The sequence below is a fragment of the Cryptomeria japonica genome, chromosome 8, assembly GCF_030272615.1.
Source record: "Cryptomeria japonica chromosome 8, Sugi_1.0, whole genome shotgun sequence".
Taxonomy (NCBI): domain Eukaryota; kingdom Viridiplantae; phylum Streptophyta; class Pinopsida; order Cupressales; family Cupressaceae; genus Cryptomeria; species Cryptomeria japonica.
The window spans coordinates 510,564,823-510,636,911 of NC_081412.1; the positions used below are offsets into that span (position 1 = coordinate 510,564,823).

The following is a 72,089-nucleotide window of genomic DNA, read 5'->3' on the forward strand; positions in this document are numbered from 1 at the left end:
GGTGAACCACATTAAACTTGTGTTTTGCGTTTATGTTATTGGCTTTCTGTTGTTTTGTATTAATTATGTATCTTTCTTTGCTCGTTTATAACTTACAATTGGTATCAAAGCTATGGTGAAACGTTGAGGAAAGATGGGGTCTGATTGGGTAGTTGATCCTAGATATGGGTGCCCTTACTTTGTGTTTGATCCCAGAGTTAGGTGCTTTTATGTTATTGACAAATAGGCTGAAGTTTCAGATAATGAGGCCGAATCAAACATTGAAAAATTTCTTGGTAGTCTAGACTCGGTAGAGAGTGATGTCCAAGTGGAGATGGAAACCAAACATCATGTTCATTAGTGGGATGGCTGGAAAAAGGAGGAGACTTCAGCTGAAGAAGAAGAAGAGACTAGTTTGTTTATCTTCCAAGATGAGGAAGATGCCTCCCCAGGTGAGGAGGATGCAGTCTCAGAACTGGCAAATGAAGATGACCCTGAAGAAAGTGAGGCCTACAGCTCAAAAGATTACCTATACGAACAAATTGAGAAACTGTGGGAAGAAAATTTTATTCTCGAAGAGCGAATATGCTATATGGAAAATGAAATGGTAGAATTGAGAGATCAATTTACGAAAGAGTGGGATTTTTCTATAGAAAAAATAAATGAGGAGCTCAAAAAGGAATTGGCTGCCCTCAATACAATTTTTACCACATTAGACAAAGTTTCGGGTTCTATGGATGTGCCAATAGAAATGAATGTAAAGGACAAAGACACCATAGAAGAAAAAGAAGTTAAGGTGGTTCCTATATGCAAGCAGTGCAAGAGTTGCCATCGTGAAGAAGTGATGCTTTTGTGTGATAGGCATGACCAAGGATGCCATGTCTAGTGCCTATCGTCGCTATTGAAGGATGTGCCACAGGACAATTGTGAAGTTTAGTATTATGAGAGAAAAATTGGAGATAAAATTCAAATCCCTCCCCTTCCACATGCACATAGAACAAAAGCTTAAGGCAGAGGATCGACGGGCCTTTTTCACAGGCATTTCCAAGTGAGTGCATGTTTGGACAAGTTGAGGAGAGCTGCATGGAGGAGAACGTGGAGGTTACCAATTCTGTGTTGGATGGGAAATTGCAAGGGGCACAGTTGGAGCCCTTATCTTTGATTGTTGTTGATATCATTGCCAGACTTGGCTGGAAAAGCGAAGACTTAGCTTTGCATGGGTTTGAGCATATTTTCAATGAATTGTCCTATTTCGATGGTAGAACATCTCTACAAGTGTTGTCCTCCAGTCAAAACCAAATTGTTTCAAACACAGGACAATCCTCAAGAAAATTGGTAGGGGAAGATATTACTCTCAATGTGAAGTGTTCAAGCAAAGTCTCCCTAATTCCAACAACTAAAGTGGAATTAGCTATCGAAGAAAGGACATAAGTGCCAAAGGCAAGAAATAGAGGAATTCATGAAAAAATTAAATAAAGTGATTCTGGCCTATATTGGTGGACTAACCACGTCTATGATTGTTCCTTGGCTAAGGAAAAACTATGGTTGTGATGTCATCTATTTTACTGCAGATATTGGCCAGGGGCTTGGTGAGAATGAAGGCTTAGAAGAAAAGGCTAAAGCCAGTGGTGCAAGCCAACTTATCATTCAGGATCTAAAAGAAGAGTTTGTAAGAGACATGAACTGTCAAAAGCCCTAACAGGAAATTGATTTACCAGAATGCCAATAAGAGGGACAGCAGACCCAAATGCCTAGTTTTTGGCAAGAGGATATAAGGGTTTTTTTTTAAGAGCAAATATTTATTTTTTTGAATAGGGAGTTTTTGTTTGGGTATTACAATCTAATAATAGTGATCTTTTAGATATTTTGTTAAGGTGGAGCACAATGAAAGGTGAATGTATTGTGCATGCATATAAGGGTTTTGTGGATGAAGGAGGAGTGTTTTTTGAATCTATAGAAAGTGATGTTTCTCACTGTGGAATAATGTACAATTTTGTGTCTGAAAGAGTTTTTAACTCTAATTTTGTTTGGAAAAGACTAATTCATACTGTCTATGAGCAAAATTTGACAAAAATTGAAGTCTTTGATGCTCTTGATTGCGATATGAAGGATTGGAAATGCAGGGAATGTTGAGGCATGTTGTGCTAGTTGAGCTTCAAGTGGGAGATTGTTGGTATGTGAAGCCCAATGCTCACGACCATTCATTTTCTAGAGACTTTTCACTTGAAGACCCTATATGATTATAAATATAGTCCATGCTTGAGATGATTATAGTGTTGTATTTGTGTTATTGATTAATAGAAGAACTCCCTGCATTTATGATGGATGTAGCCACTTAGTGGGGAACCACACTAAACTTGTGTTTTGAGTTTATGTTATTGGCTTTCTGTTGTTTTGTATTAATTATATATCTTTCTTTGCTCATTTATAACTTACAAAAATATCCACCTACACAATGCATATGATCCTGGTGATCAAGCCATTGCAATTAGAAGTTTTGGTGATAGGTCTACATTTTATGGCTATAGATTTCAAGGCTTTTAAGATCAAGTAGAAGATATTATTTTTAAAATGGTTTCATTGAAGGTGCTACAAATTTTATGTGGTGATGGGCAATCCATATATGAGGTAGACTAAATTGAACCAAACAAAATAGCCATCGATAAAAATTCTACTCCAATTAATTTTTTGTTTTGATGATTGATTTCGTTGCAATTTGTTTGGGGGTAGAAATGTCATTGGCATACAGTTCCTCTACTAAATGGAGGTACATTTTGTAGTACATAAAAAATTATGATGCATTGTTATTAAGCCCTTTTATTTTTTGAGACAATTTCTTGAGTAGTGGTTGACATAAATCCATCTTTCTTTCATGAGCATGAATGATCCACTTAAAATTTATTACATCTAGGTGAATTTTTTTTGGATATTTTATTGCTTGTGACTATAAATTTGGTTTGTTCAAAAATTGTGATAAGAAAAATTGTACTTAGTTTCTATTTTAAAATTTCCTTCAACTTTAAGTGATGTGCAATTGAAACTCTTTTGGTTGTGCTTACTCTAAAACTCATGTTGTAGCGGCTAGGTTATATTGGTGTTGGTGTACTAGCCAAAATTAGTTATGGGTTTGTATTCTCACCTTTAAGTATCTTGCAGATATTAATGTGTTTGATGTTCCTCGATATCCCTTGGTGGGAAGAGGCTCTGTGATCTGGAATACTTTGAAATTCGGGGCTCAGTTGGTTAAGGATGGCCTCTTTTGGATCTATCATACAGGATCTCAAGCTCTTTTTTGGCTAGATTCTTGGGATGGTCATCCCCATATCCTGTCTACTCATCCTCACCTTTAGCCTCTTTGTGATACTTTCATCGCTACTAGCTAGGATATTGTTTCCCATTATAATATTGCCCATAATTGTGGGTGAGTAGTTCATTTTTGCTGGAAACTTACTTCTAGATGACCTCCAGGAGGTTCTGAGGAAGATAGGAAAGAGATGGCATAGATTCTGGAGTCTTGTGAGTGCACTACCTTGGTTGGGAATGATTTTTTGGCTTGGGCAAGTAGTGATTTGTCTGGTAAGTTTTTTTTTCTTCTCCAAGTTATGTTGAGTTTGTGTGGACGAATTTTGTGGACATTCAGGTTCCTTGGTGGAAGCAAATTTTGTACAAGTTCTTATGGCCCAAGTGCAATTTTTTCATGTGGTTGGTGATCCACAACCGGTGTCTTACTTGGGATAATTTATGAAAGTGTGGTTTTCAGGGCCCCTCAATGTGTGTTTTGTGTTGTAATAGTGAAGAGAGTGTCTCTCGTCTCTTTTTACAATATTCATTCACTAGACATATTTGGCACCTTTAGTGGGATGTGTGGAATCAAGATTGTTAGCATGTCTCTTCATTGGTAGAGTTTTTTGTTTGTTGGGGTAAGACCCCTATAAAAACCTCTTTTCTTCAAGTTGCTTGGACTCTTGGCCCTCCATTTAATTTTTGGCATATCTGGTTGGAGATGAACTAAAATATCTTTCAGGATGTGTTGCTTAGGGACAACCACTTGTGGTTGAGAATTCTCCACTCCTTGGGAGAAACTGTTTCGAAAAAATGTGACTTGATGGAGGCTGTGGATCCTGGCGACGTTATTTGCTACAATTGTCTCCACCTTCCACCTCCATAAGGCCAACTCCTGAGAAATAGATGTAGACACTCTCTTCAAAATATAAATAGGGTGGGGAGGTGGTATCCTCCTCCATAGGGTACTTTGAAAATCAACACGGATGGGTCTTCTCAGGGAAACCCAGGTCTGACTAGAATTGGTAGAGCTTGCAGAGTTAGCTTGGGGATTGTTCAGTTTATTTTCTCTATTTATAAAGGTCATCATATGAATAATTTGATGGAGGCTCTTTCTATTTTATATGTTGTGGAGCGAGCTTGTTCTCTTGGATGGACCAAGCTTATCTATGAATCCAATTTTTAGGTGGTGATGCATTTGTTGACTTGATCGCATTCTGAGGTTGTTAGCTGGCCAATAGTTTTCATTGTGAGTCGGATTATTAATTTGCATGCTTCATTGGATTCTATTACTTTCACTCATATCCCTAGGAAGTGGAATGGAGTACCAGATTGTCTGGCCAAATGGGCTTCTGATCAAATGCAAAACTGGAATAATGTTGATAAGGGTCAATTACCTTTAGGTTTGTCTCAATAGTTAGATCTCTTGGTTGAACTTGATAGGTTTGTTTGATGCCCTTGTTTTGTATTTCTTCTTCTTTGAATAAATTTTAACTCTCTTTTATTCAAAAAGATACTTGTTCTTTAATCATTTTTAAAATAATTTCTATTTCATATTATCAATGTGAATGAATGAAATGATTCAATGGTCTGGATTAGAATATGCAGATTGTAAAATAGGAACTAAAGTTTAGAAAAAATGGCGAAAGAATGTGATTCAATATTTTTTTTGATAGAATTATTTTTCTAGAAAACATTCTTGATTTATTAGTCACTACCTTTGTAGTTGTCACTGCAAGTGAGGGTTGTGGCAATCGAAGCTAATAAAATAAAACCTCTTTCCACTAGTTGTATTTCTGAAGGAGTGAAGGGTAATTTCTTTAGCTCTAATGTATTGTTTCTTTTGGGATTTTGTGCTAGTGAAGGGTTGCAAGTGAATTTGATAGCTGAATTACAAGCTTTAGTATATTCCATAATATTTAGATATTATTAGACTAGATATATGAAAAATGCAATCATTTTGTGTTACTTAACAATCTATTTTTATTTTAAAAATAAAGTGGTTGGATTTACTATATTTGATATTTTCAGTTCGATATGTTAAGAGTTAAATTCTTCATGGTTTATTCTGATGATAAGAGTTTTCAAGGATAATTGTATGATTTCTTTTTCTTTAATTTGAGTTCTTTCCTTTTGATATTTGCACAAATAATTTTTTTGTTTTTCTTTGTAACTTGTAAGTATAATTGGACTCTATTGTGATTGTCACAGAATTTAAATGGAGTATCTTTGTTATCACTCGCTTAGCTTAATGTGATTCCCATTTTTTGTATTTTGTGAAAGTAAAAATTGATTTTAGTGAATTTTGTGGAAAACTTTGTTTGAAGTGCGCAATATTCCTTGGAATGGAGTATCTCTACTACTTGTTTCTTTGATAGCTTTTTTCTTTCATAAAAGAGAGAGTTGTTTGCATCTAAACTGATTTTAATTGACCACTTTTCATCAATCATTATTTTGAAATCATGTTGCACAGAGAGCGCACCAATGGTAGAATTAAATAGGTTAAAAAGTTTCAAGTATGGAACTGAAGTGGGATGGTGAGTAAAAGGATAAGTCATTCCTTCTAAGAAATATTGGCCACAAATGCCAAGCACTATAAAAAATGCACATTGTAATTAAAGATTCAAGAATAATGCCTCTAATGCAGTAACAACCAAACTACAAAAACTAATATTATTCATTTCTTATATTTATTAGTTTAAGGATATATTGATTTCTACCTGGAATTAGTAGTACAATTGCTTGCTTACAACACGAAAGAAGGTAAACTGGCAACTCGTTAAGAAATTCAATGGCATTTGGTAAATTTTAAAGTTTTGAATATTTATGTTTCCAAAAAGGCAAATATGACAAAAAAACTTCAAGAATGTAAAATTTACACCCAAATAAATACACATATAGTGAAAAATGTTTTACATAATGGGTAGCTAGTTTTTAGAAAGGAAATGACCACTTCAATTTTGGCCTGCTCACTATATCCTTGTGGAAAGTAACAAAATTAGCCACTAGAGGTAGTGAAATAAGCTCTCGAGCATAGGCATGCCAGAGTTCAAAATTTATTCTCTCTATATAGGACATAAATGCAAGGACACCTCAGACAATGTGTATTATCACTAGTTATCAATACAGGCGATATGTTTCCCTATGATTATGCCATCACTACTAAAAACTTCATCACATGTGGATTTTCATAAGTTATAAATACAATAATCATTGGTAAAGTTCATTTTTAATTACAAAAGTTTGGACTTTTGAGTGCACTATCATTTCAAGATATGTTAGTTGAAGTAATCATGGAGTGCTTTTTTCAATGCAATACTGTTGGAATTTATTATGTTGGCCACGAGTCAACCACCAACAGATATCTCCCTACCTACCTATCAGGAGAGATGCACCAAAATAGCCTAGAGGACATTGACTTTGGGATCTTTATCCTAAAAGCTACTGATGTGAAGCAGAGCAATTAATTTTGCAGGTAATTTTGAATTTGAAATTCTAAGAGGAAATTTTTAATGGACAACATGTGAACAAAAGGACATAATGTTCTCAAGATTTTGAAAGACTCTACGTGTCCAGTTTAGATTAGCAAATCAGAGAGAAATGCAGCCCCAAAGTGATTGCACGAAATATTGTGAACAACAACTACTTGTGTTTGTGTGTTCTTTGTCCATTGAGAAAGATAGCTCCTGACTATATGGTGTGTTAGTTGAGCAGTGATTTCTCTTGACTGTGTGGAGATCCAAGTGAGCATTGTAGTGACCTTAGAGAAGCTCCATTTTGTGTAGAATGGAGAAGTTCTTGATCGCTACCTATATATTTGTAACCTATAGTTAATTTATAATTTGTAATTTATATTTTGTCATTTCCAATTCATTTAATAGAAAGAAAGAAAGATTGCATGTCTCATTGCATGTTATTGAATTTATTCTTTTTGGTGTGTTCCCAGCTATTAGGGAATTGAGACAACAGACTCTATGTGTGTTTTTGGGTCCACCCAGCTTGAGAGATTTTGATCTCTCCACATGGTATCAGAGCTATAGATCTATAGAGCCCTAAATCTGGGCATTTATATTTTTTGGGTGTTTGAATTTTGTGTGTAGGGGACGTGGTTGGAGATAAGGAAAGAGTTGGCAGTAGTCTCCATCCTTTAATGAATAAAATTATGATTTTTGGGCCAATAAGATGAAGACCATCATGGTTGCAAATGATTTATGGGAACTTTGTGCAATAGGGTTTGTGGATGCGACTGACCCAGCTCAATATGTTGCTCTCACAAACAATCACAAAAACTAGTTGAGGGAGACAAGGAGTAAAAAAGCTAAGGCATTGAGTTTGATTGAAGCAACCTTAATAGAGATGATATTTCCCATAATAGGAGCAGCTAACTATGCTAAGGAAGAATGGGAAATCCTTCAAACTAGCTACAAGGGGACTGATAAAGTCAGATTGGTGAAGCTCCAAATGCTTACGAGATATTTTAAGACTCTTCAAATGAAGGACAGTGAGTCCATTTCATAATTTCATACAAGTGTCTCTAGTTTATTGAACCAACTAAGGTCAAATGGATAAACCATGGAGAAGAAGAGGATTGTTGAGAAAATCCTTCAAAGATTTCCACCAAAGTTTGATGCAATAGTTATTTCCATTGAAGAGGCAAAGAATCTACCAGTATTGACAATTGATGAGTTGATCGGTTATCTTCAAACCCATGAGCAATGCCCAAATAGGTCTACTACATCTTTCCAAGAGAAATATTTCAAATCTCAAGCCAATGCAAGAGGTAGGGGGAGGGGAAGAAGCGGTAGGATTTCAAGAGGCAGAGGTCATGGAAATGAAGAAAGCACAGGATGAGCAAACAACCATGAGGGAGTGAGCAACTCTCAAAATAACTCCAAACAAGGAAAGATGAACAACAACTCAAATAAGAGGTATGAAAAAAGTAATGTAGAATGATTTAAGTGTTATAAATTTGGGCATTATGCAAGAGATTGCTTGAAAAATCAAGGTAATCGGTCAAAGGAAAGTGCTAATGTGGTTGATGTGAATGTGGGTGAAAATAATCAGTCCACAGCCTTCATCATGTGCAACATTGTTGAAGAAGGAAGCCCTGAAGTATGGTATTTGGACAACGGTTGCAGTAACCACATGAGTGTTAATGAGAGTTTGTTCTCATTTATTGATAAGAATGTCAAGTCTGAGATCAAAATGGGCAACAATGGAATAGTTCCAGTTGTGGGCAAAGGATGTATTACGATCTGCCCCAAGGAAGGTGAGAAGAAGGAGATTGAGAATATTTATTTTGCCTCGGGCATTAAACATAATCTCATGATTGTGGGACAGTTGATCCAAAATGGACACAACTTGCTGATGGAGAAGCATAAGTGTGTCATCTTTGACAAAGATAGGAGTAAGAAAGTAGATGTAGCAGTTCAAATGACAAAGAACTAACTATTTCCTTTGAGAATAGAGATGTTTTTCTCTTCTTAGTTGATCACTGGACCTCCCCAGCAAGCATGTACAACAGTGTAGTAGTTAAAGGCCCTCAAGAGAAGCATTGAAGACCCTTCCAAGCTATGGAATCTTAGGTATGGACACTTGAGATATATCGGTCTGAGTTTATTGACCAAGAAAAGAATGGTAAATGGTTTGCAAAGCTTAGAAGAGCCAAGTAGAAAGTGTGAGGCTTGCATTTTTGGTAAGCAACATAGGCTTCCCTTTCAAAAATGCAACTCAAGAAGAGCAAGAGAACCATTGGAGCTAGTGCATACTGATTTGGTGGGCCCTATGTAGACCATATCTATTCATAGATACCAATATTTTATTACATTTATTGATGAGTTCAGCTATAGAACGTGGGTTTATTTTTTGAAGCATAAATATGAAGCTTTTGATAAGTTTTAATTGTTCAAACCCAAGCTAAAAAGGAGAGTGGACATTGCGTAAAATTTGTAAGGTCAAATATATGAGGAGAGTATACCTGCAATGCTTTTGTGAATTTTTGCAATTAAAATGGCATCAAGAAGGAGCTAACAACCGCTTATACTTTGTAAAAAAATGTAGTGGCTAAGAGAAAGAATAGGACCATTATTGAGATGGCAAGGCACATGCTTAAAGAAAAGGGATTGCCAAATGAATATTGGGGAGAGTCTTTAGCAATAAAAATTTATTTGATATATAGAAGTCCAACCAAGGTGGTTTGAGAAAAGATTATGTAAGAGGCGTGGTCTAGGTACAAGTGGACAGTTGAGCACCTTAGAGTGTTTGAGTGTGTGGCATATTCTTGTGCTCAAAAGGAGAAGAGACAAAAGTTGGATGACAAGGGTGAGAAATGCATTTTCACGAGCTATAGTGTTGAATCTAAGGTATATAGATTGTACAACCCCATCACTAAGAAGATCATCATTAGTATAGATGTTGATTTCTTGGAGAATGAGTCATGGGATGGCTCGGTGGACATGTCTTCATCCACCTCAAAAAATGTGCCCATCAATGATGATGATGAGTATGAAGATCAAGAAGATGTTGTGATAGCTCCTGATAGATCATGACAACTCCTAATGGAGACACGCAATCAAGCATACTGTCACAAAATTCTCATAATTCAGTGAAAACTCAATAGTTCTGAATAGTTATTGATAGCTCTAGACAGCTCTGGACAACTCTTGATAGAAACAAGCAACCAGAGGTAGCCAGAGAATTAGCTCTTGAATGCTCGCGATGGTACAAATTAGAGTCTACACAGTAGAGTAGTAGCAGTAGTGAAATTTTAGACCCCACTCTTGCCTCCCTAATGCCAAAGAAGACCAAGAGTCTATGAGAGATCTACCAAGGTGAAAGGTATGAAGAAGATTTTGATGAAAATGTGAACTTTGCATTTTTTTTTTACATTGATCCAATTTATTTTGTGGATGCTATTAAAGAGGAGAAATGGTGTGAGGCCATGGATGAGGAAATAGATGCGATAGAGAAAATGACACTTGGGAGTTAACTGATTTACCTCCCAACAAGAAAGTCATTGGTTTCGAATGGGTCTATAAGATGAAGAGAAATGTTGAAGGAAGAATAGAGCATCATAAGGAAATATTAGTAGTTAAGGGGTACAAACAATAGTTTGGGAGAGAATATGATAAGACGTATGCCCCCGTTGCAAGAATGGAGACAATGCGGGCAGTCATAGCTATTGCAACCCAACACAAATGGAAGATATTTCAAATGGATGTGAAGTTCTCCTTCCTTAATGGAGTGCTAAAAGAAGAGGTTTATGTGGAGCAGACACTTGGTTATGAAGTTCTGAATAATGAAGGAAAGGTATATAGGTTGAATAAGGCTTTTTATGGGCTAAAGCAAGCTCCACGGGCATGTTACAACAATATTGACTCGTATTTGATGAGAAATGGCTTTGGAAAAAGCGATGGTGAGCCCACTCTTTACATCAAGACAACTAATGGTAAGATTCTCATTGTCATCTTGTATGTTGATGATTTAGTTTTCAGTCGAGATGATGATTTCCTCATTGCTGATTTTAAAGAGGCCATGGAAAGAGAATTTGAAATGACAGATTTGGGTCTCTTGAGGTATTTTCTAGGCATAGAAGTAAAACAAATGCATGATGGTATTTTTATCTCTCAAGAAATATATGTTAATGAATGTATGGTAGTAAGCCTACACCAACACCAATAGTCATAGGTCTTCAGTTAAGCAAGGAATATTGCAGCAGCAGTGTTGATCCAACCAGGTATAAGAGTTTGGTTAGAGTTTAATGTATTTGACAACAACTAGACCTAATATAATGCATGCAACTTGAGTTTGATTTCTAGATTTATGGAGAATCCAAAGGACACTCATTGGAAAGAAGGTAAGAGAATCTTGAGGTATGTGAATGGAAACAAGGGATATGGCATTTGGTATAATGGTGTAAGTGATTTTGGGCTAGTGGGTTAAACAAATAGTGTAAATGATAGGAAGAGCACATCCGGGTATGTGTTTCATTTGGGTTCGGGTGTAATCTCATGGGCTTCTAATAAGAAACCCATTATTTCTCTATCAATAGCTGAGGCTGAGTATATAGTAGTGAATGTAGTAGCATGTCAAGCTATTTGGCTAAGAAGAGTACTGGTAGATTTAAAGGAAGAACAAGACGATGGAACAAGATTCTTTTTATGACAATCTTTCATCAGTTTTATTGAGAAAAAATCATGTGTTTCATGGAAGAAGCAAGCACGTTGTAATAAGGTATCACTTCATTATAAGTTGAGTTCATAATGGTGAAATAAAATTGGAGTTTTGTAGGTCTGAGCAGCAACTAGCAAAAATTTTCACCAAGCCATTGGGCAGAGACAGCTTCGTGCACCTAAGGAGAAATCTAGGTGTAGCTGATTTGAATCTTGATTGAGTTTGTTGGCTAAGGACAAAGGGGGAGTGTTGGAATTTATTTTCCTAGGCACCAATCAGCCCCCAATGAATATCTCCCCACCTACTTGTTAGGAGAGCTGTAGTAGAACAACCTAGAGGAGATTGACTTTGGGATCTCCATCGCGATAGCTACTGATGTGAAGTAGAGAAATTAATTTGGTAGGTAATTTTGAATTTAAAATTATAGGAGGGAATTTTGAATGGAAAACATGTGGACAAAAGGAGAGAATGTTCTCAAAATTTTGAGAGACTGTATATGTCCAGTTCAGATCAATAGATCAGAGAGAAGTGCAGAGAATATTGTGAACAATAGCACCCTGCGTGTTTGTGTCTTGTTTGTTAGTTGAGCAAGATAACTCCTAAGTGTATGGTGTGTTAGTTGAGCAGTGATTGTTCCTGACTATGTGGATCTCCAAGTGAGCATTGTAGTGAGCTCAGAGAAGCTCCATTTTATGTAGAACAGAGGAGCTCCTAATCGCTTCTTGTAGATTTGTAATATGTAGTTAATTTACAGTTTGTAATTTGTATTTTGTCATTTCCACTTAATTTAATAGAAAGCTAAAAAGCTTGCATGTCTCCTTGGGTGTTATTGACTTTACTCTTGTGGGTTTGTTCTCAGCTCTTTCGGAATTGAGACAATAGTCTTTGTGTGTGTTTTTGGGTCCACCCAGCTTGAGAGATTTTGATATCTCTACACATACCACGTATCCTTTGCTGTAGTATTTCTTATGATAGAGCATGGTCATTACAACTATCTTATAAATCTGTGATGGTATACACATAGATTTTAAGATTGGTAGTATACAAATAGAGGTTAAGTTCGTTATAGAGTCTTTGTGAAGTATTGTTTGGGTTATTGCTTCTTAGTTTGTTATATCATATTTCTTTAATTTTTATGCACTAACTGTTGTTTTCTATTTTCTTTGTATAGGAGTATGTTGTTCTTGCCTATTATGGTAAGCATCAGGATCAGGCAAAGAAAGACCTCAACGCATTTGTTGATTTTACACAACAATGAATTTTTTTCATGAAAAGTGAAGGTTTTGAACTTTAAATTAAAATATTCTAAACAATTATCACTTCCAAATTTCAAAAAAATGAAATGAAATGTTTCTGTCCACTAGGATGAGCTTCCTCTATGTTTGTGGACTAGTGTATTAGCAGAAATGGATAAAATGAAACTACCCAAACTTTTGAAATTTTTATAGCAACATAATTTCCACTCTCATATAATAGTTATGATTATAACTAAGATGTTTTATTATGGTATACTATATCCTTTTCATCTGGATTTAAAGAATTATTGTGGTCTAGTATTTCCTATTCCTTTATGTTGTGAATTTCTATGAAATCTATCTTCTCCAATGCATCCTACAATATATAGTAGTTTGCTTTTTTTTTTTTAATTATTTGGTTGGTTTTTTAAAGTAATTTAATTTGGTCAAAGATAAAATTTGGTTCTATGATCATATGAGAATGATTATCTATTTAAGTACAATAGTAAAACCTAAATATTTATTTTTAAATTTTTTTATATTTTGATTCATTTTGATTAGGGCATGTTAAATATATTAATTTATTTATAAATAATATATTTTTACTATGAATATCGATTATCATTCTTTATTCCTTAATATATAAGATAGTATTTTTTAAATTTTAAAATTCAAATTTATTTAGTTAAACATTGTAGTACTTGATTTAAGTCAATTTATCATGCATTTTGTTAACTTGCAGATTGTTGTTCCATTTACATGCATTTAACTTTCTCTAATTTTATTTGTTTATATAGATGTGTTTGTCAATTTGTAAATTGTTTGTTTTATTTAGATGTATTTAACTTTATGTTTTTAATATGTTTATTTATTTTTTTAATAGTTAATTTTATTCTATTTATAAAGATGCATTTTTATTGTAGAAACATCATCAATAATTTTAAATTAAATTTTTAAAAAAATAGTTATTTATGAATATTTCAATCATAATTTAATAAATATATCATTTTTATAGTTTGTGTTTATTTTTAATAATTTTATAGTGGATTATGTATCATTGGTAAAAATGAATTTTTGGTGTAAAAGTATATTTTATGATTTTAAATTGTATCAAATTTTTTCATAGTTTATTTATAAACATTAATTTTGTACTTTTTATATTTTTATTTATATTTAATTATTTTTTAATATTTGATTTTTAAAGTTTTTAATTTAGAGAATAAACTAGTAGAATTTTGAAATAGAAGTTCATTGAAGTATGTTGAAAGATATCATATTTGTTTATTATTCCACTTAAAAAATAATTATATTATTATATAATAATTAATACTAATTTATTATTATATTATGATATTGTAATCAATATTATATTATTATTAAGATATTACTATATTTTTAATATTTTTATTATTATATTATCATATCGTTATATTATTATTATAATATTATTTTGACAAAGTTAACTATTAGTATGATGGAGATAAATAGAATTGAATAATAGTTAAACTCAGATTGAGTAGTAGTTGAGAGCAAAAATAAATAAATATTTTTTTCTAGTTTTTCATGCATTTATTTTTGATGGGTGTCATGCAATATGATGGGTGTCAATTTTAATCACAGAGAGTTTTTAACTTTACTCCAATATATTGCATTTTTTCTAGGGGAAGTAGATTTTGCAGCCTAAACGTTGCACCTTGTTTGAATGCCAGTACTAGTAACTATGTAATATTAACCTCAGGTACATACCATAGCACAATTTTACAAATGTCACACAAATCTTTAACACCCATTTCCGAAAATTAACTTCCCTATATCTATCTTGGAAATGTTAAGACCCATGAAACACTGCGCAGTATGATCATAATTAGACGTAACGAAGAAATTCAATGCTATAATATAAATAAAATACTAGAGCTGCTAAAATGTAGCTCATTGGTGTGCAAGCAAATCGTTCGATCACTTTGACTTGTTCTTTATCTTCTTTATAATTTCTCAAATTTTTTCCGCAATTCAGACTGCAATTCACAGAAAATAAAAGGTTTATATCGCCGTGCATTATTTTCATTCACAAGCTCCTCTGGAGCCGAAATTCGGGCATCGTCTGCAAAGCTTAAAAAAAGGGGAACCGCTAAACGATTCTGCCACCCTTTACATATCACGCGGGGAACTGCACACCTGAATCTACCATTGCTCCATGCCTGCGATCAAACAATCTTAAGAACTACGCAACAAAAATTCTATTTAAAGTATAATAACGGGGAACAAAGGAAGGATTAATTTACACCTTAAGGGAGATCCCTAAGTTGACAATAAGGGAGTTTGGTGAAGGCTTAACGTTGATCCACCTTCCTTCTTTGGATCGTACCTCGAACCCTTCCTCTTCATCAGTGTGAAGGATTGTCAGGCAACCCCGATCTGCGTGAGCACTCAAAGCCTCATCTCCAGTTGATTTTCCATGAGATGAAAACCGTTTTTTCGCAACCAGACTTTACATTTTTCAAAATCAGAGTGATAGAAAGCCTCCGAGTCCAAACCGAGGCTTACAAGAATGAGTTTAAGTATTCTCTTTGCAAGATCTGACAGAAATAAACTGAATGTACCCATCGCTTCACTGCAATATAATAGCACCAGAATTCCAGTAGTGAGAATAGTATCAGAATTTTAAAGAGTAGTTATTTTATTTTTTTTGATGGAGGTTCAGATTTGGGAGCAAGACAACCCAGCAAGGGCATGAAGTCTGCTAGCTGTCAGCCCAGCCAGGGTCTTCATAAAGTATTTTTTGTCACCCAATACAAACACCAGTCAATAGGCTGAACTTCTTCTACTAAGAGCCAAAGACTGAGGGATATCCATTTGACCAAATTCTAGGTCGCCACAATTAAAAAAAATAACGATATACAGACTATTTATTCTATTTACTTTCAATTATGAGACATTTATATCTTCTGAAATGAAAAAACAAAAACAAGACGTGGATAGCATACCAGAAGTTAGAGTTTCCTTATATTTCAAGGATTGAATTTGGATTGGGTAATGTCAAGGAAGCAAAATGTCTCAGAAGGAATCGGAATACCGGCGTTACGACCATAACTCTTGGAGGGATTACAAGTTGTGATTCTGTTCTTAACCTGCATGGGCATCGACACCAAATCCTGGCTTACACATATAACCTTTTGCAGAAGATCTTGTGAAGCTCCATGGTTCACCAGCCTGAAAAATCCCCATTCTTCACAAGCTTCTCTAAGTTTGACAACCTCCGGAAGATATTGAAGATGATCTCCCTCAATTTCCTTGGGAAATTGTGAAATGTCAATTACAGGGAGACCATCTTCAAGAGGAGATTGTAACGAGGATGTCATGATGCCCTTACAGGAGACAAGGACAGAACTACTCCTAATTATTAATCAATATTGTGGTGGATTTTTAAAGCTTCATTCAATATAAATAGGCATCCTAATAGTCAATACTGAATTCATATCTCATGCGGTGAAACAGTTTCAATCACAATGTTGGCTCTGAAGCAAACTGCACATAAGCGTGATGTACACACAATAATATTGTCAATATCTTCATTTTTCATCTTGGGGAATTAGGTACACATCCTACTCAGTTACGTAGGAATTGTTGTTTTATTATCCATTAGTATTTAATGTCTCATTTTTCATCTTGGGAATTAGGTACACATCCTACTCAGTTACGTACGAATTGTTGTTTTATTATCCATTAGTATTTAATGTCTCATTTTTCATCTTGGGAATTAGGTACACATCCTACTCAGTTAGGTACTAATTGTTGTTTAATCATCCATTAGTCATTTAATGTCTCATTTTATCATCTAATCCTCCCTTTCATTCAATCATCACCAAATCATTACTAACATCACCTAATCTTCACTCACATACCTCCTAGGATCTTGTCATCAAGTAATCACTTAATTAAATAATTCTTAATTATTTAATCAAATTTGGCTACCATTATTCATCATTATTTACTTATTTACTCAATTTATCTAGTTGTTTATTTATTTATTTATTTATTATCTATTAATAAATAAATTTCATTTTGATTTCAATCTCATGCATATTAATAATTTAATTAATTAAATCTACTTGACCTACTTAACAAATAAGTCTAATCAGTTCATCCAAATTTATTTGTAGTTTCACTCATAATCAAATCCACTTCACTCATTCATGCAATCAATTAGCTACTTCATACAAATAGTCACTCTCCTTAACTCTTTTATACATTTAATTAAATCCTTTATACTTGTATTTTACCATCAATCAAATTTGTTAACTCCACAATCAATATGAATTGATAAATAATAATTATTTTCATTAAAAAATGATATAGTATTCACTCTTGTATGGTTACCACATCTCCTCATCAATTTCCCTAATCATGAATTAGATATGAAATTCTAGATTAAATCCTAATCACATCTAGTTCCTTTAAAAATTATTAAATAAAACCCATATCAAACACAACTCTTAGCATATAAGAAGGAAGATGCCAAGGCAAGGAGGATGATTCTTGATCGTGTCAAGGATCATATTGTTCTGGATATTGCAGAGTTAGACACAACAAAGAAAATTAGGGATGGCCTTTTGAATCTATACTCGAATGCTACCACTAACAGGAAGTTGATTCTCAGAGAAAAGTTAAGGAATACTCAGATGAACAAGGTAGAAGATGTTACAAGTTACCTCACTAGGCTTAAAGTTACCTCACTAGGCTTAGAGTTATCAAGTATGAGTTGGTAACTGTTGGAGATAAACCTTAATGATGACGAACTAGTACGAATAGCCCTAAATGGGTCTAATAAGCAGTGGGATGTCTTTGTTCAAGTTATTAATGGACAAGATACCTTACCAAGTTCAAATCTACTATGGAGCGACTTCACTCGGGAGGAGCTTAGACTAAGTCTTGTCAGTGGGACCAGTAGCCAAAGTTAGAAAAGTGAGGTAGAACAGCAAAACGTTGCCCTAGTAGGAAAAGGGAAAGCTAAGAAGGGGTCTAGCAAAGGATCAAATCCACAAAGTGAGAAGAAGAAGAAGGATCTATCTAAGATCAAGTTTTATGGTTGTCATGATTTTGGCTACTATGTCAGTCATTGCCCGCAAAGGAAGAAGAATGAAAAGAAAGGCAAGAAATATGGCATCTCCAGCAAGTACAGATGAGTTTTCCAGTAGAATGGAGAATGAGTTTTCACTCATAGCTTATATGGTTAGCTCAACCTCACAAAGTGTTTGGTATATAGATAGTGGGGTATAATTTCATATGATAAGATTTATAGAGTACTTCTCCAAATATAAGGAAAAGGACATCAGAATCTAGATTTCTATGGGGAACATGTCCAAACTCAATCCAGTTGGGAAAGGGACTGTTCAATTTCAGAGGGCGAATGGCAAGCTAATTCCTAATCATGATGTGTTGCATGTGTCAGGCTTAGGTATGAACCTGATTTCTATATTCGTTCTTCAGGATAAAGGCTACAATGTACACTTTAGAGGGATGCATGTTTTGATCATAAGGATTGGAAATCACCTATAGCTATTGGAGTTAGGAGTGGCCGATTTTATAGGTTGCAGTTTGATACTCCTAAGGCATTCATGAGAAGTAGTCCTAGAGATCGAGGATAGATATGGCATAGAAGGATGGGCCATATACATCATGGACCACTTAAATTGCTTCTTGAGACAGTGACAGGTATTCCAGAGGTGAACATGGAGCATGATGATGTATGTAAGGGATGTGTATTGGGGAAGTTTGCAGAAGAAACTTTTCCAAGGAGTGACACCAGATCCAAGGGTGTTCTCAATCAAGTACATTCAAATATATGTGGACCAATATCGATGAAGCCTCTCAGAGGATACGAGTACTTTGTTACTTTTATTGATGATTTCTCTAGGAAGACCTGGATATACTTCCTGAAGACCAAGAATTATGTTTTCAGTCGCTTCCAAGAGTTCAAAGCTCTAGTAGAGAATTCAAAAGGTAGGAAGATAAAGGTTCTTTAGTTAGACAACAGAGGAGAGTACAAAGGGAAACTGCTCCAGGAGTTTTGTACCACATAAGGAATCAAGTAAGAGTGGACCGTTCCTTAAAACCTGCAATAGAATGGGGTTGCTGAGAGGAAGAACAGTTCTATATCGGGGGCAACAAGGGCTATGCTACATGACTAGAACATGCCATGTTACTTATAGGATGAGGCATGCAGTATGACAATATACATACAGAACAGGATTCTGGATAAAGTATTGGGGAAGATGACACCAGAGGAAGCTTTTATAGGTTATAAGATGGATGTCAGTCACTTTAGGATATTTGGAATTTTGGTGTATTGTCATATTTCAAGGGCTACACGTTCCAAGTTAGATCACAATGCGGAGAGGGGGTACTTTGTGGGGTATAGTGAAACCTCAAAGGCATACCAAATATTTAATCTAGGGAACAAGAGGATTATAGTTAGATGTAATGTCAAATTCATGGAGGATAAGGCATTTAGGAGGTCTAGAGATTGCCATGAGATTATCAGAGTGAACAGCCAATAAAATCTCCAAGGATCATTCAACCTAATCAGGGAAAACAAAGTGCAAGTACAGTTACTAGCACAAGCACATGCTCAAGTGTTGAGAGCTAATAGAATATGGAGAAATAGATGCAGCAAGTCCAAGAGATGCATCAAGTAGACATGGAGGTTGATGTTTCATCCTCTGTAGTTGGCAACAGGAACCATGAGGTTCAACAAACACATAGGGATACTCAAGAGTTTGTGGGAGCACCTAGGATGAGTAATAGACAGTGGAGACAACCAGCCAAGTTTAATGACTATGTGGCATTAGTTAGTCAGTTCGTAGATAGTGAAACTTCAAACTATCAGGAAGCCACACAACAATAGGTGTGGCGAGATGTGATGGTTGAAAAATATGCCTCAATAGTGTAGAACAATTTGTGGGAAGTTATCCCTAGACCAACAAATAGGGCAGTGGTTGGATCATGTCAGATCTATAAGATCAAACATGGTATTGATGGTAGCATTGATAAATACAAGGCAAGGTTTGTGGCCAAATGGTTCTCTTAGAAGGAGGGAATAGCTTATGAGGAGACATTCACTCCAGTGGCTGGGTATACTTCTATATGAGTCATGATATCACTTGTAGCATAGATGGGATGGTAGATCCATCCAATGGATGTCAAGATGGTGTTTCTTAATGGTGAATTGAAAGAGGAGGCATACATAGAACAACCAAAGGGCTTTGTAGCACACAACAATGAAACCTACATTTTTAGATTGAAGAGATCCTTGTATACACTCAAGCAGGATCCTAGAGCATCATATGAGCGAATTGATAGATACTTGTAGGGAATGGTCTTTGTGAAGAGTGATGCAGATGCTAACCTCTACGACTTAGTGTTGGGGGCGAGGTTCTCATTCTTGTTCTATATGTGGAGGACGTGTTTCTAATAGGTTCCCTGGGCTCATAAAGGAGTGCAAAAGGGACCTTTCAACAAAGTTCAAGATGAAGGATTTGGGGCTTATGCACTACTTCCTAGGCATGGAGGTATGGTAGACAGATGGAGAGATTTTCCTAGGACAAGGGAAATAGTGCATTGAAATCTTAAGGAGGTTTGAGATGGAGAGTTACAAAGCCATGTCTACACCTATAATCACAGATTGGAAGACGGTAGACAAATCTAGGGAGAAGGATGTAGATTGCACCTTATATAGGCAGTTGATTGGTTCTCTCATGCGTATTTGGTCAACACTAGGCTAGATATATCTTTTGTAGTAAACTCTCTTAGTCAATTCATGGTCAAACCAAAGAGAGTGCATTGAATAATGTCAAATCACGTGTTGTGGTATTTGTGTGGTACAATGGAGTGTGGGATTAGATATGCTAGAGGTGATGGTATCAGGTTGATAGGCTATATTGACGCAGATTGGGCAGGAAGTACAACGGATAGGAAACACACTTCAGGGTGCTGCTTTAGCTTAGGATTAGGAGTTGTCTCTTGGTACAGCAGGAAGAAAAAGTTTGTGGCTCTGAGTTCTATAGAAGCAGAATACATAGCAGCTAGCATGGTGACGTGTGAGGTGATATGGCTTTGGAAGTTGCTAGTACCCTTGTTTGGTCAGAGGATTGAGACTACTGTGATACAGTGCGACAATCAGAGTTGTATTCAATTATCTGAGAATCTAGTATTTTAGGATTAGTCTAAGCATATAGACATCAGGGATTGTGTACAATTGGGATTGTTTAGCTACAATATATACCTACAGATCAACATGTAGAAGACATTTTGACAATAGCATTAGGAAAGAGAAAAATCATTTTCTTCATAGAAAAGTTGTCTGTCATGCAGAACACATTCCTTGCTAAGAGGGAGTGTTAGTTTGAGTAGCTCGGACATCTGTCATCTCCATTCCCAAGAATTAGTAAATAATTGTTTTCTTGGAATTTGTTTAGAGCCTAGAAAATTATTTAATTAATTAATTATTTCTTGTAGAGACATCTAGCAACCAATTAGTTATGGCTTGTTAGACTCTAATTAATCTTAGTCGTTGATTGAGATTAAATCATGGCCATTGGTTTTTCAATGAAATTAGTATAAAAGGGGTGAATGGGCATTTGGAGAACACACACTTCAAGAGAAGAATTTCAAGTCATAGAAAATTAATTTGTAGTCTTAGTAAATAGTTTTACAGTCATAGAAAGGGTGCAGTGATAGCATTGGAGACAACATGAGTAGAATTAAAGCAGGATAAGTTGAGAGGAAAATTTCTGGAGGAGAATAGTGCTTGAGATCTTCCAGTAAGAGGCAAGCAATTTGTGTATCTCTTGATTTGCTAAAGTTTAATAAAATTCCTCATCTATAGAACTGGTTCTCCCTTTGGGGCTTTTCCAGGGACAATTTGTGCAAAAATATCATTTTCATTGTGTTGCATATTTTCTTTCTGTGGTTTTATTTGTGAAGTTGCAGTTGTTTTCTTTTTTAATATTTGTTGTGAATTAATTTTTGGCAGTCAAATAATCCATACAAGATAGGAGATTAATAATCAGTAGTTGCAATAGAATTTTCACAAAAACTAGGGTTTCCTTGAATCATGGAATCTCAGATGCATCTTAGGCTAATAAGTAGGCTTTTAGGTCACATTCAATTTGTGATAATATTGGGAAGGACTGTTCTATTTGTTGGTTTGTTTTCTCAAATGTATCTGAATTTGGTGGTGTTTCTACCTTTGGTAGTGTGTCGTCCTTGAAATAGGGTAAGATGTATAATTGTAAAGCTAGGGGTTCCCTAAAACAGGGAGAATCGAGTATATCACAAATTGAGAAGAGTGAAGTTGATATGCCTTCTATGTGTGGAGGCCTAAAGGGGATGGACAAAACTATTGGTTAAGAGAAGTGTGGTGTGAAAGCCCTCAGAGGTGAACAAAATGGTGGTAGTGAATGGGGATCTTCTTGGTCAAGTGGGGTGATGTGGTCTAGTCTATTTGGGGCAGATGAAGTGAAGGAGCGTATTCTTGTTAAAATCCGTAAAACAAATTATAACCCAGAATCAATTGAAAGAGTTAGAAACATATACTGTAAATGCAAAAACAATTGAAACAGCATAACAACGATACCAAGAGATTGATGTGAAATGCTCGAATGGCAAAATAGCATCAGATAACTATCTCCAATATCGAATATGAAAATACAAGCTAGGTAGCATGCTTATATAGATTAGAGAGAGGGAAGAGGTGGCAACACCGACCAATGAGGAGCAACCATCTATCGTACTAAAGATAGTAAAGTATCTTCCCAAGATAGCTAATGGATGCTCACATGTAGGAAGGTGACACCTCATAATCCTCACCTAATTAAACATGCTTTATTAACCTAAGCAAGCTTAAATAAATGTGTAGGAAAAACCTTATAATAAGGAATAAAAAACCTACACTAACACCCCCCCTTAAGCATAGCTTAGGTGGGTACAGAGATGGGTCCCGACAAATCAAGCCTGATGAGGTACCCATGTACAATGAAATTCCCCCCCAAGAGAGAAGAAGCCCCCCCCCGACAAAAGAGAGTATGCCCCCCCCCAAAATAGAGAGAGAAAGAAAGGAGCTAAGAAGCCCCCTAAAAGGAGGACGCCCGCCGCACCCCAAGCAAAGCTCGCAAATGAATGAACTTGCTCTCAGTGAAGGGTTTGGTGAAGATGTCCGCTGTCTGATTTGATGTTGAACAATACTGGAGATCAAGAACCTGCTCATGAATCAACTCTCGAATGTAGTGCATGTGAATCTCAATGTGTTTGGTCCGCTGGTGATGGACCGGATTGCGAGAGATCTGAATAGCACTCGGGTTGTCACAAAAGATGATTGTAGGCTTCCGAAAGGAAATGCCAAACTCAGTGAGAATGTGTTGAAGCCAAATGGCCTCAGTAGCAGCATTGACTGCTCCTCGATACTCAGCCTCTGTAGATGAAAGAGCAATAGCAGACTGCTTCTTGCTTGACCAAGAAATCGGACCAGAACCAAGAGAGAAGCAATACCCGGAAGTAGACTTGCGATCCTGAGAATCACCTGCCCAATCTGAATCTGTGTATCCCACCAAGTCAATATCCACGCCTGCTGCAAAATGAATCCCATAACTGTGAGTGCCCTGTACATAGTGAAGAATCCGCTTAGCTTCTTTCCAATGCAACTCATGTGGCTCTTGCATGAACCTGGAGACTAGGCCCACTGTATAAGAAATATCAGGCCGTGTGTGAGTCAAGTATATGAGACTCCCAACCAATTGGCGATACAAGGTAGCATCTACCAAAGGTGAAGAACAAGAAGCCTCAAGTTTGACCCCTGATAGAAATGGAGTTGGTGCAGGCTTACAATCAGCCATGTGAAATCGAGAGAGCATATCAAGAGCATACTTGGGCTGAGAAAGAAAGATACCAGCCGAAGACTGTGTAATCTCAATGCCCAAGAAATAGTGAAGAAGACCCAAGTCAGACATCAGAAAACGATCATGAAGGGTAGTTTTCACTGCCTTGATAGTGGATGAGGAACTCCCTGTAATCAGCAAGTCATCAACATAGAGAACAAGGAAAGTGAGAGTATCATCCTACTGCAAAATATAGACGTTCGGATCAGAATGGCACCGAGTGAACCTAACTGATAGAAGAAAGGAGTCCATCTTGGCATACCAGGCTCGTGGGGCTTGTTTAAGACCATAGAGAGACTTCCAAAGTCGACAAACAAGTGAAGGATCCTGGATGAACCCCTGTGGCTGCTCCATATATATCTCCTCCTGAAGGTCACCGTGAAGAAAGGCACTCTTCACATCCATTTGATGAACATCCCAGCGATGGGCTGCAGCAATGGCAAGGACAAGTCGGATTGAAGTCATCTTGGCAACCGGCGCAAAAGTCTCAGAGTAGTCAATCCCAGGAACTTGGGAGAATCCTTTTGTGACCAAGCGAGCCTTATGTTTGTCAACTGACCCATCTGCAGCAAATTTTGTTCGATAGACCCACTTGCATCGAACAAGTTTTCTTCCCTTAGGAAGTGGGACTAAATCCCAAGTATGGTTCCTTTCCAAGGAACTGAACTCTTTCTGCATAGCAGCATCCCACTCGGGGACACCAGACGCTTCCCTAAAGAATTGTGGATCAGAAGCTGAAGCAAAGAAGAGATGAGGAGCCTGCTCGAACTGTGACCTTGTTCGTCTTGCATCTGAAGGATCACCAACCCAATCACCTGCCGACTCCAAAGTCTGACGAGCCCAAAGAGGCCCAGTGGCAGGAGAATCATCATCCTCTGAATGATGACTAAGAGAGGAGGAAGATGAACCCTCATCATCACCATCTAAAGTGGAGGAAGAAGACTCCTCGGGAAGATTAAGATCCTCAGAAGAACTATCATCATGAAGTCGTAGTGTCTCCATGGGAATGAAGGATGGAGAAGTGGAAGAAGAAGTATCTTCCTCAAACTGAACACTCCTCTCAATGAAGAGCTCATGTGTGGTAGGGTGGAGTAGCCTGTAGCCTTTGAAACCATCTGGATAGCCAACAAATATGCAAGGCCTACTCTGCAGATCCATTGCCTTGCGTTTCTCTGCTGGAATGTGGGCCCATGCAGGAGACCCAAACACTCGGAAGTGCTTGACTGTGGGTTTCCGACCGGTCCAAGCTTGAAAAGGAGTTACCCCCTTCACAGCTCGGTGAGGAACCCGGTTCTGGATATAACATGCACAGTTGATGGCCTCTGCCCAATACTGAGGTGCCAATGATTTGGAGTGGATCATGCAATTGGCCATTTCCTTCAATGACCGATTCTTTCGTTCTGCAACTCCATTTTGTTGTGGACTATAGGGAACTATGTGCTGAAGATTAATACCCTCCGAGGCACAAAACTGCTCAAACCTTTGGTTGACATATTCCCCGCCATTATCAGTGCGCAGAACCTTGACAACCTTCCCAGATTGTTTCTCTGCAAAAGCTTTAAATTCCTGAAAAGACTCAAATACTTCAAACTTTTGTTTGAGAAAATATACAAAGGTGTATCGGGAAAGATCATCAATGAAGGTCAATACATATCTAGCTCTACTGAATGAAGGATGCTGAAATGGACCAGCCAAATCACTGTGTACTAACTCCAAGAGCTGTGTGGCTCTCCATGCTTTGCCTTTGTCAAATTTTTCTTCAGGATGCTTGCCAAGAATGCAACCTTGACAAAATCCATCAGAGAATCGAATAGAAGGCAACCCTGTAACCATGTCATGTTGACTGAGCTGCTGCAAGTAGCGGTAATTCAAGTGCCCAAACCGCTGATGCCACAAACGACTCACCTCATCTGAGTGAGTAAGCAATGCAAGTGAAGGAGAATCAGGAACAAAATGAGAAAAATGATAGAGCCGAGAATGGTTATCAACTTTTCCTATAGCGACTGTAGACCCATTGTGCAGATCACTAATAACCACAGAATCAGGTGTAAATTCAACTCTCTTACCAGAACCTGTATGGGTGATCTGGTAGACAGATAGGAGATTAGTTGAAAAAGAAGGCACACAAAGAACATCATGGAATGTCCCATCACCAACGTTAACAGACCCTCTCCCAAGAACTTCTTCTGGTGTATCATTACCCATAAGAATATCAGGCACAGAACATGACTCCAAGGATGAGAAGTTTTCCTTTCTATTGGCCATGTGGTGAGAAGCACCTGAGTCAATTACCCAAGAATCTGGTTGAGAAGCTCTTGCAACTAAGGCCTTGCCCTTTCCTTTCCCCTTACTCTTTTCTGTGTTCTTTGAAGATCCTTCTGATGAGACTTGTTTAACAGAATCAGGCACCTGGATATTGTTCTTCTCAAGAAGATGTGACAGGTGATCAATCTGTTTCTTCAAGCACTTATGTTCATCATGACCAAGTTTCTTACAATAAGAACACTGAATTTTCTCCTTCTTAGGCTTGTCGCCTTTTGAAGAAGAGGCATTATACATTGCTTTAGAAGCAATTGATGTTTGCTCTTGCTTCTTTTCTTCTTGGTTCTTTTGTTTCTTCTCTTTCTTAGCAACCCCCTTTTGATCTTTAGTGCCCTGATTTGCAGTCAAGGCATGAGATTTAGAGGGCTTGATTGTACCCATTTGAACCAATTTGTCTTGCTCCTTAGTGAGTTCATTAGCAAAATCATCTAAAGAAGGCATCTTATATGTGGTTCCCAAGGCACTTTTTGTGGCATAGAATGTAGAAACAAACACAGAGTAGTTAGGACCAAGTTTGGAAAGAATGCTAAGAATCAATTGACTATCTTTCTTCTCTATCCCACACTGTTTCAACTACAATCTTAAAGCCTTTAGTTTTGTGAAGAAATCCTGAATTGTATCAAAATTGCATGGATTTAACCCTATCAACTCATTCTCCAATAAATGTCCTCTTAGTTCATCTTGTGCACCAAAGAGTTTTTCTAAAGTAGTCCACACATCATTTGGTGTTGTAGAAGACTCAATATGAAAAAGTAAATCTGGAGATACAGACATACATAGAGTTCCAAAAGCTTCATCAAGTTTGTTAAACCATTTAGGCTTTTCTGCAATTAGAGATGGTTCAGTTTCAATACCCATAGTTACTCGAAACAACCCTAACTTCTTAAGTTGTATAGTCATTTTGGATTTCCACTCATAGTAGTTGTAAGGTGTGAGTACAGGTACTGTTAATTGATCCATTTTAATGAAGAAAGAAAGATTGTTGTTGTGCAAGAAGGAAAGCTCAATGAAGAAAGAACATGCACGAGACACACAAGACACCCCCCCTTTTCCACTCAATCAAAGAACCCCCCCAAGAAAATTTGATTTGGCACTTTATATTTAGTGCGTTTACAATTACCATCAGCAAGAAATACTGAGTGGACTTGATCTCAATGCTATTACAGATCCTCAAAAGGAGCATATGCTGAAAATATAAATTGGGCACAATACCCAATAAAATAAACAACACCACTGCAAGCTACACAAAAAAAAATTCACTTTCAAAAAAAGAATCACTTCGATTTGAGGTTTTATGCAAAAGTTATGCCTTTTCGAAGTTTCCAAAATGAGGACTGTGCAGTGTCACGACTGAGAATCTGTAATTTCTGAAAAATCTCTGCATCCAAATCAAAAAACGCCTACACTATTGCATAGAGCACGAAAAAATAGCCAAGATCAAAAAAAATTCGTGAGAAACGGAGTCCGTATGAGCAAGAACGGAGCTGTTGAAAACTGTCTTCAAATCTGAAACTGCCAACGGAGAGGGGTACGGCTGAAGCTTTCTGAGTTCGACTCTGCAAAATATATAAGCTGCATGCAAAAAATAAAAGATACCCAGATGGTTTTTTGATGCGGTGAACAAAACCCAGAAGGCGTTTTTCCTGATTAGGTACAAAAGATGTAGATCTAATGTAAATCAGTCGCCTTTAGCAACAAAAAACGACTCCAGCAACCAAAAAACGGCATGCAAAGGATGTATCAGCTACCTAAGATAAGCAAAGGCATGCTGCAACCTACAATACTGATTGAAACACAAAATATGCAAGCCGATTGACAGAAACAAGATTTTTGAATCTTCATAAATCCTTTATGATTCTCCAGATCTTCAAAAATAATGCAAGAGAAGAGAATACAGGATTTTACAAGATCTCTACAAAGTATCTAACCTTACAAAACTCGCTCTGATACCATGTTAAAATCCGTAAAACAAATTATAACCCAGAATCAATTGAAAGAGTTAGAAACATATACTATAAATGCAAAAACAATTGAAACAGCATAACAACGATACCAAGAGATTGATGTGAAATGCTCGAATGGCAAAATAGCATCAGATAACTATCTCCAATATCGAATATGAAAATACAAGCTAGGTAGCATGCTTATATAGATTAGAGAGAGGGAAGAGGTGGCAACACCGACCAATGAGGAGCAACCATCTATCGTACTAAAGATAGTAAAGTATCTTCCCAAGATAGCTAATGGATGTTCACATGTAGGAAGGTGACACCTCATAATCCTCACCTAATTAAACATGCTTTATTAACCTAAGCAAGCTTAAATAAATGTGTAGGAAAAACCTTATAATAAGGAATAAAAAACCTACACTAACAATTCTATCATCTAAGAAGAGGGCAACTATTTGTTTCAAACACAATATTGGGCATAAAGTAGCAGAAAATAAAAAATTTCTCTCAAAGAGGGGTTTCATTGGGAGGTTTATGGGCTTTTGGCAAAGCCTTGGTGAGTTGCATAAATGTATCACAAAATTTTGGAACCCCATTTTGGAAGGGGATGTCCAGATATTCCCTGGGGCTTGTGGTTACTTTGTTTTGGTCTTTGATAGTGCATAGGATATAAAGAAGGTAATATGTGAGGATCAATGGAGTTGGGAAGGCAAATATTTGATGTTGCTAAAACCTTGGCATTCAAATTTCAACCTAGCTTCTGAATCCTTTGATAAGACACGAATATGGATAAGACTCCCCAAATTACCATTGCATTATTGGATTGAATCCTATTTTGAATCTATTAGAAATACTTTAGTTAAATTTATAGAAGTAGATGAGGACTCCCTCTATTTCTTTCATACTACCCATGCTTGTATTCTTCTGGATATGGATGCAAAGGAAGCTTCTCCTATAAAAATCTATTCAGAATTTATAAATGAAAGCTAGGTGCAACCTGTGGATTATGAAGGTATTCTATTTAGATGTAGACAGTCTTTCCAAATAGGTCATATGACTACCCAATGCATTAAAAGGAATAATAAAAGACAGGCTTCATGGTGGAAGTAGGAAGACATTGACCTCTATGTGGTGGAAAAAGAAATCTCCAAAGCTTCATAGGTTCACATGGGCAATGGATCTTTTCAAAAACAACAAGGAAAGGACTTGAAAAATGCCATAGAAGGAAGATATAAGAGGGAGGAAAACAGGGCTACTGTTGTAGATTGTTTAGTGGAATTAGAAGATTCCAAGCACAGTTTTCCCTGATGCTTGGACTTGGGGGATTCTTCCATTTCAAACACAAGGGCCTCAAGGGGACTTGAACCAGTAAATATAGGAAATGAAGACACAAAAATATCTTGTATTCCTGAGGTGGAGAAAAGACTTTTGTGCTATCATAATTATTGGACAGAAGGAACATGAAAAGATGGAAGAAGCTTGGGAAACTATGAAAGGAAAGAAGAATAAGAGGTCAAAGAGAGATGGATCTCTAAATATGCTCCTTAGCTCTCATATCAAAGAAGGAATAATAAAAAATAGGTAATGCATTTTTTTATTTAGGAAGGAATACTTAATCTAGATTATAACAAACATTTATAGAAATGTAGGGGGTTGTAGAGATTGACTGGTCATGGTCCATTTTTTCTTGGAACTGGGTATGATAATAGTAGGGATTATGGATTGTAATAGTAATGTTAAAGTGCCTGGATTTGACATCAGGCCATTTTGGGGTGTGTTTGGAATAAATGAACACTAAGAGGGGGAGCTGACTCAATGTTTTTTTAATTTGGAAACTTATTAATCTGATTCTCAAACCACCAGATGTATAACATAGAAAGCAGAATGTAGATATATAAAACAATTAACCATGAAACCATAACACCAAGAGTTTTACGTGGAAACCCAGAAAGGAAAAAACACGGTGGGATTTGAACCCACAATATTATTATACTATGGCTAGAAGTATGATAATATTACGTGAGGGGAATGCACTTGCATTCAAACACACTACCTAGAGCTTATTTCTCAATTGGAAAAGGGGCTACAACACGAAGGAAGGCTCACTACCTTACAAGATAATATAATTGATTACAATAATAAGTGAATTGAAGTATAGCATCTAACTATGCCAAAATGAAGTTTTGGTTAGGCTGTGATTATCTTGTGCAACTGATATATTTTTCTAGTCTATTCTTCTACTCTGTCACATGCCAAAGCACCAAAATATTCAATCACCTTAGCAAACATACAAAATCACTCACATGGAATTCCTTTGTTCATAACGCAAGCCAAGATTATCAACCAAAACAATATTATATATCCACACCAACAAAAAGAATCATTAACCAAGTTGGATTTCAAAAACCGCATAATAAGCAACATGAAATGCATATCACAAAATTGGCTTAATCCGTCCACAAATCCAAATGTGGACAAAAACAAGAAGATAATAGACTTCCCATAAGTCACCCCAATCACCTCAAACACAAAACTAATCACCAAAATCAACCCATCAAATCTACTACACACATTACATAAAGATAGCGCTATTCTAACTGAATTACTAGATACCAAAGCACTAAACTTGCACACAGTAGAACACCGAATATTAGGATCACGAGGTAATATGTCTTGAATCTTGAATCAACTCCCTTGATCACCACAACCAAAATTACAACACCAATATCAAGATGTGCAATATGATCTCATGCTCTATCGATTACTGGGTTCCACCTTCCAGACTTATGCCTATGAACAATATGACTTTCGGTTACCAATTTTATGTACAACAGATGTGATTTGCAAACTGATTTTCCATAAATGACAGCCCCTAAACATATATCATTCACCAATATTCACCGAAATAGTGTTTCTTGCCAACAATCTCCCCCTTTGGCATTGATGGCAACACTCTGAAAAATGAACTATACACTCAATGCTTTAAAACTTCAAAATTTCAAACTCACCAAGATTACACAAACTCCCCTTGATAATTTACACCATTTTTCACTGTACTCTCTCCCCCTTTGACAACAATTCCAAAGATAGGAATCCGCCAAAACTAATATACAACGATATGTATAAATGTCACAAAAAATTGAACATGTCTGCAAAAATTGTTCTAAGGGACATGAAATTATTATCCCATGCCTTCTTTAACCTCTCCAAAATGCTTATCATCCTACTGAAAAGGTAGGCATGCATTTATGCTCCTCTTTTGTCTACCAGAATAGGCTTATCCAAAGCATCCTTAGCATCATGCATGCTACTCATCAATGAATCTATTTGGGTAGTAATAAGAATCCTCACTTCTAACACTCTACCCAAAACTCTTTTCTTTTCTTGATTTAAACTTTTGATCTTGTTCAATATACTCAAAACTTGGGGTTCAAAACTGCTAGCCAGGACTGATTGAGGTGAATATGACTAAGATATGGTTGCTAGTTGGCCTTCACATTTGCTTATTTTCTTGTCAATGTCTATAGTGAACTTGGAAAAAATTAGGCATGCCTTATATATGTTACCACCTTCATCAAGTGCATCCTAAATACTTTTCATTGCTGCAATCAAACTAACTCTACCATTCTCAATCATCTCCAAAAATTATTTTAATCTCATAGCATTAAATTTGATCAAAACTTTAGCATTACCTGCCTTCTCCAAGGACTCAAAATGGGAACCAACAACATTTAGCAAAATCTTAATCTTACCGGAGGGATCAAGTATATCTGGTTTGAAAGATTGAATGATTTTCTCCAGCATATCTCTTGCCAATGATATCAATTCTTTGTCGGTAGAATGGGACTTAAGTAATTCATCACTGGCTTTGGCTTGAGCGGGAGTTGCTAATTTTAATTCTCGAATGGGAGATTATGATCTTAGTTCAATCGTTCCTTGACTAAAAATTATCTGAATTAGTAGCAATTAGTTTCCCTTTAACAACACCAATGTTTGTTGCCATTGTTGTGGGAGCCTAATCTACCTTCTCCTCTCCTTTCCCCTTATCTACAACCTCTTCCTCTCATCCTTCTCACCCTTCTCACCCTTCTCAGCATCATTCTTATCCTTATCCACATCCATTGCCTCGTAAGCTGCTTTCTCTAACACAACTTCTATAACTGGAGGTTCCTGTATAGCTTCACCAGAGATATCATTAGCATCATCAACATTATTTATTATGGTTTGATCATTTGACTAACCTCCTAGAATTTCCTCCTCATATGCTTGATCCTTTTTCTTGCCAGGAACAGTGGCACATACTTCTGGAATAGATGCGTTTTGAGATGGTTCTTCTAGATTCACATCAATTATTTTATCTATCAAAAACTATTTCAAAATTATCTCTATTTCTTTAGTTACTTCATCGATCTTGCCGAGCATAAAATTATTCACCCTCTTCTTACTTCTAAATTTATCATTCGCAAGCTTCAATAATATAATAGCTTCATCTTTGAAAATGACAGACAATAAGTTTACCAATACATACTCTTTTATTCTCTCATCCTTTAAACTATTTGTATCTCTTCTAGCATCCAAAATGCCATTCAGGCTTTTAGGGATCATAGATGCAAGTTCTATCAATGTCTTGCTATAAACATCCATATATTCAACAACTGCTTCTTCAACTACCTTTTGATCTCTATCATCAAAAATTTTATAATATATAGGTACATTTTTCAAATTTACATCCTTAATAATTTCATCAATCAACTCTTTTAAGGTCAATGGGGGCACAACTTCAAATGTACCTTCAATTTTATCGGATTTAAGAGCTACATCCAATACTGATTATTGTTTCTTGCTCGCTCTGGATTTTCTGAATGACTCAGATTCTTCTCTTGGTTTGTTTGATTGTTGAATTCCCCTGGATTGTGGCTTCTTCACCACTCTAGCATATATGGTTGTCTTCTTCACCTCTTTCACTGCTTCATTAGATTATATCTCTATGTCCTCAATAGTGGCACCAACGTACACTCTTTGAGTATTCTCCTTCTTCTTCTTTTTTGCACCACCAAATGATGTTGATTGCGAGTTGGGTGGAGGAACTACCTTCTACACATCAGAGGTAGGTGCAAACTAAGACTGTCTAGGCTTTGGTTTCTTCAGAGGGGTGGAAACTGGTTTTGACTTTTTAGGCTTGGCCATGTCCTCCTTTAGTATGTTTTGTTCTCTTTCCCTTTGTACAACCCCCCTAGATATACCCATTTATTCTTCTAACTCCTCAATTTCCTTTCTTACTTTCCTCTTTCTTGTCAGACCTATAAATTTCTTGTGCAATTCTAAGTCTTTTTCTTTGCAGGTACCGACCCTCTCTTCCTTATCATCCACCTACTAACTCAACAAGTGTTAAGCGTATGCATCAAGAGTGGTTGCATCTACCTCATACCCCATGGGAATGATCTAGACAGTTCTCGGCTCAACTGTCTCCATGTGACATTGGTCCTTATCAACCATAAACAAATGGTTTTCTCATATTTCTCAACAATTTCCTTAAGAATCCTTTCTTTTCTTTGCATTTCTACTTGATATGATTTAAAATAGCCCCATAAAGTAAGTTTCTATGCAACAATATCACCTAAACCTTGTAATCCTTCCTTGATTTGAATAGCCACCGGTTTATCATAAGCCCATGAATCTTCCCAATAATAGGGATTTCATTTAGGAAATACAATGTTAAGCAAACAATCAATGAGCCAAATTTGAATGCATGCTTCTTGTCTTGCTTTATCTTCTTTAGATTTCTTAACAACTCACTGAGAAGAACTGCACAAATATCATACCTCTTGTCTTCCTTTAGCATATCATAGGCTGCAAATATAGTAGTACCGAATACAGAGTTCTACCTATTAGATTGATACACTTTATATCCAATCACCATTGATGCAAATCTAACATCATGATCTATAATAATGCTGATAGTCATGGACCAGCTATCATGTTGAGATCTGATAACCTTTGTCATCATTTTATTCTAAACTTTCCTCAATCTGAGGATCTCACCGGTTACATTTAAAAAGGTAACCGCTTGATTGGATTTCTTGCTGATTTTCTAAGGTTCGTTCAGCCACATGAATTCATCATGGATTCGGCTTAGAATGTTATGGACTCATTCGGGTTCATCGAACACCAGGAAATGAATGAATTGGATGAAACCCTTGTTATGTAATGACTTAAATTCTGGCTTCAAATTTCCCATACCATCCATCATATGCTTTGTATAAAGTGAGAGCATATCTTCATTCCAAATCTCTTTAGTATTGTACTGGATGTATGCTCTGATATCTTCATTATGCAGTATGCCATACGAGACAAAAGGAAATGTGCCTTCTGGATCATCTTCAGTAGATTTGAATGGATGCCTTTTGAATACAGGCCTAGCTCTTTCAATAATCTTAGCCACCAATGGGGTCGCAACACCAGATGTAGATGCACATGCCATTTCAAAACTAGGGTATGAATAGATATCTCATAAATGGATAAATACCTTTTCAATCATAATCGGATGCTCAGAATCGTTGACTGATCGCTTCAAATTTTGTTGCTAAAACTCTTTTTTCTCTATCGCTTTGCTCTTTTTTCTCATTTGCATTATGAAGAATGAATAGCATAATGCATTTTTATCCAGTGAAAAATCTAAAGACTTCGAGATACTTTGTTTTTCATGATTTCACTCATCGAAATCCCAAACTGCCATGAAATCTTATGGATATCATCTGCACAACTAATCTCCATCATCTACAACCATCCTTGACTCATTACAGATCTCTGAAAGGGGGTTTCTCAATATTTGCAAGAAGATCTTTCCCCTAAGGCAATAGGCCTTAGTTACTAGATGAGGTTCCTACCCCAAAATCAAGTGTGGAGCCATTCTGCACATTTAAGTCTTCCTTTTTAACCAACATCTTCTTATGCTAATCTCTGATCTCCTCCACCTTAGAATTTCCTTTTTCATCTAATTTGTTCTTATTTACAAAACCATTATTGTTCATGTTCTTGCTTCTGCAATATTTTCCAATATGACCAGGTTTGTTGCATGCATGACAAATAACATTTCTCTGTACAGGACTAAATTTTATCTATTTTGGTCTCACCTGCATTGGTTAGAAATGTTCCCAAACATTCTACAAGCATAGCATCTCTTATTCTTAAAATTATTTATCACTGTTCTGCACATGTTTGACTTATGACCAAAATTGTTGCATATGAAACATTGATCGGTAAAGGTAGGACCATTATTCATCACAATACTCATCATCCCATTATTCATCTTACTTCTGCATTGACTTTCCATATGATTGATTTTACAACAAACAAAAAATTTATCATTGAATTTGTAAGCATTAGGTTGTCTTACCATAGGTTTCTTGTTCTTTTGCTAATGATTTCTCTGACCAGAACCGGAGGATTCTACTTTCTCAAATCCAAGTCATCGCATGTCTTTCCCATGTCTCTAACTTTCCAGACTCTCATCCAACTTGGCTGAACTAGCTTTGAATTTTTCTGTGTATGCATTAGCATTAGAAATCTCATCTCTCAGGATTATGATATGTCTTTCAAGTTCTTGTCCATTATTCTTTGCAATTCAAGCTTCAACTGATCATTCTCATATGTCAATCTACAACATTCATCATATTTGTCCTTCAGCAACTGAGTCATATTTTCTTCACTTTTCTTTCGGTCTTCAATCTCCTTTGGCAGATTCATCACAATTGATTGCATCTCATTCTTCAAGACTGCATTCTCCCTATCCAATTTATTACATTCATCTAGTTTGTCTTGTAGGGCTTGATTCTCAACACTTTGGTTTTCTTTCTCCTTTAGTTTATCCATCAATTCCTTTCTCTTCTCTCTTGATTTGAACACTTGATCTTTTAGGTTTCAATGAAATCTTCAGCTACATTCATGTTTCTTTTCTAGGAACTCACTTCGTTTCTTGCTGCATCAAGATCTTCAAGTGTCACACGAAGTTGTCTCTGCAAATTGGAGTCCATTGATTCAATCTTCTCAATTTTCCTCAAGTTGTTAGGCTTCTTCTAAGGAACAATGCTTTAATACCAATTATTGGAATCAATGAAAACTGAGAGGGGGGTGAATTAGTGTTTTATAATTTTCAAACATATTAATATGATTCTCAAAGCACTGGATGCATAAGAAAGAATGTAGAATGCATAAACATAAAACAATTAACAATGCAACCAAAACACCAATATTTTTATGTGGAAACTCGGAAAGGGAAAAACCATGGTGGTATTTGAACCCACAATATTATTATACTATGGCCAAAAGTATGATAATATTACATGAGGGGAATGCACTTGCATTCAAGCAAACTACCTATATCTCACTGCTTAATTACAAAAAGGGCTACAACTGGGAGGAAGTTTCACTACCTTACAGGATAATATAATTGATTACAATAATGGTGAACTAAAGTATAACATCTAACTAAGCCAAAATGCAGCTCCAGTTAGGCTCTAATTATCTTCTACAACTGATCTGTTATTTTGCTCTGTTCTTCTATTCTGTCACACATCGAAGCACCAAAATATTAAATCACCTCACCAAACTTACAAAATCGCTCACACAGACTCCCTTTACTCATAAAACATGCTGAAATGATAAACCAAATCAATCTTATATATCTACACCAACAAAAAGAATCATTAACCAAGTCGGCTTCCAAAAATAGCATAACACGCAACATGAAACATGTATCACAAATTCGCCTCAATCCATCCAAAAATACAAATGCACCAAAACAAGAAGATAATAGACTTCCCATAAGTCAGCCCAATCATGTCAAACAAAAAATTGATAACCAAAATCAACCCAACGAATCCGCAACACACGTTACACAAAGATAGCTCTGTTCTAACTGGCTTACTGGATATCGGAGCACTAAACTTGCACACAATTCAAAACCAAATATCAGGATCACGAGATATTTTTTCTCAAACCTTGAATCAACTTCCTTGATCACTGCAACTGAGGTTACAATACCAATTTCAAGATGTGCACCATGATCTCATGCACTACCAGTTACTGAGTTCCACCTTCCAGACTTATGCCTATGAACAATATGACTTCTAGTAAACCAGCTTTATGTACACTAGATGTTATTTACAAACTGATTTTCCATCAATCACAACCCCTAAACATCTATCATGCACCAATATTCACCGGAATAGTGTCTCTTGCTAACAGAGTGGGCCATAGAGAATGGAATATTTATCATCTAGTGGGATTTCTACCATTATGGTCATGTTTGACATTCTGTATTGGTTTTATCTTAATTGTTTAATTAAAATGGGTGTTGAGTGATTTACTTATTAAAAAATAAACTCATTATGAATTTGAAAACTTGATTCATTTTTCTTTTTGCTTTTTTGTTTTGAAAGAAAAAAAATGTTGTGATTTATTTTATTTTTCAAGTAGGTTCTAAGTCACAAGTTCACTCAAAACCCTAAACACAAGAAGCCAAATTCATAAATTAATACCATTTTGCCTATCTCGTAGTCATGCAAGAATCCATGGTTTACCTAGTTGGGGATTAGAAGACTTAACCCCTTCCCTTTGCATTTTATAATACAACTATTTTACATAAATGGGCATAACATTTACATGCCTACTCAAATTTTCTTTTTTTTAGGCATTTAAAATATAGTCTAAAGCTCTTCACTATGTGTTAGATTATTTTTCTAGATTAAGCCTCCAACATTAGGCAATTTTTTGAAATCTAATGCTTTTTACAATCATCTAATGCTCATTAATTTTGCATAAGAACTCAAATTTTAATGTTTAAAGGAAAATTATTAGAAAAACATGATTAAACCATTAGTGTAATCTTTATATTTACTATTATTATTACTATTGTATAATAATAAATTCAATGCAAAATATTTCGTTATGTAAAGAATCAATCCAAGAACTATTATTCTATTGTTTTGTTTGTTTTCCTCTTCAAGAATATTGTAATCTTTTTTATTATTTTTAATTTAATATTTAGTCACCATTAAAAAATGAAGATAAAATATACTACCATAATTTTATTTTGATTTATATTAAATGAGAGGATTGTAATCCCCATAATACACTTTCATAAGCTTCCCTCTCACACTCTATCGTGATCTTGAAGATTATAAATAAGTGATATCTTATTTTAATTTTAGGGGGGACTACTTTAGGTTTCATTACCAAGGGAGTTTCCTCAACTCTAGGATTCTAATCAAGCATATAAAAATAATTATGAATTAAAACACATAGCACATGAAACATAATTTTATTATTAATTCTAAGTCATAAGAACATGATACCTTAGGTAAGTTGAGGAGAAGAGTGGGTTACCTTATACACAAGGCTATTCAATATTGTTCACTATTATGTTCATGAATTAGGACTTATGTACCCTTGTGGTATTTAAAGGATTCCTCTTGAAATCTTGTACATCCTAGATACCTTCTTCTCATGAATTGACCAAATCATATTTTGAGAAGTTACTCACAGTATGGTTTCAAGTGTCAATTGGGGAAAGTCTTAAGACTCTAATATAAAGAATGCTTGTGTGGTAGATGACCTTACATTCCATAGCTAATGATACCCTTAATATATAACATTATATTAAGCCTATAAGAGGTGTTAATATTGTAATGAATAAGTACATTCTAGTTAATGTGTATTCTTTATTTTGTGTTTTTAATACTAAGTTCACAATCATAGATTTATACCAAAACTCCAAAAAATATTAAAATATTTTTAAAAAATAAAATGATTTTGTCTTTCTTTTCTTAAATTAGGATTTTCATCTTTCTATGGTTAAGGTATACACGATATAAAACTCAAGGCTTACATCTTGCAATAATATACATCCATAAATCAATCCCATATTTATAAAAATATAATTAACATTTAACATTCCCTCCTTATTCTTTATCTATCAAACTATCATTCCAAACCACATAACCTTATTTAACATCCATACAATACTATAATCTTGTCTTAATCTTAGCTTTGAATATTAATAGACATCCTCATATAAATATTATCTTAACCAAACCACATACTCATATTCATCCATGTACCCTAGAATGTATCACCATTTACATTCATAGAATAATATCATTTTGTCATATTATACAATTATAAACATTCTCATTATATTATTATATCATCCAAATTCAAAGTCTAGCATTCTCTCATGCATCCATCAACATACATTTACAACATCAACTATATCAATATCATAGTCATCCTATTTTTCATTTAAAACCACATAATTATTTGTATCATAATATCACCTTGTCTAGTACTATAAAATACATTCTTATTTAAATCCAAATCGATAACATCATTTTAACTATAACATCCTATCATATCATACATGCATCCATTATTGTAAGTTAGACTATCATTTATACCATCAACACAATTTAATACCATACCATAACCTTGTCAAAATATTAGGAAACATGTCTAGTATATATCATCTTGTCATCTACATATCCATACACATCTATTTTACTTGATTGAGGACCTCATGAATATCTATATCCTCAACATAACTTTGCCTTTCACATAATCATACACATACATTAACATTTTTCTAGACTATTAATTACATTCATACCATAATGTTATCCTTGGAATTTACGTCCATACTATATACCCAAACCATAGCATCGCCCTCTCCTCTATTCTCATTTACATATTTATGATAGAACCATTTTGTATTTTTAGTTCTACCGAACATCTATCATATCCACATCTTGGCTACAGTAACACCATTAACGTCCATAAAATCCACCTTCTTGTCCAACTCTTAGGTTGACACCATCAATTATATATAGATATATCATAGCATCATATCCTATATACATCATACCCAATTAAATGATCCTTCTACATCAACCTATCCCACTTTGACCATTCACACACAAACATAAAATAAATTCATCCCTATTATTAAAAAGGTGTACCTAATCACCTCACATTATAATCCATCTCAATTTAATTCAAATAGTACCTTTGAAAAAATGACTTCATATCATATTATATCTTTAATTATTGTGTGCTCAAGAACTTAGCCTATCTTAAGTAGCAACTTAGTTTATTAAGTCAAATCATCTTATCACCTAAGATAAAATTATCTTGTGAACCTAGTCTATCCTAATTTAATTAATCTAAGAAACCCATTCAATTTTGCTTGATAACTTTCTTGTCGGATGTAGGAAAGGATAAAATCATGAATCATCTATACTCTACAACTTTATTAAAAAGGGTAGCTATTAAATAAATAAGCCACATCATGAATTGTAACAAAAATATTATTGTCTCATCCTTTCCCACACTAATCAGCATAATAAACTATCACCCATTTTAGTAAATATTAAAAGGCTCTATTTGAAGAACCAAGGTAAAACCTAATGGAATAACTTTATTTTGAAGAAAAAAAGTAACACCAAGTTTATGACAATAATAGGTTTGACTTGTATTGCAATCTGAATACAAGTGTCATATGGAACATTATGACATAAAGGTAATGAAAACTAAAATAAACTTTTCATTTCACACACAAGGTGGTACCAATGAAAGACTAAATATTCATGTGAGAAAACCACCATGACAAAACTACAAGAGATGAAGAACATCACCTAAAAGATAATCTAGCACAAACCCACAATTGAATCTACTTGTGATACCACACAATGATACAACAAGAAAATTATCAATCTCGTATACATACCAAAGAATAATATAAAACACTTACTAAATATTCATAAATTAACACCAATAATGGTTGCTTAGGACTCTATGTTGAACACATGGAAAGACTAAGAGGCGGGGTGAATCGGTTCAAAAATTCAAAATAGATTAATTATCAATAGCATCAACTAATTTAGTAGCAACACATTAATCAATAACACATAAGCATCGACCATAAATGCATGAACACTAGATTTACGCAGAAAACCCAAACAAGTAAAAACAACTATAAGAACCTATCCAAAACAATATGCAACATATCCAAAGGGCGCCAAGGGTTTCTCGGAGCATTCTAATAGACACACTTCTTCTTAGAGAATAGAGATAACTATCCAAAACAAAATGCCACAACCAACACCAAAATCCCTAAACTCGTTCTGCAATACAAAATGCAACTATTCTTGACAATTTTACTCGAACAGTTTGGTTTTATATGCTAAATAGAAAGTTTGAAGAATTTAGAAAACTTTAAATTTTCAAATTAATTATTGAAAATCAATATGACAAAAAAATCAAGTGCTTGAAAATTTATAGTGATGGGGAGTTTTGTTTCTTGTAGTTTGTTAACTTTTGTGTAGATAGTAGTGTAGAATAGATCAAAATTGTCCCTCTCACCCATCAAGAAAATAGTGTGGCTGAGAGATTGAATTGAAGAATCATGGAGAGATATCACAACATGCTCTCTAATGCAACTTTGCGTAAAGAGTTTTGGACAAAGATAGTTAATACAGTGGTGTACCTGATTAATTGAGGTCCATTTTCTCAATTGGACTTTGAGATTCTCGACGAGAAGTGGTTGTGAAGAAGAACTTCTTACAGTGATTTGCGGGTTTTTAGCTGTAAGGCATTTGGTCAAATTCCAAAAGAGAAAAGAATGAAGTTGGATGTCAAGTCCAAAAGATGCATTAGATATAGGAGCAATAATACGGATACAAGTTGTGGGATCTTGCCAAATAGATAATACAATATCTAGCTTTTCCAAGTTGGACCCAAGTTCCCTCCTTGAAATAATTAAATATTAATAGAAAAAGTGAACCTAAGGATTTATTTTGATTTTTTTTCTAGATAGTTAAATATATCAAACTAGTGCCTATAGACACGTCCTCGAGGAGCTTCTCAATTAAATAGTTGAATTGAGCTGTGAAATGTCAATCACAGAGATACAAACCTTCGAAAGGAGACTGTAACGAGGAGGTCATGATGACATTACGAGAGAAGAAGACAAAACTACTCTTAAACAATATTGTGGTGGATTTCTCAGGCTTTATTCAATATAAATGAACATCCTCACAGTCGATACTGATTTTATATCTCGATCCCAAACTTGGCCGCCAAGCAAACTGGACGTAAGCAAAAGACGACTGAACATTATCCAAAACAAATAAATATGTGAATGAAGTCATGATGATATTCTGGGTCGTCCTACAAGATTTTCTTCGTTCATGAGTTAATAATAAGTACCAGAGCAAAATAATAATAATTTATTCATCCCCATGTGGTCTCTACAGGCATCGTGTCGTGCACGAAAAGTTCCCCTGTTATTGGGTCAACATAGTCGTTTTTCCATTTTCTATTAATGAGAATTGTCTAAATGTATTTATTGGCTCAGATTTTTGTTTATTTTTATTTTATTCCATTGAATTTTTCTCTCCTCCCTCTGCACAACAAAATGTTCTCGAGACCCCAGCCCCTCTCAAACTTGATTATTTATTTTATTGTAAAGTGGTATATAATTAAAAGTGTAACGCTTATATTTCATAAACAACAAAAATGATTAAAATGAGACATAAAATATTGTTTATTTATTTATTTATTTATCTCTTTCTATTATATTTGCGGGATCATAATGGTATGATGGAATTTTGCACAATGCTAGATCATTATTAAGTTATGCTTTTAGAGGTCGCATGTAGCTGACATAACTTTTGGTCCAAATTATCAATAAGATCTATTATTATCTTTTACCCTTTTGTAATCTAATGTAGAACTCATATAAATGATTGCTCCAAACAACCAAATGATATTGAGCTCAGCGATTTGAAGCTAAGGAGGTTAATATCTAAGATCAAAATTTCTTTACAATGTTTATTAATCATCTTAGAACATGGTAATCATAGGTATTGTAAATATCATTTTGATTTATGTGTTTAATTTAACTAATAATTTCGACCATGGAGTTGTTAAGAAAAACCAAAAACTTGACTTCCATCACTAAAAGTGACAAGATAAAGAAACTCGGTATTTAATCCACTTTTCTTTAATGGAGAGAGAGAGAGAGAGAGAGAGAGAGAGAGAGAGAGAGAGAGAGAGAGAGAGAGAGATGTTGATACTTTGGAAAGGTAAAATAAAAACATAATGTTTAAAGGTTGATTCTTATATAGTTTTTTTTTCTCTTAATACATAATTGATAGTTTTTTATTAGATTAGGAGGGAGACGGCCTTGAACCGGAGACAAGGGTTACATCAATACATCACCAAGAAGCCACCAGAAGCCAGAAAAAAACCTATTCCCCCATCAAAAGTAATCAAAAACCGTCATAACCCTATAGTTGTTTCTATAGATTGTAACAAGCTTCCCGCTTTTAAATTGAACCATCCCATTATACCTATTATCAGTAATCCTAAAACTAACTTTTATGTTCATATCATCCATAAACCTAGAAATAAAAGTCTTAGCATAACCATAAAACATAAAGTTTATCAAAATGGGTGTGCAGACCTCAATAATCCACCAAGAGAAAAACATAAACAAAAAGCAAAAGGAAGGAGCCAAACAGAAAATATCTACTCCTTCTTGATCAAGTTTCAATCCCTTTTGAGTCTTCCCAGGTTTAGATCTCATGTGTCGTTCTGGTATGTTTCCCCTTCCTCATCTAGCTCCTTTGCTTCCTACTTGGCCACTTTCTTTTTAATTTTCTTAATTCTGCCATATCCATAAACACTCTTCATGATACCATCTGTAATGCAGCAAAGAGAGTTAACTGCATCACAGAATAGTTGGATTTTTTTGTCTTGTTCCTCATTTTTTGTTTCAAGGTTGATATTTTCTCTCTCTATCATTTAATTTCCCTTCCATCATACTATTATCATCATGCACATGTGATATAGGAGAACATGACACCATATCTTCATCTTCAGATATGTTGAGGTGGATAGGGCTTTTGATCAGGGACTCTGATTCGCTTTCACTATTGCTACTCTCATCCTCCCCTTCCTCCTCTTCCTCCCCTTCCTCTTCTTCGTCCATTTCATCATTAGGGTTTACTTCAAGTTCCTCTTCTTCCACTTGGAATTCCTCATATTTCGAGTTAACCTTCGAGTCATCTACCTCCTCTAAGTCATAGATTTCCTCCAGATTAGCCTTGGTTGGTTTTTCCTTTTCCTTATTTGAATCTCGTCTTCTTTTCACACGCAGATGGGTCGACCTTCTCTCACCTGAGCTGCTCTTATTCTTTCCCTTCTCCACCATATTTTCCCCTTCATCATTAGAATTGTGCACCTCCAAGTCTATGGTAATGCTAATCCTTCCCAACTCTATTATGGTTTTCTTGGCTTTTTTCGGCATGCATTTAGGGGTATCAAGCTTTCTTTTGTAAGGATTGACATCAAGTAAGGTCAATTCAAGGGAGTCTTTTTCAAGAATAGTGGTAGAATTCTTGGGAATGGTTGTAATAGAGAAAGATGGGCTAGGAGAATTCTGAACTTTAGGGTCAGAGAGAAACAACTTTGGGGAAATAAAAGGAGCCTTAAAAGAGCCACCAAAACTACCAGGCACAAAGATAAGACTGCTAACGAAAGGAGAGTGTTCCATAGAAAATTTATACAACAGATATATCAGACCCTAGTGGAGCATGGGGTTAGCCCCATTTTGAATGCACGTTTACAATGAGGAGAATAGGAAAAAAGGCATATTAATTTTCTCGTGGTGCCTAATGTGAGTCAAGCTAGGGAAATGATACCCATGCATAGTAGGGTATCTACCCTCTAAGGTAAAATATTTCATGACATAGTAACTAACAATAGGAAAGGGTTTGAGTAAAGCAGAGTGGTCATACCCATTCTTGAATGACACCGGTTTCTCGCCCTTTTCGAAGAACCACTTCATGAACACTTTATAATTTCCTAAGCTTTTCCTTTCAACTCTTTCCCCTTTATTCTGTAAGCCCGTCACCTCCACAATATACTTTGGAGTCATAGTAAACAAAATTATGTCTATCATGACCACGCCATTCTGCCAGGAGTTGCAGAATCTAGGAAAAAGCTCCTTGTTATAACCTTTTAATGCTAAGTAGAAAGGAGTGAAGCCATCAACTTGGAAAAGCTCCCAAATTTCCTTATTGTCAAGCAGCCCCAAGTAATTGTGAGGTTCAGTGCGCTTGAGAGGGCCCGCCTTGTTGATAATAAGATGCATAGAGCATAACAAAACTTTTTGAAAGTGACTGGCCAAATAGCTACGTTTCTACACTTTAAAGCTTCTTCTTGAAGAATTTCTTTTAATCTTGTCTTTTCTAACTTTACTCAAATTAAATTTCTTACATGTGTGGCACCAAATGCAATCATTTCCGATAAAGGTAGTGCAAAAATCTAAGGCTTTCCCTATCTTTCTAATGATGACAATATCTCCCCATATCCATATGCCAACTCCATCCATCGCTTTCACATCTGCATCGATAAAGTTAGGATCTAGGTCACAATCCACCTCAATCATCCAGCTAGAGAGGGAACCTGTAGTGCCAGGATGCCTAGTCATCTTCAACCTACACAAAATCATGTAGGGACCCACCTTTCTTTTAAAAACTTGAAAAAGGGCGGTCATCTTGGAATATTCAAAACTTTGACCAAAAAAAACCCAGAAAATAGAGACACCAAATTATTCGCTTGCATTTTGTCTTTCCCACTCAAAGATTTCTTTAAGCTCTCAAGCTATTTTCAAAATTAAAAACCTGCCAATCTGGATTTCCAAGACTTTGATTAGCAATAAGGTCTTCTGTCCTATTGCCCTCCCTGTAGATATGTTGTATCTTAATATCATCAAAAGTAGACAGAATGCTTTTGCACTTGTTAACCATACCCTTGACATCCACGACAAAGAGATAGAATTTTTAAGGCAGTTAATGATTAATTTAGAGTCACCTTCCAGGATAACATTCTTCCTTGAGATAATTTGTAATATTGGGAGATACATCCAAGCCGTCGAGGCTTCATTCTTGCTGTTAGTGGCAATCCCAAGGTTGGAACCATATCCCACAAGCATTTTACCATTATGGTCTCTTATTAAGCTTCTTGCCCCTAAAATCCTTGGGTTACCTTTAGAACATCCATCAAAGTTATATTTAATCCAACTTGGTTCAAGATGTTGCCAAGAATAGGTCTTTCTCAGTAACATTTTATGCCAGTTAAGCTCCAAAAAATTGTGACGAATCCCCCAGACTTGTCTTAGCCGGAGGTTCAAGAGGGAGGGGTAAATTTTGTAAGAAGCTGAGGATTGAGCATTAACATTTACTTTAATTTGGTGGATTATGATGGTTGCAAGGATCATGTTGCTTCTCCTTTCTTCTCTAAAGACCATATTGTTTTGTTCCTTCTAGATATTTCATGCCAGGAGTGGGGAGTTTGATACCATATACTTTTTACCACCAGGTGCGAGTAAGGAGATAAATGCCAAGCTTCTATAAAGTCTTTCATATTTCTAGGTTGAGTCCAGCTAGTTTTCAGCTTGATTAGAACCTCTTCCCAAATTTCTTGGGCATAAACACAATGAAGGAATATGTGTTCAGTACTTTCCATTTCCTTTTGGCAGAGCTCACATCCGTTAGTAAGAAAGAATCCTCATCTATTCAAATTATCAATTGTAAGGATCCTTCCATGGGTCGTATCCCACTAGAAGCAACTGATTTTCAGGATAAGACCCTTGATCCAAATAGCTTTCCAATTGAAGTCTTTAGTAGTGTCTTCTTCCAAATTTTGGTAAGTCGATTTTACGATGAAATTCCCTCAGGCATTAGGTTTCCAACTCCACTCATCTTCTGCCAATGGAGACTAAAGGGAGCATTCGGGCAGAAGAGCAAAGAGTTCTGAAGCCTCAAGCAAGAGTTGATTTTTACTAGTGGGATGAACATTCAAATGAGAGGAAACCATTATATTCAAGTCTTTCCAAGAAGCACAATCCCTATTCCAAATTAAGTAGTCATGGACATTCTTTCCACATTGATTGCTTAAGAATTTCTTGATATTCCTAAATTTTTGGATATGATCTAGGCGCAAATTGTGCAACCAAGTGTCCTTCTAGAAATCAATCTTTATACAATTTCCTATTAATATCTTGCCATTTATTTTGATGTCATTTCTGGTTTTAGCCACATAATTCTAGATAGTAGAACCAGTAGGGAGATCCATCTCATTAGAGAACTTATCCTCACTTTGGCTATGGAAGTACTTATCTTTAAAGATGTCAGTCCAATCTTTTTGTGCTTCAGTTAATTGCTAGACAATTTTGGTAATGAGGGCTTTGTTAAACGACTCGATCTTCCTTATACCCAACCCTCCATATTTCAAGGGTTTACAAAAATTTTCCCAAGCAACCAAGGAAAGTCTACTTCTTTCTTTTGTACTAGCCCATGGAAACCTTTTTTGAATCCTCTCTATCTTATCAGCAATAGAGCCCAACATTTTAAATAGAGAGAGGTAATAGATCAACATATTCTACAAACAGGACTTGACAAGTTGTAATTTTTTTTTCCATACTAAGGATCTTTCATTTCCAGCCAGCCAATTTCTTTTGTAACCTTTCAAGAAAGTCATTCCAAAAGTTCGGCGAAGGGTGTTTGGAGATGAGGGGGAGCCCAAGATAGGAACCTAGGAGGGAAGCAGCTTGACAACCAAGGATAGAGGATATTTTATCTTGAAGGCTAGAGTTGGTATTCATAAAGAACAATTTTCTTTTGATAAAGTTTATATATTATCCTAAAATTGAAGCATAACTATCTAAGGTTTTTTTCCATTACTTTTCCTCTGAGACAAAAGCTTCTCCAAAAATTATAGTTCTGTCCACAAACTATTGCTGAGTAATGGGGTTCAGGGTGGAGGTTGCCTTGAACCCTTTGAGGGAGCCCTCTCTTTTGAGTTTTTCTATATTCATTCCCAACACTTTAGTAACAATAATAATTAGATAGGAGGAGAGGGGGTCACCCTATCTCAGACCTTTTTCATAAGAGAAGTATCCCTTAGGACATCCATTTAGGAGAATAGAGAATTTTGGAGTACAAACACATTGTTCTATCATTCCTAAGAATCTACCTTTAAACTCGAATCTCCTATGATTCAAGAAGGAAGTCCCAAGACACTCTATCATAAGCTTTGGAGATATCCAATTTTAAGAACATAGTAGGTTTTTTGTTGTTTTCCATAAAATGAATGAGTTCATATGCCACAATGATTGCATCTAGAATATGTCTTCCTTCCACAAACCCTTTCTAATTACTAGAGATCATTTTATCTAACAGGGGTTTCATTCTATTGACCATCACTTTAGAGATAATTTTGTAAATAGTATTGCATAAACTAATGGGTCTAAAGTCTTTAATGGAAACAACATTATCATTTTTTGGAATCAGAGCTATAAAAGTTTCATTTATCTGTTTAATAAGTTTACCCATTCTATAGAAGTGTCTAATAGCATTGAAGATGTCACTTCCCACAATATCCCAATAATCCGCAGTTTTCACCTCCTACAAAGTCACTCTTTTATTGAGATGAAGAAGATCGGCGTCCCTAATAATCTCTAGGATGACATCCAAAATATTGTTCTGGTCCTAGCCACCACCCTGGTTCATGGGATTGTTTAGACTTAGAGATTCAATGAACAAGGCAGCGATATCATCTTCATTATCCACCGTAGATCCATCTTCTCTCTGGAGTTTCCTTATAATTGATAGTTATAATTAATCGTCATAGTATTTAAAATTAATTTCCAATTTTATTCTCCTTGTCATCACATTTCTACTATGAGTACTCCTTACAGGGGATTAACATAATTCTCGTGGTTGAAAGTACTTAAAAATATATAACGTTATTACCAATTATATATCAAGTTTAAAATTTGACATTGCATGAGGCTATACTATACTTCAACATTGAGTTTATTGATGAAAAGGCCTCCATTTCCTACTACAAGTTAAATATTTCAAAATATTCATGACTTTTACAACTCCTGGTAAACAACTCATGTTGCTAATATATATAGATTTATGTGTATATTTTCACTGGAAGGGTTATATATATATTTGTAGCGTCCTAAAATTGCGACACTTGCAATTTCGAATGCATTTCGGTCTTCACGATGGCGACGCAACACGCAACCTGAATGGAGACCCCAAAACTTGCTCACGACACTGAAAACTGCATTTTTCATGCACCCTGGCCTGAACCTCCTTTGTACCCTGGGTCCTATTTTGGGCCCGGTTTCCTAAGTGATATCGGGTCTTTTTTTATTGCAATTTGGAAATATACTTCCCTGGTCGGCCTAAGGTCGGGAAAATCAGTCTATCAGCCCTAATTGACAAGTATATAAACTACATTTTCCTCTTTCATTTCGATATGATGGAAAAGGCGTGGAAACTATACTCAAGCATTCAAGCATTCAAGCAATTGATCATTTCAAGTCTCCATTCAAGGCTAAGTGTTGCATTCAAGTCAAGGATTCAACCATTGAAGAGGAGATCACTTATTACATGCTACAACATACTACAACATACAACATCTAAACCTTTGCACATAAGGATACCAACATCCTTAGAACAAGGTATTAGTACTTGTTTTACATTACAGTCATTTACATTTACAGCTCTTGCTCATTTCTTGGTTAATTCCAAAACCGGGGTTTGACCTAAAGGCAAACCCCTAATCCCTAACCCCCCAATCGTCTTCGCTTTTCTGTGTGTAGGTTGCAGGTACGCGGCTGAGATTGAAGATTTGGAATCCTTGTGCAGAGACGAACCGATCCCCCTTCGTTTCGCGGATTTTTCGGAGGACCGTGGCACCGGGCGCCATCGTCCTGACAACTTTTTCTCAAATTTGCAGGACAGCGCCGTATCGACATTTTACTGCTAATTCCAGGTCCGCAGCTTCATCCTATAACCTAAACTCAGTTTATAAGCGAATCTTTATGACTTTCTATGCATTCTTAGCTTAATTTCCTTAATCAATATTCTTTACAAAAGAGGGTAGCCTTGCTTTCCTAACCCTTGAAATTCATTTAGCATCCAATCTTACATTGTGTGGGATTGGATCTTATGAGTTTCAACCCCTCTTTTGAATGTAAAGTCTTCCCCCTAAGTGAAAACCCATCGAATCCTAGCGAACCTCCCTTCTCTCTCCTCGGAGTTGGAAGAGGGGAGACCAACTAGGGTTCGACAGCGATTTTCCACTTTACATTTTGGTGAACCTGACGTGAACATCCTTTCTGATTATTCATGATTAGATCTGAAAATTGATTCCTTGATTACATTTCCATGTTTGATCTTTTGCAAAAGTTTAGAGGTAATTGCATAAAAACCCTAAATTTTCTTTTTGAACATTGAACTTGCGAAATGTTTAATTATTAATGCTTGCTTCAGATCTGCTTTTCTATTATAAATTATCAATTCATATCTATGCTTTAATTTTGAAAATTAAGTGGTTAAATGTCAAAACCCTAATTTTTGAAACCCTCTTAATTCAACCTTTGTTCGACAATTTGACCGATCAAAACATCTCCAAATCAGCTGTAACTTTGGATTCTGCAATAAAATCACAATATCTTTCATCCCTGAAAATTTGGAAAAAAGTTGCGAGGACCGTGTTGCACTCCGAGCGCCATCGTCCCCGACATTTTTTCCAAAATTTCGGGAGCGAGATCTTGCTGTATTTTCCTGCCAAAATCCAGAATTTTAGCTGATTTTTTCAATTATAACACTTTCAAAATTACAGTCAAAGTTGGTCTTGTGATTGCTTGGTTTAAGGCTCCTAATCATTCAAAAATTATTGAAACTAAAATTTTGTGTCAAAATTGTGTTCTTACTGTCCTAAATCTGAAAAGTGTGTTTGCATTCATTCGAAATTTCAGTGCTTTATTCAAATTCTTGCAATTTGTGACTTTTGAAATTAAGTGCTTAATTACAACAACTTTGATTTCCGCTTTCAAAATTGAATTTTGCGTGAAATTGAGTAATTTTCAAAATTCAAAATTTGCATTGCTCTTGACATTCCCTCTAAAATCATAAAATTCAAAATTTCAGTTTCCCTCTCTTTTTCAAAATTCAAAATTTTGCATTTTTCGACAATCTTGATAGGGTTCAATTTTGAGATTGCAACTTTAATTTGGCCTATCTACAGATCGTAAAATCACTCAATTTTTTTAGATTAGCTCTAAAATCATCATACCTTTCATCCCTGCAAATTTCGAAAAAAGTTGCAAGGACCGTGTTGCACTCCGAGCGCCACGGTCCTGAACATTTTTTCCAAAATTTCGGGAGACTGTTGTGATTGCATTTAACAGCTTAAATCTGAAAGATTGGCTATTTTTACTGAAAATTGCTACCTCTAAATTCAAAATCTTTTCTCTCTCTCTAGTGCATGAGTTTTACAACAATAATCCCTACTTATACTATTCCCGTTAGAAGAAGCCGTAGAATTAAGTCTTTCCGAGGTTTAACTACCGAGGAGATGGAACCTAATTTGAGTAGCCTTTTTAACGAGGACATGGGTAATTCCTCTAATCCTCTGAATGATGAAGAAGCTCTCCATGAAGTTTCCATTGAACAACTTTCCAAATTGGATAACCAATTTGACGATTTTCACCAATGGATGTCTCATGAGTATCCCAATAGTCAAGCTCTTCCTTTAATTGAGGGTCTAAAACGCATGCTTCAAAGTGATAAGAATGGAATTGATGTTTTGCGTGGTATTGCACATATTGTGGATTCGAATGTGATGCCTATGAAGAGTTGTGCTGAATCTTTAGGTTATACACAACCTCCTAAAAAAGTCAATCATTCTATTCCTTTGACAACTCCTATTGCTAGTATACCTACCTTTACATCAAACATAATGGCTACCTCTATACAAGACATTCCTCCTGTGATCACTAGTCATGGGGGCAATCCTTCTTCTTCAATCAACCCTCTTCCTTAATTCAATCCAACTTCTTCGTACATTCCTTCAATGAGTGTTCCTATTACATCTTCACAAATGAACATGATGCAAGGGGGCAATTCATTTAACCATTTCATTCCTCCTTGTAGTGTTCCTCCTATCCAATCATCCCCTATGGTTGACTATCATAGGGTCCCACCACCTTACTCTTTACCTTCTTTCAATAACATCACACCTCCGTCTCAATATAACACACCTAATATGAATTCTTCGACTGAAGCTACCATTAATAATCTTGCACAAACTGTCTCTTCTTTACAGCAACAAATTGCCTCTATGAATCAATCTAAGTTTAGTGTTCCTACATTTGATGTTGCGAGCCCACTTTCTCTTGACATTGTTCGAGCCATCCCTCCTAAACATGTTGAAATCCCGCATTTGGAACTTTATACTGGTAAAGGAGATCCTCTAACACATGTTAAGACTTTTCAAACAATATGTACTGATTTTGCTTATGACCAAAGGTTGCTTGCAAAACTATTCACCAGAACATTAAGAGACAAAGCCCTACAATGGTATTGCTCGTTGCCTTCTTATTCTATTACTTCTTTTGAACAACTTGCAAATGCTTTCATTCAACAATTTCAAAACAATATAAGTCCTAAAGTTACTTTGATTGATTTAATGCATTGTAAACAAGGTGTTAAAGAAAAAGTGACTGATTTCATTGGTAGATATAAGCATTTGTATGCTCAAATTTCTTTTCCAGTGCCTGATAATGATATTCAAAGAATCTTTATTTCTAATTTGCAAAAAGACATTCGAGACAAACTTCTGTTTTCTGAGTTTACTTCTTTCCAACAGTTGTGTGCCACTCTTCACAATTATCAATTGACTGTGAGTCAAATGGAACAATTACATCCTATGGCTCCGAGTGATAAGGGTGATAGCAGTCAACAACCATTTGGGAAGTTTAAACCGAACAGAGATTCCATCAAATAAAATGAAAACATCATCAACAACAATGTGAATGCAGCATCAGGTGTGCCTCCTATTTCTAAATTTTTCAGGAAAGAAAGAAAGTATACTCCTTTGAATGAATCATTGCATGATATTATGAATAAGTTATTGGGACAAAATGTGCTTACTCTTCCTCCTATAAGACAAATTGATCCTGCAAAGATTACTTCACCTTATTTTGATCACAAAGCTTTTTGTCATTTTCATCGTCAGCCTGGTCATGATACTGAAAAATGTTTTTCTTTAAAGGGTAAAATTCAAGATTTGATTGATAATAATACTATTTCTGTTTCTGGAGTGAATGATAAAGGCAACACATCTGTAGCTCCTCCTAACCAAAATCTTCAGATTTTCACTGATCCATTACCTTCTCATACCTCTCATACCTCTAATGCGATTGAGGCTAATGATTCCTCTTTCTCATCTGATGATCTTGTGTCTATGACTCCGAATGTGATTAACTTTGTAGAGCAGCAACAAATCCCTAAAGAACCTTCCATCACATTTGATTCTAGTGAAACCATTAGAGCACCTGATGGTCCTTTATACATAGTTGCAAAAGTCAAGAATACACCTTGCCGTGGAGTGCTTATTGATCCTTCGTGCATGGTTAATGTTATTACTGAAGAATTTCTTTTTACTTTGCAATTGAATCAAGTGATATATGACAAAACAGATGTGATTGTGAAACTATTTGATGCATTTTCTTCTCCTGCAATTGGTTCTATTACATTGCCTATTGAGGTCCATAACAAATCTCTTGATGTGAACTTTGCTATTATTCCTTCTTCCGAACAATTTCGTGTGAAGCTTGGCTATCCTTGGCTATCTTCCATGAAAGCTATTGCTTCTCCTATTCATAAGTGTTTGAAATTTCCCCATAATGGTGAAGTTGTTACTATCAATCATAGTCTCTTTAAACCAGCTGAAAGAACCTCTAGTGTTCCTATTGATTACTTTTGGCCCAAACAATTCCAATCTCTTCCTCCGCGAAGTGATCATCTTTTTAAATCTTATCAAAAGTGGAAAACAGATATGATCCTATCTCTAAGTGAACCTAGAACACCTAAACTTGACATTCCTATCATTCTTGAGAAGGAAATTCTTCCTTTGAAAGACAAAACTAATGTCTTTCCCCAAGAAGATTCCCAACCCGTCCCTATGGATGCGACTATGTCTATACCTAATAAACTTCCTAAGAGTAGACCTATACCTCCTCGTCATGATGGACTTGGTCTTCTCCCTAAACCAAAAATTCCTCCTTTGTATGGAGCACTTCCTCCTCCTGCCTTTTATAGAGAGAAGAGACCTTCTTCTTCTCCTATTATCCAGCCTAAGAGACCACAACCTAAACACCCAAGTGATAAGGATGAGAACATTCCTCCTTCTCTATCTTCTACACTTCCTACTAAGACTAGACGTAATCGTTCTGCACGGGAACGCCGACGAAAGCATCGTCTTAGGGCTCAAGCAGCTGTTTCTCAAACTTTACAATCTCCAAAAACACCTTCAACAAGCATTATTCCATTTTCTCCTCAGCTGGATATTGAGCCTAAATCTCCTAAACATAAGATGCATGATGGTCTTGATCCTGTGTGAGTTAAAGATCCTATTTTTATAAATCTTGATGATGATATAGATGAAAATGTTATGCATGATGAAAATGTTACTCCTCTTGCTTCTGATAGTGAATATGAACTTGTTGATATTGATAACCATTTATCTAATGAATTTTCTAAAGCACTTATCCTAGCTCCTAGACAAGAACAATGTGGCTTGGAACATGAACATAGCCCTTGTTTGGATCTTGTGATAGCTCCATCTGCTGTGTTGGATGTTCCTCCTCTAGCGTGTTCCCTGCCTTCCCGAAACATTGATCAGCAAGATCGGGGTTTAGATGACGTGCTAGACTAGTTACATTAGCATAGCAGATTCTCTCCCCCTCTCTTTTGTTACTTCTTCTATATGTTATTCTCATTCTTCTATTTGTCGTCGTTAGTGTTGTCTACTTGAGGACGATGCAAAGCATTGAGATCTCTCGATCTCTCTCATGTTGACTCAAAAGACACATGTGTTCCCTTCTTCTAGGTGACCTTCCTTGATTGGGGAATGAAGAACAATTATGCATACATACATATGATATATACATGACTTATCATACAGCATACTGACCCCAAGGAAAGCGAAGTCACCTCGTGCTTTGTGTTTGTGTTCATTATCCTTGGGTTTATCTCACACTTGGGGGCTAAATCCTTGCGATAACGTGCTCCTTTCCTTTCTCATTTTCTATGTGTATCACTACATTAAAACAATCACCCCCGTTGAGGCGTGTACGATCGCTTTAACGTAGGGGGGCATACACCCTGTCTATCCTTTCAAGATACTTGAAAATTTCTTGGTAAATTTAGCCTTGCCTTGAAAACTTTTGATATCTTTCTTGCATGACTCATAGTGAGGGAACCTTACTACTGACAATCATGGTTCTCCCTCATGATCTTCCCTTTTACTTTGTCAATCGAAGTCGTAAGATCCTTAGTCCACTGGGGGCTTGGTGTATCTTGCCTCCTTGACGTGGTGAAAGTCTTTCAATGTTGTTTCCTTGTACTTTATCGGAAGTATAAGCATACGCTTATACTCCCGCTAAAGTGGGGGCTAAATGTAGCGTCCTAAAATTGTGACACTTGCAATTTTGACTGCATTTCGGTCTTCACGATGGCGACGCAACACGCAACCTGAATGGAGACCCCAAAACTTGCTCACGACACTGAAAACTGCATTTTTCATGCACCTTGGCCTGAACCTCCTTTGTACCCCACTGTCGCGGAGGTGGGACCAGAGCGCCCAGTGCCCTGGTCCCTCAGGACCAGGGCGCCTAGTGCCCTGGTCCCTCAGGACCATGGCGCCCAGCACCCTGGTCCTCCAGGACCATGGCGCCCAGCGCCCTGGTCCCTGGGTCCTATTTTGGGCCCGGTTTCCTAAGTGATATCGGGTCTTTTTGATTGCAATTTGGAAATATACTTCCCTAGTCGGCCTAAGGTCGGGAAAATCAGTCTATCAGCCCTAATTGACAAGTATATAAACTATATTTTCCTCTTTCATTTCGATATGATGGAAAAGGCGTGGAAACTATACTCAAGCATTCAAGCATTCAAGCAATTGATCATTTCAAGTCTCCATTCAAGGCTAAGTGTTGCATTCAAGTCAAGGATTCAACCATTGAAGAGGAGATCACTTATTACATGCTACAACATACTACAACATACAACATCTAAACCTTTGCACATAAGGATACCAACATCCTTAGAACAAGGTATTAGTACTTGTTTTACATTACAGTCATTTACATTTACAGCTCTTGCTCATTTCTTGGTTAATTCCAAAACCGGGGTTTGACCTAAAGGCAAACCCCTAATCCCTAACCCCCCAATCATCTTCGCTTTTCTGTGTGCAGGTTGCAGGTACGCGGCTGAGATTGAAGATTTGGAATCCTTGTGCAGAGACGAACCGATCCCCCTTCGTTTCACGGATTTTTCGGAGGACCGTGGCGGCGGGCGCCATCGTCCCGACAACTTTTTCTCAAATTTGCAGGACAGCGCCGTATCGACATTTTACTGCTAATTCCAGGTCCGCAACTTCATCCTATAACCTAAATTCAGTTTATAAGCGAATCTTTATGACTTTCTATGCATTCTTAGCTTAATTTCCTTAATCAATATTCTTTACAAAAGAGGGTAGCCTTGCTTTCCTAACCCTTGAAATTCATTTAGCATCCAATCTTACATTGTGTGGGATTGGATCTTATGAGTTTCAACCCCTCTTTTGAATGTAAAGTCTTCCCCCTAAGTGAAAACCCATCGAATCCTAGCGAACCTCCCTTCTCTCTCCTCGGAGTTGGAAGAGGGGAGACCAACTAGGGTTTGACAGCGATTTTCCGCTTTACAATATTAACTTTAAACACTTTATTTATTTTTCTTTTTTATTTTTGATAAGATTATAGTAAGTTTTGTTAAAAAAGTAGGAAATTCAATATAAAACAAGACATAATATTTAAAGGAAATACATGCATTGGAGTTGTCAGAGCCTCTAGTAAATAGGGCATTTATAAAACCCTAAATAATTCTCTATTTTAACAATAAAATACTTGTTTCAGTTATTCTCCATTCTTCCTCATTTTGTTAGATCTAAAATGTGTTGATAGTTGTCACTCTCAACTATCATTTCCCTATGGCTTTATTTGAGTGATGATTTATTAGTGTATGACCTAAGGTGTGGAAAATTCATCACCTTTTTTAGGGGTGTGGGAAATTCATCATATTTATTATGGATGCCATAAACTATTTATCTTGTATTCACTTTTTTATTCATTTGTTTTTACTATTTTAGCTACTGTTCAACTTAGAGGCATGGATTTAGCATTGTTTTTAAATTCTCTTTTCCTTGCACAACAACATTCCCTAAAATAAGGAAGAGCAAAAAGAAGTCAACATTAGGCTCAACTAAAGGAAGGTGCTGGGATAGCTTTTAGGACTTACCCTTTTGCATGCATGTTGTTCATATTCACTCTATTTTTTGTGTTGATTTTTGTGGTAAATTTCTTATATATATATTTTTTTATATACTTTAGCAATGCTCACATTTGTGAAGTTTAAAAATTGACATTGTTTATGGTTGCATGAATGCCATTTCCTAATGTGAATTTAAACATTTTAAAAATATTCATGATTTCTACATATCATATTATACCATCAATGCTACTAATTTCATTAATGTTTCTACTAAATTTATATATCATATTTAAATTCAAAGAAGATTCCTTTGGTTGGGTTTTAAACAAAAAAAATGTATTTCACTTTTGAACACACCGCAAGACTAAGAGGGTGTGGGGTGTGTTGGGTGGATCAATACGAACGTTAAACAAATTACTTATAACATTTTAAACTTCAAACCACAATTAACTTATCTCTACAATTATGAAAGCACAAAACACACCACACACAAGAACACTAGATTTGCGTGGAAAACCCGAGGATGGAAAAACCACAATTAGAACCACATTCACAAAATAAATAATTGATTAAATGCCAAGGATCTCATTACACCTGATTGGACTTTAAAACTAAGGGACACGGCCTTAGGGCAAGGTACAAGGGATTTGCAACACTGAGATGCACAATCTCAAGACAAGATACAAAGAATTGTAGAGGCTACCAAAGAACACACTATCTTCTGACAAGTACATGGAATAATGAATTGTAAAGAGCTCAATATCTCCTAATATGAAAGTATATTTCAACCACTATGTCAAGTGATCCATATCATAGAAAATGTTTCTAACTTCATTCACTATCTCAACATACTATCACACTAAAGATATGATCAATAAAGCTCATCACAAATTGAAATTTGCACTTTTTCTACTCGCACATCTATCACATCCAATTCATAGAAAATAACACCTCAAGTTGCACATCAACAATGTCATTTATACAAGGTTATACATTGAAATCCTCAACTAGGTCAACCATAGATAGAGTATACATGAATTACATAACGTTAGCCACCCAGACCAAAAAATACATAATGTGGTCCACACTAGGAGATAAAGGGAACCCAAAAACATCACAACATGTCTTTCTAAGATAGTTCCAATGAACCGCATATACTATAACATCCTCTAAAATTGGCATCAACTGTAACATGTAGAACAATAATGAAACACGTTAACTAAGCCTAAAAACATCACCCAATGCAAAATGCTCTATGTGGATCTACACACACCATATTGAGACCCATATAAGCATTCTAACTCAACCTCCAATGCATATCTAGACCAAAAAAACATGATCCAGAAAGCACATAACAACATAACTTCACTTTCGAATCAAACCAACACTAGAAATGTGAACGGTAACACTGCATGATCCATATAAACATTTACACTAAGACGCAACACATGAATCAACACAATGGTGGAATCTAGATTTTTCGAGAATAGTTCTAACAAACATCCTCATTGTCAGTAAACTACCACAATGAACTATGTCATCCGAGCAACTAAGAACCTAAAAATATGATAATGTAACATTCAAAGAAAATAGATATTATATCTAGAACCATAGTACAACAATATCAAGAATTAGAGGAATACTAAACATTCTTCTATAAGGATATTTAAATAATATTTCCTACATATTGTAACTTCCACTACTACCACCTTCTTGAAACACTCCATATTTACTCAACATTATCACCAAACAATATGACAATAGATTTGAACACTCATTTCTAGAGCAACTACAACATTTGCACAATTGAATAATTGCAGGTTCATCATAGTGACATCAATGACAACACATGATAGGTTAGCATCAATGACAATAGGTTTTATATGAATGACAACACAACACAAGTTTCCAAAAATCCCCCACTTTCTTATTGATGGAAAAACTTATACCACCAATAAAAAATCAACTCTTTCCAACTGTATCACTCTCTCTTCTTACTATATCTCTCCCCCCTTTAAAATTAAGGACAAAGGGTGTAATACTACAAATAATATCTTTCTCTTCAACTATAAAACTTTATCCCCCTTTTGGGTAAAACCCTAATAACCACAAAATTCATTGCTCCCCTTGAGAGTAGTCACCACATCAATCCAGGAGACAAATGATAAACTAACTTTGATTCTACCATTGGAAAGATACACAATTTTTATGCATCTAGTTTGGAAGAGGGGTAATGACCCCTAACTTCTGCCAGAGATACTCAAAAGTATCTTTTACTAGTGTCTTGTTGAAGATATTTGCAGTGTGATCCTCTATAGTTGCATATTCCAATCTAACTTCCTTCTTTGCAGCCTTCTCTCTTGAAAATGATATTGGGAAGAAATATGTTTAGTCATTGAATGCATTACCAGATTCTTTGAAATATTAATTTCATTTGTACTGTCACACAAAATAGGAATTGCCTCATCAACACCACCTTAATATCTCTTGGAGTTTTCTTCATCCACATGACCTAAGTGCAACAAGATGCTACTACAATATATTATGCCTCTCCAATAGAAAATGATACCGAATCTAGTTTTTTTCTCAACCAAGAGAGAAATCTTTCTCCCAAGGAAAATGTAGAACCACTTGTACTTCTTTTGTCATCAACACATCGTACCCAATCAAAATTTGTGTATGCCTTCAAAGTGAAACTATCATTCTACTTGTACCAAAAACTGAAATTTGGAGTTTCTCTTAAATATATAAATATCCTTTTCAATACTTGATCATGTGATTGCTTTGGATTAGCTTGATATCTAGCAACCAAATAGACAAACTTTGCATGCATAATATCTATTCTTGAAGCTATCAAATACAATAACCCTCCAATCATAGAGGTCTATATTATTTTAGATCGACTTTCAGAGATCCATCATCCTTACTTAGCTTGCAACTAGTAGTCATACGAGTTCCAATTGGTTTACAATCCTTCATACCAAACTTCTTCAACATCTCCTTGATGTACTCGGTCTAAGAAATGAAATACCTTCTTCTAATTGTGTCACTTGAAAACCAAGGAAAAATAATAACTCACCAATCATTAACATCTCAAATTCTTTTTGCATTTTTTTAGCAAATATCTTACAAACGCTATCATCTCCTCTAAAAATGATATCATCAACATACACAACATCTATTTGCAGTTTATCATCTTCAACTTTAAAATAAATAATATTCACCCTGTATAATAGACTATTAATCCTAACATTATAATGGGGAGTTTAGGTGGGAGTTGTGGGCAGGGAGATCAACTGGGGAATTTTGTGAGTCAACTCATTGGTAGTCTTCAGGGCATGTGGCATGTTGGATAGGAAGTGGAAGGGATAATAGTTTTCCAGCGAGGAGATGCAGTCATCTTCCATGAAAGGGGTTCGAAGACTTTTCCATCTATCAATCTATGGTTTTGTCGAGTGTCGCCATTGATTTTGGTGTGGCTATGTCTATTGAGCAAAGGCGGACTGGTGAGGCTCCAAGGTTATGACAAGGGAGATGATTTTTTGATGGTGGGTTCATTACTATTGCAAATGTCATCTTTGTTAATCTGAAAGTGAAGGTGAAAGAGAAAATAGATCATAATGTTTCTATTTTTTCCACGCAAGGTGTGATATGTCGGTTTAGGGGTTTTTGGCCTAGCCTCCCTCAGCTGCATACATGGATGTCCGAACATTGGGTGCCTCTTATTACTCATAAAGTTTATATTTTCCCCATGGATAAGGGGTTTTTTATTTCAAATTTTGATAATGCTTTGGATAGAAATAAAATATTATGTGATTATTATTAAATTAGTTGTGAGGACAGATTTTTGTTGATGATTAAGTCTTGGCACTTTGATCTCAACTCTTCATCTAAAACATTTTAAAAAGATCCTGATTTGGGTTAGGCTTCCTAATCTCCCCCTTCATTTATGGGTTTATCCTCTTTTAGAGGAAGTGGGTGATTCCCTTGGAGATTTTTTGATGGTGGATGATGAATCGTCTAATATTTTTCACTCCACCTTTGCCCACATTCTTATTGAAATGGATGTTTTAAAAGGGTTTCCTACTAAGATATTACTCAAATCTTCTAAGGGTTGTTGGGTTCAATTTTTGGACTATGAAGGTATTCCCTTCCGCTGTAGAAGATGGTTTAAAACTGGTCATGTGGCTACACAATGTGGATTTGAGAAAAAGGCAATGACGTCTATGTGATGGAAAGGTGCTTCCCAACAACATTATATAGTTGAGAAGAAATTTGAGCAACATAGTAGTTTTTCTCAGGTGGTTGTGATGGACTCACAAGGTCTTGGAGAATCCTCTCTGAATGTCACAAATGGTGTGGTTTTTTAAGTTGTGCAATATTATCATGTTGAAACCCCTAAAGAGAGAGAGAATGGGTCTCAAGCTGCAATTTCTAGTGATAGTGTTCTAGCTATCAAATCTAGTGGCTTTTCTAACAATTCCATGCCTGTAGGGAGGAAATTTAATGATATCTCTAAGATAGTTTAGACTCTTCCTGTAAGCATTCATTCTTAGCATAATGGTAGTCTTTGGCTAGCTTGGCATGGTGATGCAGAGCCAGGCAAACAAACTAGGTGATAACCTTCTCTCACCCACAAATACTATGTCCAAATCAAGTTGTTTTGTTTGATAAAGGTGTCAAATAAAACACCTACCAAGTTCTCAACTCATACAACAATTTGTGTGACTGGATCCATAAATAATTAGTATCTTCCAGTATCGATGGTATGGAAACACTCTACTTTTGTGTGAATGGTAGACAATCTCCCAATACCGGTGGGATGGAAACCTATTGGATTTTGTATATTAGTGGTCCAACCAATTCAAAACATCCATCATATCTTACTATAAAAGGTGTTAGGGGGTAATTGTCTCACAACTGTCCTATTTGTCTAGTAGCCCTATCAGTTGACTAGTAGCCCTACCGGTTGAGTTCTCCACACACAACTTAATAAACTTTCAAATGAGAAGAAAAGGTAAGGGAATATTTAGATACCCTTTATCAAGTTACACAAATCCACAAAATCTTAGACCCTAACCTCAAGTTTCAAAGGTCTATATCCTTACTGTCCTTTCAAACCTAATTAAGCCAATTAGGCCTAATTTACAATGCAAGTACCCCTTATATTAGTCCCCCGACTAAACCAACTCTTTTGAAAGGTGGGCTAAGGTGTAAAACCACCAAATCCAAGGTTATAGGACTTGATCCCATCTTCTTTGTCTACTGTAAGTGATTTTCACTTCTTTAGCTCAGGCGGTCACATAGAGATGCCCGCCTAGGGTCAATTCAATCTCTTCGGGCTTGGAGCCTCCCTACAAACCAACACCAAAATATTATGGTAAAATGTCCCATCTAACATTTTCCCACATTTTTTTGGTCCTTTGGTGAAAATGTTAGATTAAGGGCATTTTTACATTGAAACCCTAGTTGCTGGCAAAGTTTGTGACTAGTCCGGATAGGGTTTGATGGATCCGTACAACCCTATTTTACAAGGCCTCAAAATTGATTAAAATGAAAGGTAAGAGAATTACCTAACTCATACAATTGGTTGTAAGAATCCACCAATCCATACCGGTCAGAAATGAACATCAAACATATAAAATTTTGGGAAACTCCAAGTATATTGTATTGCACCAAAACTAGAAAACATCACCAATTTCAACAACTCAAACAAAAAAAACCCTAGAATACATACAAGTGGGCCTAATATATCCTCCCTAATAGTTTCCAACCACTTTTCAAACTTTTTAACCATTGGAGGATTAGTTACCCCTTTTTACAACATTTTGCAATGACAACAAAAGTTGTCAACTTGCACTTTTCAAATTTGGTGACTCCAAGGTGCATTCCGCCTATTCCAAGGATTGGTCTAATGTTACTAAGACCAATATTTATTTCTTGACTCATGCCTAGACTCTTACTGACCCACATGGTCATTTGTCCATGATGGCTTATAAAATGCAACCATGACAATGCCTTACATCAATTGCGTCTTATTGACTCACAAACCTATCAACCTACTACATATGATGTCAATGTGACAAGGTCATTACATTCTCACCTCATTGGTGATATTAGACTCTTTAGGCTTCATTTGTGACTTTGGGTGCTCCTACACCACATGGTAAGGCAACATAAGTGGAAGAGCGTTGGATTTTTGTTAAAGGTAAGAAAGCTAAGTTCTCTAAGCCCTCTTTTGACATGACTCTCTGCTCCCACAAGAGTACCTCTAAATGTAAATCATGATGGTTCTTGGTTGGGGGCTAGCTTTAGGCTTGCTGTTGGTTGTTCTTTTTACAACTTTTATTTTTGGTTGTGGGAGCCTATTTTTAAAACCTATGTATATGGCTAAGGGAGTCAAAATAACCCATGGTTGTCTAGTGCTTTCAAGTTCCTTTTGTTAGGACAACATTTTGGTTGAGGGTTCCAGATCCATTCAAAATCTAGTTGTATTGGGTTTTGGGTCCCTTTAAAACCTGTTTTTGCCTTAATCAAAAACTTTGAAATAAATATTACTATATGTTATACCTTTGTTGAAATTATTTTGTAACTGTGTATGGTGAAAATGGATAACAATAATAACAATATTGAAAGGCTAAATGAATTCAACCACAAAACCCTAGCCTAACAATCAACAAAGATCCACCATAACATATGAAGATTACCTAAGACAATGCAAATCACATGAAATCACAAAGATTATACCATCACATGTCCAATAGGGTTTTGATTTCCATTCTTCCTATCTCCATTGATCTTGCTTGATATATTTGCTCTCAGATTTTATGTGCACAAGAGCTCAACAAAGAACGGAATGTGGTTGCAAGTAGGATCGTAGTGTAGTCAATTGCATAAAAGATGATTAGCATGAATGATTAGGATGAATGATTAGAATGCATAGAACGATTAGGGTTTGATAATGAAGGAGGCATCTCCTTATATAGAAGACACTATATGAAATGGAGGGATAAGATTGAGAGGTGTAAAAGGAGGTCGGCTATGATTAGAGGGTAGGTAAAAGAAATAATAAAATAATGAGAGGGGTAGGTAGTGTATGAATTAAGAGATGAATGACATGTGTCATGGGTAGAAAAGGCTAATGAATTAATTAAATAAATAAAGATTTAATTAATTAATAGAAGAAGTAAGATAATTAAATAAATAAGAATATTTATTTAATTTAGGAAAAGGATAATTTAAATAAATAAATGTATTTATTTAAATGAGAAATAAGGCTAGAAGAGGATAAATGAATTAATTAAATAAATAAAGATTTATTTAATTAATAGAAGAATTAGGCTTAGATAATTAAATAAATAAAATATTTATTTAATTAGACTGGACAATTTTAGGTGTCTACATTTTGCCCCTCTTTGAGACAATGCGGCTTGTCGCGTTGTTTCAAAGAAGATAAGATGAACTGATACAGAGTTGCCCCAGAATGGGAATGATATGCCCCCTCGAGAGATTGGATGAAAATGTCTGAAAAGATTGCAAACAATCTCTCGATAAGAAAGACAAGATAGAATGGATTGACCGGATAAAGTGACAAAGTCACGGGATAACGAAGACTGACTCGGGAAATGAAGGCGAGGGCTAGGGTAGGCTATAAGATAGACCATAGGGGAAAATACATCCTCATTGTCATCTACACATTCACAAGAGCATATTGCAGAGCGAAAATAGAGCAGGAGCAGTCAGCAGTGATGGCTTTCGTGCATAGATTCGACCGTGTTCGTCTATTTCAGAGGCCAGCAGAGGCAGGAGAGCCGGTGAGTACCACCAAACCTCCTCATACTTTGACGCATTTAATTTTGTCATTAATGCATGCTAGGTAATGTAATAAATGCACGTTTATGTCATGTAAGCGCGTTTGCGTTTGAAAAGTATGAATTTGCATCTTCTAGGTCAAATCGGCAGTTCTGTGATGAACATACGCTGTCGATTGGATAAGCTACTAAGAGGATACACTCAAGCAGGTCCTCTAGGAAGACTAGGATAGATCAAGGCACTTTGTGATGAACAGTGAGTACCAAGATAGAGTACTTTGTGATGAACAGGGAGTACTGAAATATGAGCAGCACTTTGTGATGAACAGGGAGTGCAAATGTGAGTAACACTTTGTGATGAACAGGGAGTGTCACACACGTAGTACTTTGTGATGAACAGTGAGTACCACTAGGATAAATAGCAACACTTTGTGATGAACAGTGAGTGTCACTAGGGTAGATAGCCATATGCATTTAGATAGCGAGTAGCATTTTGTGATAAATAGTGAATGCCACTATAACTAACATGATTGAGTTGTTTGACTGTAGGAGTATTTGCCGATGCTAGAGTCATGGGAGAGATTCCCGTCGACACAGAGGTTGCAACCTGAGTTGTCACTCGAGGACAGAGCTGCCATCAAGGATATGGGTTTGAGACATGTGCTGTATGTGCCTGAGTTTCGGGCAAACATGGGTTTGCTGACTACACTTGCTGAGAGATGGCACTCTGAGACGTGCACGTTCCATTTACCGATGGGTGAGATGACAGTCACCCTGGAGGATGTTTATAGGATTCTGCGGGTGCCGATCGATGGGGAGCTGATTCCGTACGATCGAGACGGAGATAGGGATGCCCTTAGATGAGTGTTCTAGGATCCAAGATTGGAGATAAGGGCAGGACACATGGCATGGGATACCATGACATGGATAGGATTAGCACTACCAATAGTGTTGGCAAGAGTGATCAGTGAGTTCCTCTGTATCAGTTTTGTACCATTTTGTATAATGATGTAGACCCCTGTGGGTGATTGTAGCCATATGATTTTGACATCATTGTATCATGACACTTTATATATATATATGAGATGATGCATCTTTGCGGCAACTATATGCATGTGTACCTATGTGATGAGATGTTCTTAGGTGATGCTTATGATATGGATGCAAATATGTATATGATGCAATGCAATTTTTTTATTTTTTTTGTTCGTTTATGTTTTATATGTGTATGCATGATGCAAATGTGAATGTATGAAATGCAGATGAATATGATAATGCAAATGTAAATTGTGCTAACAGGTGTTGTGTGCAGGATGTGATGCAGTTGTGATATCTATATGTATGTATGAAATGCTTATATGTGGTAATGTAGGTGCAGCTACATGAAATGCAAATGTTTTTGGTGTGTCATTATACTCAGTCATGTGATAGCAGGCTACGCGGACTTGAGAAGGACGATGGAAGTCAATCAAGAAAGGGGGATGGAAGACAGAAGATATGAAAGTGAAAGAGCTTCTTGTGCGTTATCATCATTGAGCTTTATTATGGCAAGATAGGTTATGACAATCGAGGCATATGTTCAACCCAGAAAGTCATTGTACCTATTTGCATGGAGATAAGACAGTCACAAACAAGGAATGCCCCAGTTCATGGTAGACTCACAGTGTCCTCATATCCTTGGACAAGTCATAGCATTACTAAGAGACAATCCACAGACAGGAAATACAAATAGGTGATGATACCCCATCCTCGCCTTTCTAGTCAAAGACATCCTGGAGATAGAATCTCTAGTCAAAGACATCCCGGAAAAGCTAAAAGACATGTCACCAAAAAAGATGAAATCAAAAGAAAACCAAGACTCGACACCAACATCCACTGTAGTCCTCAAGTTTAGTGTCTCTTGTCACTTGTATAAGTCTTATTTGATTGTGGTCACAATGTTTACTTTCATAGAAAGGATAGATAGCACTGAACCATAATGTTGTCTGAGTCTGTTGAAAGATTTGATTTGTTGAAGCCCATTGTTGTTGTTGTGTCTCATCTGAAACTGACTGAATCCATGAAACTGATACTTTATTGCGGAGAAGATGAAACTTTATTGCGGATCTATGATGCAGATGTTGCTTTATTGCGGATTGTGCGCGAATAGACTGAAGAAAGCTAGAAGAAACTTTACTCCTTGAAACATGTGATGTTCTCAGTTCCACACCCATCACTAGACGTAGGATTTGCCTTAGCCACAGATAGGGTCTGATTTGTTATGGATGGAAAGGGATGTGAAAAGGGAGGTTTATTATGAATGGCTAACCAATCTTAGGTAGATAAATAACAAGCCATGATGGGACTGGGTAAGTTTATTATGGATGAATAGGTTGTGAGTGTGTGCAAAGTGAAAGGATGAAAGTGAATCCTGAAGGAGGGAGGAGCAATGTCTCTACGCATGGCACTGGTGACCCAGTTTTCACCATGGTACTTGCCCAGGGCGCCACCGAAGTGGTTTTCACCATTGGATGAAATTATTTCTCTTTACTTTTTTCGATTTTTCAATGTTGTTTGTGTCACAAGGCGCCTGTTTGCCAGGTTTTCACCAAGTAACGATTTTTTTGTTTTATAATTTTTTTTTTTATATTTTTGAATTTTTTGATTTTTTTTGTACTTTTTAAATTAGGATACTCTGAAGAGCTATGTGTAAAACCTGCGAAGGTGAATGCTGTTGATTGGATCCTCCAAAGGTTCACCTTCTGTAGTTGAGAGCTGATATGCCCCAGATCCATATGCTGCTGTAATGATGTAAGGACCAAACCAGTTTGGTTCGAACTTGCCCTTCTTCTCTCTGTCTTGCTGATTTTTGGGATTTTCCTTGAGAACTAAGTCACCCACCTCAAATGTGCGAGGCTTGACTTTATGATTGTAGCTACATCGTTCCTTGACTGAATGATGTGTAGCTTGAGTGACTGTCTTCCTTGATAAGGGAACTGAGATAGAATTACTAGTGTGTGGACTACACAGGCCCGTATGCGTGTCACTTGAAGAAGTTTGGGCATCCCTGATAACAAAGTCCTGCAAGGAAGCTCCATTAAAGGTCCATGATGTATCGCTAGAAGGGGATGGATGTGTGGAACAAGTGGAAGAGTTATGAAGGCTTATGATTGTGAAAAGAAGTGAAAGTAGGATAGCATGATGGAGACTTAGGATCAACAAGTATGCTTTTTGACTTAAAATTGTAGAACTTTTTCCCCCAGTTATTTTGATATTAGGGGAGATCAACTCTTGCTCTTTTTCTTTTATAGGATTTTTATCCTTGAATTTGATTTTTGTGCAGTCCAGTAGCTTTTGATTTTCATTTGGACTAAAGGACTTTTCTTTATTATTGACTTTTAGATTTTTCTTTTCAAATCTTGATTTTTGATCCCCAATGAGTAAGGGCTTTTATAATTCTTGTTGATCCAAGTCTGGAAGTGGAGTGGAAATGGAATGAGCAAATGAAATAGTAGAGCTATGTGATTTCACAAGAGGGCAGGTGATACGCTCAATAGATTCTTTGTTGGAACCACTCTTAGGACTCTTGATATCAAGAGTTGCTTGCACCACTAGAGGAGATTTGCAATCAGACTTAGTAGCCACAACACTAGGTGGTTCACACCCAATTCCTTGATATTGCAAATTGTTTGTAGATTGTTCATGTTGACTGAATGTGTTAGGAGATAGTGGGAGGTGATCAACATGAAAGATATACTCACCACATCCCATGTCTTTAAACTTGAACTTTTCTTTGATCTCTGCTTGTTTTGATGTAAAAGCTTTCAAGGATTCTGGATCCACATATGCTGAAGATGGAACAACTTCTCGATTACCTGGAATTGTTATTTCTGATCTAGGTAGCAGATTGTTGCAATATATGAATGGATTTGGATCTGCTTTGATGGTCACTTCAACTCCATTGTGTGGGAACTTGATACATCGATGATATGTAGATGGGACTGCGCTCATCTCATGAATCCATGGACATCCCAAGAGTATGTTGTATGTGAGATCTAGGTCTAGGACTTGACAAACCACATCCTTTGTAACTAGCCCAGCTCTGATAGGTAAGGTGACTGTGCCTTTGGATGAACGTTCTTCGTCATCATATGCCTTGATGGTGATTTTGTTTGTAGAATTCACAGCTTTATTAGAATATCCCAATTGTTTAATAGTGCTCAATGTACATATGTTAAGACCTGCTCCTCCATCTATCAGGACTCGTTTGATTCTATGTTTGTGTATGAAGGCTTCAATGTGTAATGGTGCATTATGTGGCTGACTTACAGAGGCATCATCAACTTCTGTGAATGTAAGGGAGTGTGGTATGGAAAGGTATCCCACCATGGCTTGAAACTGGTCCATATTCAGATCAGTAGGAATGGCGTGTCTCTCAAGATTTTGTCAAGAATGGCTTTATGTGCAGGGGATATGCATAAGAGCTCAAGGATTGAGATAAGTGTGGGTGTCTTCTCTAACTGTTCTACAAGGTCATACTCAAGTTTGGTTGATGAAGAAGTGGTGTTTTTAGCTGGAGCACCTTGCAAAGTAATTTTACCTCGACAGGTTGTAACGTGACATTCAAAGGTAGGTTCGGAAGAAGATCCAACACCTTTTAGGACAATCTTGGGTCTCTGAGTAGAATTCTCAAATGCTTTGTCCTTGATGATAATAGTAGAGACGTAATTGTCCATCGAGATATTATTGATAGTTGAATCATACTTATAGGATGCTCTAGTATAGTTGGCTTGGTCATCTGTGGCTTTAGCTTTTCCCTTGTCATGTTTTGGGAATGGTTCCTTAAACATCTCATGTTCTTGATTAGACGAATGTCCCTCAATCTCCATGTCACCTCTATCAATGAGATCTTGTATGATTTTCTTCAGTCGATGACAATTTCCTGTCTTATGACCCATGCTCTTATGAAATTCACAATACTCATCATCATTCCACCAATTTGGTTTGACCTTTGGTTCATATGGCGGGAAATCTGGAGTTGTGATCACCTTGTTTGCCACTAACTTCTTGAAAACTGACTCAAGTGGTTCTCCCAACGGGGTATACTTCCTTCGTGATCTAGAAGTTGTTTGAGTATTCACTTGATTGTTTGTAGAACTTGATCCATAAAAAATGAATTTGGGTCGCATTGTGTTGGCATCGACAACACCATCATTGACTGTGTTCTTGTTTTTATTCCAAAATCTTGGCTTGTCTTTTCCTTTAAAGTCATCTTTGTTTTCCTTGAATATCTTAATGACTCCTTGTTCAATTAGGACCTTTTCTGTCGCTAAGCCTTTTTCAATGACATCCTTGAAGGTGGACAAACAAGCTTTCCTTAGATCATAGCCAATGTCTTTATTAACATTCTGGGTGAACATTTCTACCATTTGTTTTTGTGGAATTTCACAAGAGCATCTGCTGGCTATATTTCTCCATCTTTGTAAAAATGATGCAAAAGATTCTCCCTCTTTTTGCTTAGTATTGCACAAAGTAGTGACTGATATGTCTGTCTCTATGTTGTAGGAGAAATGTTGAACAAATGCCTCTGCTAAGTCACCCCATGACTTAATTCTAGGTGGAAGTTGGGAGAACCATTCCATAGCTTGATCACCTAAGCTTTGTGGGAATAATCTCATCAAATATGTCTCTTCTGTTGCTACCTCAATGCAAGCTGTGAAAAATTGTCTTATGTGTGCCTTAGGATCCCCTTTTCCTCTATACTTATCAAATTTAGGCGTCACAAAGTGTGTAGGAAAAGGAGGCATTGGAATGCTCTTGTCAAATGGATAAGGACATATGTCTCTCATTGTGTAAGTTGGCTTCGGTGTATTTATGTCCTCCATTTTCTTTTGTAAGTCCCTGATTTGTTGCTCCAAATTGCTCTTAGGTGGAGATCGACTTCTTGGACCATATCCTATGTTTGAGGTACCCATTGGAGGAGGTGCATGTTGCATATATGGATGATATTGATCATACACATGTTCATATGGAGGAGGTCTGTAATGATGTTGCATATATGGACCACTTGGTATAGATTCATGTTGAGGAACACCATATCTATTTTGCGCATGTATACCATATTCTACAGGCATGTCATGTTCTATTGTGTTGCCCCCAAATTTGATATGAGGTTTCCTTGTGTCCAAATTTTGAGCATGCCTTGGAATATCCCATTGCTTTGGTGGTTGATCCTTAGCATTGGTATGTGATTGAGCATATTTTTCTCCATAAGACTTCCATAATGGTCTGCGAAGGTGAGTATCATATGCTTGATCATGTGTATGTGGGACCTCTGGTTTTTGAAGCAAAGCTAATGGTGATTCAGGTACCATGTGTGGTCCTCTATTTCCTCCACTATTAGGTCTCCTTTGATCCATATTGGAGTGAGGTTGTTGCAAAGGTCTATGTTCCATTATTTGAGACATGTCAAAATCATGAGGTATCTTGGCTCCACTTTGTGCCATCATTTGTAAGAAGTATTGTCTATCCCTCCTCATTATTTCCTCAACCAATCGATTGAAATGGGGAATCATGATGGATTCTTCCACATCTGCTGAATGTACTGAAAAGTTGTCCACATTGTCATTGTGTATGGAATTTTTGTTTATAGTGTCCATGTTCTCAACATTTGGATTGTTTCTATAGACATCCATGTCAGGTAATGTAGAATGATCAGAATTGAAAAAGATCTCATTGTCATACTCATAAGAACTCATGTTTGCGGACTCTTGAGCCTCTTTAGTTTCTCTCCTAGATTTTTGAAGATGGGTTTCAACCATGAACTAGGTATTGACCAAGATGTGTGAGACTAGATGAAAAATGGAAAGAGTATGGAAGACCAAGAGTTGGATGGAATGTAAATGAATCTGAAGTGTACTTGCAATGTCCAAAGTGTAAGACCAAGTATGTATGTAGTAGAGTAGGTGTGACT

At 36.2% G+C, this 72,089-nt stretch overlaps 1 long non-coding RNA gene across 1 annotated transcript; it reads right to left on the reverse strand.

The window, feature by feature from the left end:
- Positions 1–14,439: 14,439 nt before the first annotated feature.
- On the reverse strand, positions 14,440–16,055 carry LOC131057238 (uncharacterized). Its single transcript, XR_009108918.2, has 3 exons — positions 15,653–16,055; positions 14,953–15,279; positions 14,440–14,866 (listed from the first exon to the last, which is right to left on the reverse strand). It is a non-coding gene; the product is annotated as an uncharacterized LOC131057238 (long non-coding RNA).
- Positions 16,056–72,089: the final 56,034 nt, after the last annotated feature.